At 33.7% G+C, this 68,015-nt stretch overlaps 2 protein-coding genes and 1 pseudogene across 2 annotated transcripts; all 3 read right to left on the bottom strand.

Annotated features, from left to right (window-relative positions):
- Window positions 1-21,616: 21,616 nt before the first annotated feature.
- Window positions 21,617-22,806, bottom strand: LOC120080431 (metalloendoproteinase 2-MMP-like). Its single transcript, XM_039035088.2, has one exon. The coding sequence runs from the start codon at window positions 22,767-22,769 to the stop codon at window positions 21,813-21,815; it is 957 nt and encodes a 318-aa protein (XP_038891016.1). The 5' UTR covers window positions 22,770-22,806; the 3' UTR covers window positions 21,617-21,812.
- Window positions 22,807-33,341: 10,535 nt separating this feature from the next.
- Window positions 33,342-34,579, bottom strand: LOC120080359 (metalloendoproteinase 2-MMP-like). The gene is made up of 2 exons (XM_039035002.2): window positions 34,002-34,579; window positions 33,342-33,917 (listed from the first exon to the last, which is right to left on the bottom strand). Exons 1-2 carry the CDS (start codon window positions 34,522-34,524, stop codon window positions 33,484-33,486), a joined length of 957 nt encoding a protein of 318 aa, XP_038890930.1. The 5' UTR covers window positions 34,525-34,579; the 3' UTR covers window positions 33,342-33,483.
- A 15,106-nt stretch (window positions 34,580-49,685) lies between these two features.
- LOC150035411 (uncharacterized) lies at window positions 49,686-50,410 on the bottom strand (annotated as a pseudogene).
- Between the last annotated feature and the right edge of the window lie 17,605 nt (window positions 50,411-68,015).

Here is a 68,015-nt window from a genome sequence, read left to right as displayed (position 1 = left end):
TCATAAACTTTGTAACTAGCATGCATTTATAAACTTTAGAGAAATGCGTTGCTTGGAGCTTCTTGTAAAATAACCAGTATAAAAGTAACTGTCAATAAAGCATGGATCATTAAAATATTTATAAACCATTTATAAATTATTTATGACTCACTCATAGGTCCTCCAAGTTTTCTTCCTTAAGGCTTGATAGGCTTTTCCAATGGGAGTTGAACCTACCCATATAAGCATACTACTTAGTGTTTACATTAGCCATCCTTTTAGGCCTACTCAATAAATCAAGCTCACATGCCAAACCATCACATTGTGCCTCCAACCATTCACTTTAAGGGTCGGACACTTAGCCAATTTGGAGGGATTGGGTGTCAAAAGAATGCACCCTTTGATCGCCCACACTCCCCACACTTGGAAAAATTTTGGAGCATCAAACTACAGATTCAATTCCAACCATTCATAACTAAATTTCCAGAACTGATCTCAAGGAAATTTCTTCTACAAACCTTCTTAGGACAAGTTAGAAACATTACCTTAAAATTTCAGCTCGAAATTCCTCGTCATTTTATCTGGAGATTCAAAACTTCATCATTGGCCCCAATTCAAGCAGCTGCCTGCTTGTTCAACAATTTCCAATCCAAGTTTCAAAAATATATAACTCGATTTTCAGGCCTCATCTTAAGAAGTTTCATTCTACAAAGTTGTTTATAACTGAGTTAAATATTACCTCAAGTTTTTAGCTTAAAAATCTTTGTGATTCGTCCTGGAGCTTCAATTGTTCACTGATTGCCTAGATTCACCCAAGAAACGAACCCTTTGTCTTTAGTTTGCTCCTTCGGCTTTATTCCGGCGAGTTTTCCCTTCAACAGCATAGCCATAGAAAATTGATACACCTAGCTTTCGAATGCCACTAGAATTACATGAATAGCTCAAGTAATTTGTTCAAACCAATTAAATGAAGTCGGCCTTCCTACTTACCACCGCCCAAAATCCTGTATGAAATCTTTTTGGGCCACTTAGCCCACTAATGAAGATTAATGGCTGAAATTTGATTAAGCCATTTTCTTCCCACTCCATCATAGCACAATTCAGCATTAAATCTCATAGGATAGCATGGTCTCTTCTTGGTTTCCCATACTTAGCCAAAATTTGACCATTCTTTCCTACATAGCCATTCGAGAGTTCTCTTGCTCCTTAGTTTTCTTTCTTCCTCCATCACTCCTAACCAAAACATAATCTCATTACATCTCATTGGAAGACATCACATAACTTACACTTGCTTACTTAAGGTAATTAGGGTTCGGGATTTACAGATCATTTAGTAACTTAAGGTAAATCGTTTACCTATCGCCGCGCTACACGATCACATGGACGATCAGGCTTCGCAGCCTCCTCGTCGTCTATGCGATCATTTGCTAAAGTTCCTATCATCTAGTGCACGCTGAACGTTCGTCTACCTGCTAAAGATTGTTACATTATGGAGACCTCCTGGCGGTTCAAGACCCGGTTCGCCTGTGAACCGGTTTGCTTGATGACAAATGTAATAGATAGGGTTTTTCATTCCGGTTCTTTTTGGTTTAAAGGCTCATCCCGGTCCATTAATCTATTTGTTTAATACATGCGATATATGTTTTATATGTCATATGGCATGCACATATAGTAAATCCCACCTTAGGTTATGCATTGATCATGCATCATCTCTTTATTGTAATTGTTATAATTTAGAGAAGCATGATTTTATTATGTAAGAGCATGCTCATGCATCATTAATATAAGAGTTATATTTATGCATGCATAAAAAGCATTGATGTGCATCATCTATATTATAATTGTTATAGTATAAAGGTGAATGTTTGCTTGGTTATTACGCATTATATAAAAGTTATATAGTAATGACCGGACATTGCATGAAGCATGACACATAGGTTACTTTATAATTGTTATAAACGCCTTGTTATACGCAATGTTTTTTAGTTGTTTCTTTTTAAGAGTTAAAAAGAAATTAGAACTAAAAGAAATAAGAAAGACATGAATGTTCACTTAGGTTTAATTCTTGTTTTAAAATGTTTAAAACTTGGATCACATAGACCTAAGATCATGGTTCTAATATGATTAGCAACCCTAAGGCTTTAATCTTTTAATCGATTTAATAGGATTAAATTGGCTAATAAAAGGTTAAAGTATAGCAAATTTATCTATAAGGGACCTTTTGTCTAAGGCGGGTTCTGTCTAGGCTGGGATATTTAAGTTGACGAAAATGTAACACCCTTACTTGGGAACTTACCTAGAAAGGTGAATTAGATAGATTTGATACATGCATGTAAGTTAAGGACAGTCCATCAAAGTGTTTAAATGTGACTACTTGAACTTGTTTATATTTCATAAACAAACGTTGTTTATGAGCAGTTGCACGTTTCTTTATTTGATCTCCTGTAAGAGGATAAGGTAATTTAGTCTCTTGTCCTAATCTGTCTTTTCCCTACGGTAAGAACATTAGGGCGGGACTCTTGCACCATAAACGAAGGGTTACACTTACACGAAATAGTTAAATGTTGACGATTCTGGACCGAAAAATGGTGGCTGTTAGGTTCAGTACCAAGAGTTGGTTCTGCCTAATGGTTGAGAATGTCTCATCCCAGTGAAGGGACAACTGATCACCCTACCGGTGGCGTTTGTCCTGACTCACTGGGGCATCATTGCAAAATAGAAGTCTATAACTTAGGGTACTTGAAACTGTCTTGCAAAACTAATTAGTTTAAATGTGATTTAGCAAAAACTAATCAAGATTTGTTCGTATTTTCAGCAACTTTTTCAAATGGCTACAACCAACTTATCTTTGTTAAGTGCTGAAAAATTAACTGGCGATAATTTTTCAACATGGAAACACATGATCACGACGATCCTAATCATCGAGGATCTCATGTTTGCTCTCATGGAAGCTTGTCCTCCTATTCCAGCTCCAAATGTTGCTCGAAATATTTCTTGAGGCATATGAGCGATGGACACGAGCGAATGAGAAGGCCCGAGCCTATATTTTGGCAAGTCTTTTTAACGTCTTGGCTAAGAAGCATGAGCCTATGGTCTCAGCCCGTGAGATCATGGAGTCCCTGCGGAGAATTTTTGGACAACCGTCTGAACAGCTTATGCATGAGGCTCTTAAAATACAAATTCAACTAAAAAAATGCAAGAAGGCACCTCTGTTCGTGAGCATGTGCTAAACATGATGGTCCACTTCAATGTGACAGAGTTGAATGGGTCTACCATCTATGAGCGCAGCCAGGTTAGCAGAATCCTGCATTCTTTGCCAGAGAGCTTCCTGCACTTTGTTAGTAATGTGATTTTTAACAAAGTGAAGTATAACCTTACAACAGTCTTTAACGAGTTGCAGACATACCAATCTTTACTGAAAAGTAAGGAGAGGCAGAAGGGTGAGGCAAATGTTACTTCATCCTCAAAGACATTCCATAGAGGTTCGACCTTAGGAACGAAGTCTGCACCTTCTACTTCTAACTCTGCAAAGAGGAAGAAGAAGAAGGGTGGTAAGGGAAAGGGAAGGCACCTACTAACCCACCGACTGTCGCCTCGAGGAGACGTCCACCAGTTGCTAAGGGAAAGTGTTTTCATTGCAATCAAGATGGACATTGGAAAAGGAACTGTCCTCGGTATCTGAAGGAGAAGAAAGCAGCCAAGGCTAAAGCCAAAACGGATAAAGATAAATATGATTTACTTGTGCTCGAAACTTGTTTAGTGGAGAATGATGATTCTACCTGAATAATTGAATCAGACGCCACTAACCATGTTTGTTTTTCTTTTCAAGGGATTAGATCTAGACGAAAACTGGAGGCTGGTGAGATGACGATGCGAGTAGGCACAAGGCACGTCGTCTCAGCATTGGCAGTGGGAGGGATCCAGTTGACTTTATAGAATAGGTTTCTAAATTTAAATGATGTATATATCGTTCATGAACTAAAAAGGAACCTTATTTCTGTAAAGTGCTTATTGCAATGTAAATACACTGTTTCTTTCAATTTGAGTAAAACGTTTATTCATAAAGATGGTGTTTTTATTTGCACAGCAAATCTGGAATCGAATTTATATGTGCTAAGGTCGTTAGCTATTAATTCCCTTCATAATACTAAAATGTTCAGAACTGTCGTAACTCAATCAAAACGTCAACGAATTTCTCCAAAAGAAAATGCCTGACTTTGGCATCTACGTTTAGAGCACATCAATCTCAATAGGATTGAGAGATTGGTGAAGAATGAACTTCTAAGTGAGTTAGAAGAAAATTCTTTACCTGTGTGCGAATCTTTCCTTGAGGGTAAGATGACTAAACGAACTTTTACTCGAAAAGGTTTTAGAGCCAAAGAGCCTCTTGAGTTAGTACATTCTGACCTTTGTGGTCTTATGAATGTGTGAGCCTGGGGTGGCTATGAGTATTTTATTAGTTTTACTGATGATTACTTCAGGTATGGGTATGTTTATCTTTTGCAATGGAAGTCTGAATCCTTTGAAAAGTTCAAAGAGTTCAAGCTGAAGTTTAAAATGCATTGGATAGACGGATTAAAACACTTTGATAAGATCGAGGTGGAGAGTTTTTGGACTCCGCATTCCAGGACTATTTGATAGAACATGGAATCGTTTCTTAACTCTCAGTGCTGGGTACACCTCAGCAGAATGGTGTAGCAGAGAGGAGAAATAGGACCTTGTTAGACATGGTTCGTTCGATGATGAGTTGCTTCCTTACCGGACTCGTTTTGAGGTTTCGCAGTGGAGACTGTGGTGTACATACTCAACTATGTTCCCTCCAAGAGTGTTATAAGAACACCTCTGGAGTTGTGGAATGGGCGTAAAGCTAGTTTACGTCATTTTTGCATTTGAGGTTGCCCTGTATATGTGCTTGAGGCTAATCCCAAGAAGTTGAAACCACGGTCGAGGTTATGCCTCTTTGTAGGCTACCCCAAAGGTACACGAAGGGGTTATTTTTATGATTCGACGAAAAATAGGGTGTTTGTTTCAATAAACACTACTTTCTTGGAGGAGGATCATATAAATGAGCACAGTCCACGAAGCAAAGTCGTGTTACGTGAGCTTTTTAATGAAACTACTGAAACTTCAACAAGAGTTGTTGAAGAGACTGCTACATCAACAAGAGTTGTTGATGGGAGTTCATTCAGTAGGTCGATTCCACCTCAAGAGTTGAGGGAACCTCGACGTAGTGGGAGGGTTGTGAACCCACCCGTTTTCTATCTGGGTTTCATGGAGATCCTTGCTATGGTAGCAGATGGCGATGTTGAGGATCTGTTATCTTATAAGAAGGCAATGGAGGATGTTGACCCAGATGAATGGGTCATGGCCATGGATCTCGAGATGGAGTTGATGTACTTCAACTTAGTATAGGATCTTGTAGATTAGCCTGATGGGGTTCGCCCTATAGGTTATAAATGTATCTACAAGTGCAAACAGGGTGTTGATTGGAAGGTACAGACCTTCAAGGCTCGAACTTGTGAAAAGGGTTATACCCAGGTAGAGAGAGTCGACTATGAAGAGACTTTCTCGCCTGTTGCCATGTTAAAGTCGATCTACATCCTCCTGTCCATTGCAGCTTATTATAATTATGAGATCTGGCAAATGGACGTCAAGACGGCCTTTCTGAATGGCAATCTTGAGGATACCATTTATTTGCTGCAGCCCGAGGGATTTATAACCCAGGGTCAAGAGCAAAAGGTTTGCAAACTAAATCAATCCATTTATGGACTGAAACAGGCTTCTCGAACTTGGAACATACGATTTGATGCTACGATCAAGTCGTATGGCTTTGACCAAAACGTTAATGAACCTTAGGTTTACAAGAAGATCATCAACGCTTTAGTAGTCTTCTTAGTGTTGTATGTAGATGATATTCTACTCATTTGGAATGATATAGGTCTACTGACTGCAGTTAAGAACTGGCTAGCGACCCAATTCCAAATGAAAGATTTGGGAGAAGCTCAGTTTGTTCTAGGGATCCAGATTTTTCGAGATCATAAGAACAAAGTGCTAGTATTGTCTCAGGCATCGTACATTGACAAGATGTTGCTCAAGTACCCGATGTAGGACTCCAAAAGGGGCCTACTGCCGTTCAGGCATGGAGTCACTTTGTCTAAGGAAATGTGTCCTAAGACGCCTAAAGAGGTTGAGGAGATTAGACGGGTCCCATATGCATCTTCCGTTGGCAGTTTGATGTACGCGATGCTCTATACTCATTCAGACATCTACTACGCTGTGGGTATAGTCAGTAGGTATCAGTCTAACCCAGGCCAGGGTCACTGGGCTGTAGTGAAGAACATCCTCAAGTATCTTCGAAGAATGAGGGACTATATGCTCGTGTATGGTTCTAGGGATTTGATCCTTACAGGATACACGGATTCTGACTTTCAGACTAATAAAGACTCTCGCAAGTCCACATCAGGGTCAGTCTTCACTTTTAACGGAGGAGTTGTAGTGTGGCGAAGTACTAAGCAGGGGTGCATCACTGACTCCACTATGGAGGCGGAGTACGTAGCGGCTTGCGAAGCTGCTAAGGAGGCCGTCTGGCTCAGGAAGTTCTTGACAAACTTGAAAATTATTCCAGATATGTCTAGGCCCATTACCCTCTATTGTGATAATAGTGGGACAGTGGCAAACTCCAAGGAGCTAAGGAGTCACCGGCGCGGTAAACACATAGAGCGGAAGTATCATCTGATCCGCGAGATAGTGCATCTAAGGGACGTGATTGTCACACAGATCACTTTGGAGCACAATGTTGCTGACCCATTTACGAAGGCTCTCACGGCTACAGTGTTTGAGGGTCACCTACGGAGGATGGGTTTACAGGATAGCTCACGACTGAACTAGGGCAAGTGGGAGATTTTCTTGCACTAGGCTTTTATGTGCCTTCGTTTATTGTTTTGTACTAAGTTTTTTTGTACACCTCACTTCGCTTTAGGCCAAGTGGGAGATTGTTGTGGTTGATGCCCTTAAGTCTCATGTCCTGTAGTTTATAAACAGTATATATGAACACATGTGATTGTTAATATATGATATTTACTTCACATCTTGTTGTTTTACTCATTTACGTGTTTTATTTGCTTTACTACAAACCAATAAACATAAAATCTATACTTATCTATATGTGACTCAAGCATGTATATGGTTATATACAAGTGGATAACGTCTTGAGTGATAACCAAAATGGTCTGTAGTATATGGATATAGGAGGGAAACTTTATCCTGGTAATGGTACGGACGTGGCCCGCTTTGTTGAATGGTCACAAGTGTTATGACTTGCCCCAAATGGTCTGATCCTGATCATTCGTGTTGGGGACATGCGAGCGGGGGCGTCCTATACAAAGAATTTGTATAAGACCTGACCATGAAGTGTTAATGTCTCGTTATATAACACCGTTCATGACAGAGACTTCACTTCACTCGGATGACCATAGGTAACATGACCTCAATCCTGAGTAAGTTAGGAACTCCTGCCATTGAGGGCGGTCCTTTGATTTGTATGGGTGCGAGTGGCCAAGTCGCCGATTCAAACCTACCATTTTGGGGATTTATCTGATTTGGGAGCTGGGAACTCAACTACACAAGATGGAATTCACTCCTTCCCCAAGGTAGGGGTAAGTAGATAGATGGCTCCCTTATGGGCTGATTCCGGGGCTTGAACGATGTGGCACCACACACCTTCTCTTGGCCCGAGAGGTGTTCACACATAGTTGGACTATGTTGTATTGTTCATTAGAGGAATCAGTGGTATTTAAGGAGTGAGATGTAACTACAGGGGCCAAACGATAAATTGGTCCAGTTGTACTTACGAGCATCTGTGAAGGGTCATCGTACTCATGATTGGTTATATCCAATGGACACAGAAATATATCTGTTGTAAGAAGAGTTCAACTGTTGGTCTTTAGTGGAATCACTGATAATTAACGGATGGTGAATCTCGTGGCTAAACAGTTTAGTCAGTTATTACGTACCGTTGGAGCTTCGAGCCACAGGTCCATTAGGTCACCTGGATAGCTTGGATAAAATCGAGAACCAGTGTTTGTGTTAATTTGAAATGTTCAAATTGACAAGAGGAAGTTCAATTATATATGATATAATTGAACTAGTTAATTATATATCATATAATTGGCTAAATGTATGAGATACATTATTTTAGAGGAAACTAGATATAAATATGATTTATATCAAGTAGAGGAAAAATACTATAGTAGATATATGATATCAAACTATAAGATATAAATATAATATGATTATATTTATTAATTAAATTAATTGATTAATTATTTAATAATTAACCAATTAATTCATGTTTGAATGTGGGAACATGGGGCCACGAAGGTTAAGGTAACCGGTGGGTTGAAGTATGAAAATCGTTTTCATTTTGAGAATTAATTCATTCATGCATTCGATATCCTGTGCCGAAAAAGAAACCGTGAAAGAGCGATCGCCGAGAGCCTATACGATAGAATCTCATTCGTCTAAATGATCGTCTAGTTCATGCGTTCCTTAAACGATCGTATACCACTTTCCTAAACGATCGTCCAGTTTTTCCTAAACGATCGTGTAGTTCTATTATACGATAAGCGTCCCTGCTATATGATAACAGAGTTCCTCTCGTGCGTGCTTATCGTCTACATGAAATCTTCTCCTCCGTCCTCTACCAAACTCACAGAGCCCACTCTTTGGATTTTTGATGCCGAGGATACCCGTTTTCCCTTGTGGTGGTGTTGTCCCCAAAGCCTTGTTCGTGTTTGTCGGATCGTGCAGTAACAGTCGAGAAACTCGCCGGGTGCTGGTAGATTGGTGGGAGTTTCCGTTGCTGTGGGTTTACACAAACAAAAACCGTCTTCCTCTGGTATGAACCCCTTTCTCTATGTTTTATCGTATTCTGAGCATGCTGTTGATGAGTTTAATATGCATAACTGTTAGTATAGAATGTATATCGTTTATGTTCCGGTCATTGTGAAATTGGAGTGATCTAAATCCGCTCATGGAACTCTCGGTATGAGATCCTTCAAATTATTGACCAAATACTATATCAGAATAACTCTTTACTCCTATAGTTATTTTGGTTATCGTTTTTGGTCAAGATTTTTACTAACAGTTAATAATTCTTGTAAGTGTGGCCCGCCATTTTTAGATTTTATAGAACGGTATGAATATGCACCCGAGATGGAACAGAATACCCAAGAGGGAACTATAAGACCCTATTCATTACTGAAGCTTGGGTTGTTTCGAATCCTATGTTACAACCTTCCGTGGGGATCGCCGTGGTTAACGATTAGCTAGTTCGCCTAAAAAGAACAGCAGGCGCAACATAGGAATCTCACGATTCAGACTAATGGAGGAGACCGTAGGACAATGTTGGCACATTTCCTTCACCCACTTACTATGAACTACTTCCCCCACTGATCTTAGTATTGACCCATGCAAACACTTTCCAAATGGAGTAGTCATGATAAAAGCAACATGAAGCCGAGCATGGATCTCATGGTGTAAACTCTTAAGGACGTAAGAGCTAATAACTATATATCGAATATATTATTAATCTCCCACTGAAGTGTTCTAAATATTTTGGGTATCTATTTACTTAGGTTAAAAACCGACTAACTTTTAAACAACTTAAGTCTATATTTTTATCCAAGTATAACATTTATATTTGGATATAACCCTACGATGTCTAAGTGTTTAAACTAGTTTTAAACCTTACACCGGACATGGAAACTCATAAAATCAGTTAACAATACTCAATATTTCAGGCATAATCCCCAGGTAGGAGGTGTTACGTAAACCGTTAACTTAAGTACCCCCAGCCTTAGATAGGTTTATGAGCCGATTTGAGTTTGTAACTAAATTTTATAAGGTAACAATCTATTTTAATAGTTAAAACTAGTTGTTAACCTAAATGAGCACGCTATGTATCTTTGTTATGGATTTTAAAGTCTAATTACATTTTATAATAACTTACAAAAAAAGACATGCTAAACATCCACAACTTTCATCAATGACACTCAATATAATATTTATATTAAAAGAAACCCCATACATGCATACTATATATTTAACAATTTATATCATACTTTCAATACATGTAACATATTTCCTACGATGGATTTTAAATCTATATGGCATACTGTATGCACATACAAGATTTATTTAATTATATCATACATCACATGCATAAACAATTAAATACATACTCATACGGTTTTAGTTTTGGCATTTTTAAGGAAACACAAGTCTTAAGTATAAAAAAAACAACAGGTAACAGTTCCAAACAACTTTCGGACTGCTCGAACAACTCCAAAACTGGGCCCAAAAAATGCTTGAACCGGATGTGAACAAACTGAACCAGGTCAATCAAAACAATTTTGAAAGTGTACCGGGTCAAGTTTGAAGAAAACCGATCAAACCAGTCAATCCTCAACAAACCGATTCAAGAATCTCGCTTGGATAACTCAGATCTTGCTGATGGACCATGATCTCGCTTGGTTTGAACAGGATCTCGCTCCATGTTGAAATCTCGCTCAAATTTGATCTCTCGTTGCTGGTTGAAATATCGCTCAAAACATCACAATCTCGGTCCTTTCTTGAAATCTCGCTCAAACTTGATCTCTCGCTGCTGGTTGAAATCTCGCTCAAAACATCAGAATCTCAGTCCTTGCTTGAAATCTCTTTCGAACTTGACATCTCGCTTGGAATTCCATCAGAATGTCGCTGGAACTAGAAATCTCGCTCAAACTTGATTCAAAATATCGCTTGAACTCGAAATCTCGCTCAAAATTCCAACAGAATCTCGCTCGAACTAGAAATCTCGCTCAAACTTGATTCAAAATCTCGCTTGAAATTCAAACAGTAGCTGAAGAACTGGAAATCTGCAGTTCGACCTTCTTCACTTCTTTCTTCAATTACATCCTAATTTCAACTTCTAATGACTTCATATGAATTACAGACTCTTAAACACACATTAAGACCCATCTCAAACAAGAGCTATTTACAAGAGAAACAACATAATTGAAAGGATTAAAAATGCCAAAACACTGGAAAAACCATATCAGCATACTACTTCATGCATTTCATGAAAAAAACACCCACGAAAATCAAATTAACAATTGTTAAGCGCTTAAATCATGCTCTGATACCAATTGAAGGAATGAAATATCATGCAATGGAAGACTTCAGAATCAATAAGCACTTAAACTACATTTAATTTGAGTTTTAAGCATTCTGTTCATATGATATTCAGAAGAGAGTTTGAAACACATATTACCTTTGAAGATTTCCTTCACAAATTCAGCTGAAATCCACCAAGATAGAGCTTGAAACTTCAAGACTAACACCAAGATCTTCTCTACTATGCTCAAGCTGGAACGTTTGGTGGAAACACTTAAATCAAGTTGAATTGAAGAAGAACAAGTGAGGGATGTGTAGGGTTTTCAGGTTTTTACTTCAGCAAGTAAAACTCAGAATGCTTAATGGTCTTCATGCATGGAGCTTCTATATATAGGTAGAATTCATGCAAATATTCAGGGTTGAATGGAAGGTAGCTCCTCCTTGAAGATTATCATAAATTCAATTGAATTTTGGTGATATTCCATCAAATGTAGTTCGTGAATTTTTTCCAAAAATTGGAAAAACCCATTAACTTAATATGATTTCAAAAATCATTTTATTTAATTATTTTAAATCAGTTTTATAAAATTAGTTCAAAATAATTAAGTTAAATAAAACTAATTTTAGTTAAAATAATATTAATTTAATATCTAAATATTAAATTAATAAAGTATCAAATTCACCAATAAATTAATTTTATATTTAAATCATAATTTACATATTATTTCATTTTCCAATTCCGTATCCATCATTCACTTGTTCTTCTTCTGAGACCAGTGAGATAATTAAAAACCTCCAGCTGCTTGAAAAATATCAATAATTTCTGAGACTTTAGTGGTTTGAACTTGGACAGATCGGGTAGAACCTTACCATTCTTTATTGAAACATGGAATTTCTTTAGATTGTTAGAACAATGAACAGATGTCGTGAAGGGTTGCTATGTCATGGCGAAACTATTGCCCTGAAAGCAATTACGACACGATCTTGGTACTAATCATTGTGTCAATTGTTCCCCAAGGTTAATGTAGCCTTCAAATCAGGCGTGCAATTGTAAAAAAATGGACTAGAATCGAAAAAGAAGGTTGCTCAAAATAGAAGAACAATTAAAGAAAAATAGAAAAGGAAAGTAAGAACTTTTAGGTGTGTCCCCTCTCTCAGGTATGATATCTGTTAAATAACAGAGGAGAAGAATAAATACGGTTTTTAAAAAATAACTAAACGAATAAGTAATAAAAATTTAGTTCTTTTTCGCACAATCGCGATCACCTGAACGGAAGACTACTTTGGTTGATCAGGAAGATCAATGGTTTCTTTGGAGGATTCTAGGCCAGAGACAATTGTCATCTTATTGGTATCAACAGATGCTTCAATGGTAAAGATATGATCAACCCTTAGCTGCTTGAAAAAGATCAATAATTTTTTAGACCAGCGGGGACAGTTCGCTTTGTTTAGTGGTTCGAGCTTGGACAAATCGGATAGAACCTTACCATTCTTGATCGAAATATGGAATTTCTTTTGATGGTTAGAAAAATGAACAAATGTCGCGAAGGGTGCTATGTCATGGAGAAAGCACTACTCTAAAAGCAATTAAGTCGCGACCTTGGTACTAATTGTTATGTCGGTTTCTCCCCAAGTTAATGCAACCTTCAAATTCATGTGTGCAGTTGCTGAAAAATGGACTAGAATTGATAAAGAAGGTTGCTCAGAATAGAAGAACAATTAAAGAAAATAGAAAAAGAAAGTAAGAACTTTCAAGTGTTTCCCCTCTCTCAGGTATGGTATCTGTTAAATAACAGAAAAGAAGAAAAAATCAGGTCTTTTAAAAAATAATTAAAAAAAATCAGGTCTTTTAAAAAATAATTAAACGAATATGTAATAAAAATTTAGTTCTTTCTTGCACAAGTGCGGTTACCTGAACGGAAGACTGCTTTGGTTGATTAGAAAGATCAAGGGGTTCTTTGGAGGATTTTGGACCGAAGACAGTTGTCATCTTATTGGTATCAGCAGGCGCTTCGATGGTGAAGATATGATCAACCTCTAGCTGCTCGAAAAAGATCAATAATTTATGAGACTAGCGGCGATAAGTTTGATTCTTTAGTGGTTCGAGCTTGAACAAATCGGGTAGAACCTTACCATTCTTGATCGAAATCTGGAATCACTTTAGATTGTTAGAACAATGAACAGATGTCATAAAGATTGCTATGTCATGGAGAAACCACTACCCTGAAAGCAATTACAGCGCGACCTTGATGCTAATCATTGTATCGATTGCTCCCCAAGGTTAATGCAGCCTTCAAATTCAGGCGTGCAATTGCCAAAAAATGGACTAGAATCGAAAAAGAAGGTTGCTTAGAATAAAAGAACAATTAAAGAAAAATAGAAAAGGAAAGTAAGAATTTTTAGGTGTGTCCCCTCTCACAGGTATGATATCTATTAAATAACAGAGGAAAAGAATAAATCAAGTTTTTTAAAAAATAATTAAATGAATAAGTAATAAAAATTTTAGTTCTTTCTCGCACAAGCACGGTTACCTACACTCGTCCATCCATCTAGCAAACGAACAGACATAGAAACTGCACATGTGTATGGTGAAAGAGTTATACTTCCACCACCAACACACTTTGGACTCATATCTAGAATGCCTTGGTATTTATACTCTCTAGGAAATGTTAAATTTTCGCATGTGAGACAAAGCTCTCTCACTCCCCTTAACATTTTTTACGGGCCTAAGCCTAAAAGTCATTTCCAACACCTAAGTCATTAAATTCTCAATTACATTTGTGGTAACACTTAATCCTAATATGGTCATTAAATTCTCAATAATTTTAATGTGTATATATATATATATATGTATGTATGTATGTATGTATGTATGTATGTATGTATATATAACCTATGGTCTAATATTGTATCACATACAATATAATCGATAGTTTTAATTCTCTTAACAACGATATTTAATCTAAATCCCTTATATTAAATTTAATTATATGAATCCAATTCACATAATCAATATTTGAATCATATTCAAATATTTATTTCATCTCAAATAAACTTTATATTATAATGTATCAAATACATTATAGTAATTATATCATATATAATTAAATTAAATTAATTATATCACATACAATTAATTTTCTCAATTAACTTGAGCAATTCAAATTAATCCAAAATTGATTCTCATTCAATCCCTATTGAGCTACAAATGAGACCTTATGGACGTGTAGCTTGAATAAATTAATTAAACTGATTTGATAGTATTATTCAACATCCATTAACAGCGGAACATTCCACTAAAAACCGACAGCTGCACTCTTTGCACTACAGATATATTTCTATGTCTATTGGATATAACCAATCAACAACATAATGACCCTTCACAAATTGCTCGTAAGTATAACTAGGCAAAAATTATTGTTTTGCCCTTATAGTTACATTTAACTCTTGAAGTATTGCTGATCCCTCTAATGAATAATAACTTATAGTCCAACTATGACTAAACCTCTCTAGGGTTAAGAGAGGGTGTGGCGCCACCGCATTGCTAAGCTCTGGAATCAGCCCTTAAGGGAGCAATTTATATACTTACCTCGACGGTTGAGAAGGAGTGGATTTCGTCTCCTGTAGCTGTGTTCCTAGCTCCCCAATAAGATGAATCTTTGAAATGGTAGGCTTGTTGAGTCGACGATCTGGCCACTCTCACTCGTACAAATCAAAAGACTGCCTTCATAGGCAGGAGTTCACAACTCACTCAAGATTCAAGTCATTTCACCTATGGTCATCCTCGTTAAATGTAAGTCTCTATTATGAACAACGTTATATAATGAGACTTGTCATTTTCATGATCCGATCTTATACAAACTCCTTTGTATAGAATACCCTCACTCACATGTCTCTACATGAATGATTAGTATCAGATCATTTGTAGCACTTTACAACAACTGTAATATCTATAAAGCGGGTCGTACTCGTAGTGTCACCAGGATAAGGTATCTAATCTAACCTTATCTATCAACTACAGACCATTTAGGTTATCACTTAAACATGATCCACCTATATGTCTTTACATACATGCTTAAGCTACATAAGATAACCTTAGATGTTAGTTTATTGATTTGTGGGTTTAATGCTACAAAATATCAAATAAAACATCTCATATTTTATTAAATAAAAAAAATATTTGTACAATACAATTACAAACTATAGAACCCTACGAGATTTAGGGCACCAACCCCAACAAATAGATGTCGCTCCACACCATCTAATGTTTCCTACATTGAATTCATACAATTCTTGCATGGACATCTTGTTCGTCTAGAATTATTACCATGAAACTTTGCCAGATCTAAGATTTAGGATATTCCTTCTGTATACTCCACCGATAACTTATTTCTAAGTTTGATCCGCTTTTATATTCATCCTTAAAAAAACGTTTTCTGACCAACTTGTAATCCAAAATAAATTATGGTTTCGTTTGGGATTGCTGTAACTTTTAAAATAATTGCTAGTAGTTGTGCTTCTAAAAAAATCGGTTGTGGATAGAAGTAAAAGAGTGTTTGGTAAATTTTAATTTTAAATTAGAAAAAACTAGTTAAGGTTTTTGGTAAATTAATATTAAATTAGTGTGATTTAGCTTTATAATTATTTGAAAATATATATGATTTGAATTCAACCATTTTTGTTTAATTAAAAAAAATTATGAAATATTTTTTTAAAAAATAATTGTTATAAGAATTTGAACCAATTAAAATTTTGAATTAAATGTGAGAAAATAAGTTAATGAAATGTAAATTTGAGATGGTAAGGAAGATACCAAATGTTTAGGAAAGCTAAAATCTAAAAGCTTCATCAAATAACTTTTGCAGGCTAGAACAATTTTAAAAGTGATTCTAGGTAGATTAATAAATAAGTTGTTTTACCAAATAGTTTAGGCGGTTAAGATTCTCGTTAAATAGCTCTTTAGGATTTTAAAAGCAATCCCAAACGAGTCTTATAGCCTATATTATTTAGACAATGAATTGTTAGTTGTTGAAAAAAGTCATTAGAGGTTTATGGATGTTAAGATTAATTAGTGCTTGTCAATAAGAGTGTAGCTCAACTGGCATAGTGTTCATATTATCGACCTCAAGTTTTGAGGTTCGATTCCCCCACCCATACTTTAATTACAATAACTTTAAAAAAAAAAAAGATTGATTAGTACTTTATGGATGCTTATAGAAGTAAGAGAAACACGACATCAACATTAATTCAAGATTCACAAAATAGGAACAATTGCTTCAATTTTCCTTGAATCAATACATTAAATAGTTGAAACTAACGACTTTTCATGCATGGATCCTAATAAATGAGAGACCTTTTCAATCATGGCCAATAACAAGCAACCTTTTCAAGAACTTATTATTTTTTTTCGTATCTAAGCCCAATTTGTTTATTCAACAAGAATAAATATGATAAAGTATCAATATGAAAATCAATCTAAAAATAATGATTGATTATATTTACCCAATTTTTTTTTCTTATCTAAGCCCAATTTGTTTTATATTATTTACTTGAAATCGCTTGAATTTGGACATTGTTCTATTCATAGTGTATACTTGTATAAAGAGTAATATAATTAAGAACATTATATTTACCCCATATTATTTTCTTATCTAACATATTTAAAACATATCATCTGATAAAAGATGTGTGCACAATGAAGAACCATTTATTTTATTTAAAGCACCTATACATTTTATCTTAATAGCCATTTAAATAGATCAGTCAAAAATCCATTAAAAATTAAAAAGAAGAAATAATTAGCATTTTTAATCAAATAATAATATAAATCCTCAAATTGAGCTCATTTCAATCGATATATATAAAATATGTGTTACCAAGAAGTTCGTTAGTTCAAAGATTCGATAAAAGTAAAAGTAAAATCAACTCTGATACCGAAAGACTTAGAAAGCTTAAACGAGAAGAAACTTACCTCTCAACGAAGAGGCGAAGGCGGAGAAGGATGCGACAAACGAACAAACGTAGAAGCAAGCAAAGAGAGGGAGATCTCTACAGAGAGGGACGTGACGGGCCAACGGACAAACAAAGAGAATAGAGAGGCGGAGATCTACAAGATTTGCATCTTCGATGAGCTATCTCACGAGCCTTCGAACAACCAAGTACGGGAGCATGCTTCTCACATGCATCCTAGTAAAACTCCCAAGAGGTCACCCAACATACGATTGCTCCAAGCTAAGCACACTTAACTTTGAAATTCTTATGATTGAGCCACCAAAAAGGAAAGTACACCTTGTTGGTATAGGTAGTAACTTTCAATTCTTTTAAACCTTTCTTAACCACACTTTCATGTCCTCAGGATCCTTCTCATTCAGATGTGATACCGGTTCATTCATGTACCCCTCCTAAACTCGAGTTATTACAGGGGTCTCAAGAGTAGGGGTCCATGTGCAACGTGCCTTGCTATTCAAAATTCGTATCTAGCATATTTACTTATTTGTAGTTATTTACGGTTATGATCCTAGAGTTTAGAGTAATGTGCGATATAATTTTTTTAGCTCTAGAGGCGTTGTTTGTGTATTTTAGAAAAAATTATCTCTAATAATACTATTCTCCCTCTGTCCCGTGGACGTAGCTAACACACCGTTAGTGAACCACTATATCTTTGTGTTGCTTCTTTTTACATTTTTATATTATTTAATTGTCGATTTTGTACCACTTTCTCCTTATAATTGATCTCCCAACGGTTGTTTTAGGCGTCGGGAGAGTCTCTTTTTCCTATAGTGATGGTAATTTGTGATTGGTTTAAAATTTCTCACTCTAACATAGTCTTTTATTTATTTTAAAAAATTTTTCTATCTTTATAATTAGTTTTTGTTACGTTAAGATTTGACTTTTGTAAATAGGAAAAGCAATACTATAACAAGAACAATTCTCATAATTAATTGAATTTATTTATGTTGCTTTAATAGGTCAATTGAAAACCATAATTTAGAGGAAAACCTTCATTTTTTCTTCTGGTTAAAAAAAAAAAAAGGCTGTTTTTAAATATTAAAAAAAATAATCAAAATATTTACAAAATATAGCAAAATTTTAAAACTATCAATGATAGATGTGGATAAACACTGATAGACCTATCAATGTCTATTGACATTGATAGACACTGATAAAAGTCTATCCGTATCTATCAACGTCTATCATTGATAGTTCTAAAATTTTGTTGTAAACATTTTCAACAGTTTTACCATTTGAAATAATTTTCCATAAAAAAATCTCTCTTTCATCCCAAAATGAAAATAAAATACATCAATATAAATAAATAGGGTAATGAAGGAAAACATTATGATTCATTTTCTTTAATCATTCTTTTACAACATTACAATATCAAACTTAAAATTTGTTTTTATGATCTACCTGAACTTTGGATTTTTCGTAATATATCATACAAATAATTTTAATTATATTTTATATTTTTTTCTCATGTGGCCTATCTGTATAATTTGATAAATATTTTGGTTTAATAGTATAAACAATTATATGTCATTTTATAAAAAAGAAATCTTAATTTTTTAAAAAAACTTATTGATTAAATTTCAAAAAATTTACATTGAAATTAATAATTTGAATACATTCATAAAAATTAGAATGTAAAAAGTTTTCTCCATTTATTTCTAAAATATCACACACATTAGTAACTCCTACTATGTTTGTAACTCCGTTTTACCCACTACATTCTTTACATCTCCATAACTTTCACAAATTAATTACTATTTAGTTAAGAGATAAAATAAAACACACCCTTAGCAGACCACAGTATAACAAATTAAAACCATACTAAATAATAATAAACCACAACCATATACTAATAATAATCTATTAAAATTCATTTTAAATTTTCCTCAACCCTCCAACTATACATAAAACTTGACTTTCCTCATCTTAACAAATATATATATGAATAGTTCTAGATAAAAACACATACAACATTCATCATTATTCTCTTCACTTTATATTAACCAAAATTCAACACTCATCTTTAATAATATATTATAATTTCAAAATTGTTGAGCAAAAATATATCCAGGTATAATTATTAACAAAATATGAGAGAGGTTATTTAACTGGAAAAATAAAGTAAATGATTCATTAATCTTAATTAATTGTTTAAATTAACCTAAGAAAAGTAACTTTCTTATTTTCTCTACATACAAAAAGTCCTCTGATTTCTAGTCTTTTATTTATATACCATTTTAAACATTTTTTAGGTGTCAATCACACTCTAAATAAAAATTAGTGGCTCTCTATCAGAAATAGTTAACCTTCTATTATGTGTATATAACTGTTTTGGTTTATCTTGTAAATGGGTTGTTAGTTTGTTAGACCATATAACTAATTATCTTCTTAGTCCACTCTTGTATATATATGGCCATGGTCCATTCTAATAAAATGAGAGGACGGTTTATTAATTCCTTTTGTTGATATGGTATCAGAAGTTCATTCCCTCTCTCAATAAATTTTTCACACTTCCACATTTTTTTTAATCGTCTTCAACCTCCCGCCATGTCTAACGGAAATTTTCCCATCAACCCTAAAGAACCAGTCGATCCTCATACAAATTCCTTCAACAATCCTGAAATTGTTCCTCCGAGCACCTCTTTTCCACCTTCGATTTCTCAGAATGAAGCCTAACTCAATTCATATTATCTTCACTACAATGAAAGTACCACTCTTGTTCTAGTGACAGAACTTCTAACGGAAGACAACTACGTTTCTTGAGTCAGACCATGGTGATTAGACTCTCTATCAAAAGTAAACTTGGCTTCATTAACGACACTCTTCCTCGTCCAACCGGTGAGCTTCTTCCGGCATGGATTTAAAATAACAACATTGTTATTTCATGGTTCTAAAATTCGGTCTCGAAACCTATAGCTACCGATATATTGTTTGCTGATTTGGACGAGCAATCTGGCTCGATCTACAAGAATGTTTCCAAAAGAAAAACGCTCCACGAATCTTCCAGTTTAAGAGGACTCTTGCAACCTTGTCTCTGAATCAAGATTCGATGAGTATGTACTTCACCAAATTTAAAACTCTAACATGTCATTGTCGAGGAATTCGTCTACTTTCTTCAAACTGAGAATCTAATGGATTTTCTTAGGGGACTTAACGAGTCCTTCTCTCGTGCTCGTGCTCAATTGCTCCCAATGGATCCTATTCCCTTTTAAAAACAAGATTGGCCTCTTGGCGCCAAAAACCTGTAACAACCATTACAATATTAATATTAATATGATAAGGGAGCAAGGGTTAACTAATTGGAAAAATGAAAAAAAAAATTATGAGTATTATAAATATGTTAAATTAAGTGTAATGTAGATGCCCATTATTAGTGTTCATTGGCCATGTGTCACTTATCCATTAGCCCATGTGCTGTCCATGTGTCTCAAGATTACACTATTAGTGTCTATGTAATCTATCTCTAGTGACATTTCGTGAGTTTTGGAAGATACACGTTGGGCAAAGTCCATGAAAATTGGAGAAAATAGAGAATTTATAGAAATTTCTTATTTTATATTTTGCTATTTGATTTGATTTGATTTATATATTATGTTTAATTTATTTTAATATTTATTTATTTTATTATTATATTATATTTTATTGATATTCGTATTCCCGTTATACTTCGCAAGTTCAGAATGTTGCGCTAATTTTAATTAAATGAGAGCTAAAAAGCGTATTTGGAATTTTGGAATTAATGTTGATTTAAGTAATAAAGTTTTATTTTTTCCAAGTTAATATATTATTACGTGTGTGAGAAACATAAAGATATTTTTTGAAAATAAGTTATTAAATGATGATATAACACTTTTGGATTTGAGATATGGTGAGTGTTTTTTTGTTAACAAGTTATAAAGGTGTTAATCTAGTTAAAATGTTCGGTTGCACCTCCTAATTCCATTTGGTCCATCTGTATATCATTTGAAAAAAAAAAAATGAAGGAATGGGTTGGATCGAAAAGGGATTTCAACTTGGATCAAAATTCAAAATAACTTAAGATTCAAGGTGTCAATCAAGAATAATTTGTGAATATTTATGTTACAAAATATTTTCATTATCTACCTATAACCGAAGTTTAAAATGTCGATTCAACGAAAATATCGAGGTTTTAATTTTATCAAAATTCTGATGGAAATATCGAAAAAATATTGATTTTGATGGATATTTTTTTAAAAATTCAAAAATTCAAAAATTCAAAAAAGAAATTTAGATTAGTAAATAAATATTATATGATTTTTAAATAAGTTAAGATGTCTATTATTTATATTAGTGACATTTTATTACTTATTTTTCATGTTTCATAGATTTTCTTATAATGTAACGGAAATATCGATTCATCCCTCATGTCAATGTCGAATCCATGGAAACGTTGAAATAACGATGAAAATATCGACATTTCGACGAAAATTTAATAATACAACTATAACATGCATTAAAATTAAAACTAGCCACTCCTTAACAGAAAATAATGTGATTATTTCACCACAATCTTACACCTTATTGATTTGGATATAAATAATACAACAAACCTAAACATAATTCAACACATTAAGACATTTTACATGTATTTTCCATAATTTAGCTTTAATCAAGTATTCACAAGCATCTTAATTTGAGTATTGATTATATCAAACTCGATATAGAGCCTTAATTCCAGCAATATCATCCCAATGCAAACCCTTAGTAACACCAGCTGATATACTTGGGAACATAATAGCTGTTCCAATAGAGCTATGTTGAAGGCCAAGAATATGTCCAATCTCATGCAAAGCCACAGTTTCAACATCAAAATAACCAGAAATTGCTCCCACAGACCAAGGCTCATCAGCATCAAAATGAAGCCTTCCATCCGTTGGTGGATAAGCATGTGCTAAAATTCCTCCCACACCATCAAACGAAGCATCATCTCCATGCTCTCCTCTTTCAAAGCTTATTTTGATATCAGCTTTGTTATAGTCTACAACATGTGAAAATGTGAAATGGGTATTCAAAGCCCACTTTGAGAAAGCTCTTGACACTGCCATTATTGCTTCACTTGGGTAGCCTGGAGGAAATGCATAGCTTAAATGGAATTTTGAAGAAGGCCATTTTGGGTTTCCTTCAAATAAAGTAAAGTGAGAAACTTTGTGGAAATGGGTATGGCCATTTTTGTAAATTTGGTTTCTTTTTCTTGTTGTTCCATTTATTACATCTTGAACCCCACATCTAGGCATAGCCATTTGGGCAATGGTGTTGGAGTCCAAGATTCCAGAGGGAACAAGATTGTGGTTTTTTTGGTAAGTTTTAAGGGCGGATTCCAAGATATGGTCAAAAGTGTCATCAAATATGGGGTAATTGGAGTGCTTTTTAATATTGGTAATGTAACCAAAACGTTGAAGGTATTTTTTTATTTGATGAATGCCTTGTATTGTATCACCTACACGACATCCTTGGAGATCCTTCTTAAGAAACATTAAGGAAGATGCATTCATGTTGTGGGAATTATGTTTCAAAATCATTGGAGTTGATATATTTGGATGAGGGAAGAAGAAAAGAAGAAGAAGGGTGAAAGGGAAGATCATTTGGAGAGCTTTGGAAGAGGCCATTGCTATAAGAGATATTAGTTTTTGGTGTAAAATACTTGAGATTTTCAAGCCTATTTATAGGGTTTGATAAGGAAGAAAATGGGTAATACTTAGTTGCATCTTTCTATGCATTCTATTCTCATGACACACACAAAAAAGATTAAAATATTTAAAAAGGCAAAATATTTATGTGCATTTCAGTTTCACCTATCCTTATACATTTCTCCAAATTATCCAATCATTATTTGTCACATGACAAAATTACTTATTTTTTGAAATATTTTAATTTTTGTTGTTTGTGTGCGATGAGAGTAAGATGTACAAAGATTAGTGCAATTATAAAAATATGTATGTAGAATTTGTCACGTGACAAATTATGATTGAACATTAGTGGGATGCGAAAAGATAAGTACATATTGAATGTACCTAAGTATTTTTCGAAGAAAAGTTTATGAAACGAATAAGAAGAAGTGCACGTCTCTTGATGTTTAAATAGTAAAAAACGTGGTTTTGAATTTTTAATTAAGAAAAAAAAGATATTGTTGCTTACATGTTGTGGGATTGATGTGTAGAAACGGAGGGATTTTGAGTTAGGCCACTTTTGTTTTATTTTGCATGAATGTAGGAAAAGTCTTACGTTGTTACGTGCAGGTATCAAGTTTAATTCAAACAACGGATAATTATTATTAATGCCATGCAAAAGAGGGAACGCGCACCTCTCCTTCCATTTTCTCATGTCATTTTAGACTCTAATGTCAGTCATTTAATGACGGACCAGTCAATAAGCCGGCATATGCTTATGTAAGATAACTAGGCCAGAATTTGGAGTGAGTAAGAATTATAGAGAAACATGTTCTCTTGTGTTTCTTTTTGGTCTTGGACTTAATTGGAGCTTTCTAATTAATTATTTACTTTTAAAATGAAGAGAATATTTCTATACAAATTGGAAGTTGTTCTTTTAATGTTTGTTGCCCTTTTCTATTACGAGCATTCCTCCTGCTCTTTTCACGTACATCTTGATCTCTTTTGATTGAATGAAGGTGCTAGACATGGGATATGATGAGGGTATTACGGTTGTGTCAATCTAATTGAAATAATTCGGTGTACCTATTGATCTCACCATTCTCTAGTATTTTATTTAAAAAATAGAATTTGTAGAAAATTATATAATTAACTTTCACATATTCCCAAAACCTTACATATTGCAAAAAGTCACATGGAAAAACAGAGAGGATTAGTTTCCTTTCTTATATGTCTTTTACCTCTATTTGTTTGTGAGATTAAACCTTTTTTTCTCATTTCAATAGTATATGTTTTTGGAAGATTTGAATATCTAGCTATGGCCTCTTGGTCGAAGACATTGATACACTAGTAGTATATCTAAAATAATATAGTTTAGAGGGTCAAATTTTGATAATGTTCTAGGAGCTAATATAGTTATCAACTTATTTGTTGTGTCAATTCTACTTAAGTATCTTTTAGAAACTATTGAAATAGGAAAAGAAGACGACACAAGGAGTTTACGTGGAAAACCCTAATTCAGGGAGGAAAAACCACGGTAGAAAAGAACTTATTATTTTTGTCATTTTTACAATAGACCTAACCTCAGATATAAATAGAATGAGGTGAAACCCTAATTTAGCAAATATAGTAAAAAGACAAAAATGCCCTTAGGGCTAATTTAACGTATTTCAACACTCCCCCTCAAGTTGGGGCATAGATATCGGCAAGACCCAACTTGCTAATACAAGCTTCAAACGTTTTTCTCGATAACCCTTTCGAAAAACATCGGCAATCTGTTGGACTGAGGGTACATAGGGAATACAAATAGCTTCGCGGTCTAACTTTTCTTTAATAAAGTGCCTGTCAATTTCCACATGTTTGGTTCTATCATGTAGCACGGGATTATTCGCAATACTGATGGTAGCCTTATTATCACAATACAACTTCATAGGCCCTGGACTACTCTCGTGAAGATCAGATAACACTTTCTGCAACCAGATTTCTTTACACACTCTCAGATTCATAGCTCTATACTCTGCCTCAGCACTACTTCTGGTCACTACACCCTGTTTTTTACACCGCCAAGTTACCAAATTTCCCCATACAAAGGTACAGTACCCTGAGGTTGACCTTCTATCAATCACAGATCCGGCCCAATCTGAGTCAGTATATGCCTCGATGCTTCGTGTGTCATGTTTCCTGAATACCAAGCCCTTCCTAGGGGTGGACTTTAAATATCTCAAAATTCGAGTCACAGCTTCCATGTGCTCCTCATATGGAATCTACATGAACTGACTTACTACACTCACAGCATAGGAGATGTCGGGCCTAGTATGAGACAAGTAAATCAGTTTTCCTACTAGGCGTTGATACCTCTTCTTATTCACAGGAACTCCTTCCGAAACACTTTTCAGTTTGCTATTGACCTCAATAGGAGTGTCAATAAGTTTGCATCCGATCATTCCTATTTCCTTTAACAAGTCCAGAGTGTACTTCCGCTGAGAAACAGATATTCCTACTTTTGATCTTGCCACTTCCATCCCTAGAAAATACCTTAAACTACCAAGATCCTTAATTTTAAATTCACTTGCCATCCTTTGTTTTAGCTTAGCAATTTCTATCGTATCATCCCCTGATAGGATGATGTCATCAACATACACTACCAACACAGCAATCTTTCCTAAGGGTGATTTTTTGGTAAACAAGGTATGATCAGAATGCCCCTGAACAAACCCTTGGGACTTAACAAACACGGTGAACCTATCAAACCAGGCCCTAGGAGACTGCTTCAACCCATATAAAGAATTCCTGAATTTGCAAACATGATTCCCAAACTTAGCTTCGAAACCTGGAGGTGGACTCATATAAACTTCCTCTTCCAACTCACCATTTAGGAATGCGTTCTTTACATCTAGTTGATGTAGGGGCTAATCTTTATTCACGGCGACAGACAGAAGAACACGAATTGTGTTTAACTTAGTCACTGGGGAAAAAGTTTCTGAATAATCAATCCCATACGTCTGAGTGAATCCTTTAGCAACTAACCTGGCTTTATACCTCTCGATGTTCCGTCAGACTTATACTTCACTGTGAACACCCATTTGCAACCAACCGTTTTGTGACCTCTAAGGAGAGCTACTAACTCCCAAGTCTTATTTGCCGCAAGAGCTCTCATTTCCTCCATTACTGCTGCTTTCCACTCGGGAACTTCCATGGCCGCATGTACACTGGTAGGTATTGTTAGAGCATCTATCTGAGTAGTAAAAGCCTTAAAAACAGGAGATAAGTTACTATAGGTCAGAAAGCTATGCAAAGGGTATTTTGTACATGACCTGGTTCCCTTTCTCAGAGCAATTGGCATATCCAGAGTGGTATCATAGTTGTCAGTTTTCGTCTGTCCCTCTTCAGTATCAGACTTTTAAGACAATTCTGCATCTTCTTGAGGATCTTTCAACATCTCATTCCTTCCTGAAGTTTCAAACTTCTCTGAGCTCATTTCGTCATTTTCTATGTTCCCAGACTTTTCTTCAAAACTCTCCTTTGAAACAACGGGATCTTGAACCTGAGCTGGTTCTGACGCTTGGACACTTTCCGATGGAACACCAGAGGTTTCCTGAATTTCCTTTCTGAGATTCCTCCTATAATATGTTATCCAGGGCACTTGTCTAGTAGGAAGAACCGACATGGGAACAACAGGAGCAGAATTAGGTTCAAGACTAGGTCCAGGAACATTGGGACTAAGCTCAGGTTCAGGAATATTCGGACTAGGCACAAGGTTAAGGCTAATGGGTATGGAGTACGTGGAATTGTTAGTCTCTTCATTCGTGGTCTCCCCCTGAAGATGACTAACGGGAAAGAACGGTTTGTCTTCAAGGAACGTGACATCCATAATGACAAAATATTTTATGGAAGATGGATGAAAGCATTTATAGCCTCGCTGATGAAGGGGATACCTGACAAACACACATGTTTTAGCTCGTGGAGCAAACTTAGTCCGGTGTGGACCATGAGTATGAACAAAGGCTGTACACCCAAACACACGAAGAGAAACCTCAGGAATAAGACGGGTAGACTGATAGGACTCTTTGAAGCACTCAAGAGGGGTTTGAAACTTTAGAATTCGTGAAGGCATTCTATTAATTAGATGAGCTGTGGTAAGAACCGCATCTCCCCACAGGTACAAAGGAAGAGACGCTGGAATTATCAAGGAACGAGCAACTTCAATGAGATGGCAATTTTTCCGTTCAACTACCCCATTTTGTTGTGGAGTATATGCATACGAGTTTTGATGGATGATCCCTTTTGACACTAGGAAGTTCTGGAAGATGTGGTTGACAAACTCACGACCATTGTCACTTCGCAGGATGGCAATCTTTGTGTTAAACTATGTTAATACAGTGGTATAGAACTGTTTGAAGGTAGATAAAACCTCGAACTTATCAGCAAGAAGATATACCCATGTAAGTCGGGTCAAGGAAACTTACAAACCACCGTTTACCAGACAGGGTAGCGATGCTCGAGCGACCCCAAACATCACTTGGACCAGGTGAAAGGGTTGGGTAGGCTTATAGGGCTGAGAAACAAATGACACGCGAGGTTGTTTAGCACGTATACAGACATCACAAGATAATGAAGAAACATTCACATTATGGAATAAATGAGGAAACAAATATCGAATATATTGAAAAGTAGGATGTTCAAGACGAAAATGCCACAATAAATAATTTGTTTCAGATATAGTAACGAAGATAAAAGACTAGTCCTAAACAAGCTTCTGGAGGAAGCATCTGTAGAAAGGAAATATAGGCCTCTAACATATCGGGCAATGCCAATCGGTCTCCCCGAGCTCAAGTCCTGAAACAAAGTAGTATCTGGTAAGAAGACGACTCTACAGTTCAAATCTTTTGTTATTTTGCTTATTGATAATAAGTTGTAAGAAATTTTGGGCACATGTAAGACATTTTGCAGAGTTAATCCCTGAAATGATGACAGTCTGCCTTTTCCAGCAACAGGAGCGAAGGACCCATCCGCAATTCGAATCCTCTCATTTCCAGCACTTGGATAGTATGAGAGAAACCGGTCGGATGAGCCAGTCAAGTGATCGGTTGCTCCTGAATCTAGAATCCATAACTCATTCCCTTCAACAAGGAAACTAAAAGATTGAGGGTTACCTGATTGAGCAACTGTTCCGATTCCTATGGTACCTGAATCACCAGGATTAGTTACTGGAGGCTGTGTCTGAGGTTGTGCAGCCCCCTCAACTGATTCACCCACTAGAGCACGCCAGATTTCGACTTGTCATTCGGAGGGCGACGTTTACCATTTGGAGGGCGACCATGCAATTTCCAGCACTGATCCTTCGTGTGCCACTGTTTTTTGCAATGCTCACAAACTGAGGGTGTTTTACTATTCTGCTTGTCACCATCAGCTCCAACGGACTTCACCCCGAAGGCAGCTGACTCTACAGTGGTAACACCTGGCCCATTCATTGCACTCGATCTATCTTCTTCCAATCTAACTTATGAATAGACCTCCATGAGAGACGAAATTGGTTTCTGCCCTAGTATTCTACTGCGAACTGTATCAAATTTGGGGTGCAGCCCGGCAAGAAAATCATACACACGTTCAACCTCTTCTATCTTTGATTATTGAATTCCATCTTGTGGCCAGATCCAGATGATCTCCCGACATAGATCCATTTCTTACCATAACAATGACACCTTGCTGAAGTATGATGTTACATCCATGCTCCCTTGTTTGCATTCATGAATCTGTTTACATAGAGTATACAGGCGGGATGCGTTCTGACGCCTCGAATATAACCTTCGGACTGCATCCCAAATATCTCGAGCAGTGGCTGAGTAGAGTAAAGGTTTCCCGATTTGTGGTTCCATGCTACTGATTAACATTGAGCGGAGTAAGGAATCCTCTGCCTTCTAGACACGCTCTTGAGGATCCCCAGGATTCGGTCGTGGTATCTCTCTAGTTAAATATCCAAACTTATGGCGTCCCTCAAGAACCATTTTAATTGTTTGGGACCAAGAGAAGTAATTTTGCCCATTCAACTTCTCTCCCGTGACCATTCCTGCAGAATTTCCAATTGTTCCAGATAAAAGATTAGAAGTTGGAGGAGTAGGAAACATTGATATCGGATTTTCTGAATACATCGGGGAAGAATCATGGCCATTCAATCTGGCTCCCAGAGCGACCATCTGTTGTTGAAGACTAACTAATTTTTGTTGGAGTTCCCCATGAGATTCAGATCTGGAATTTTTCTGTCTAAACACCATGGGATTTTCTTCAATAGAATCACCCATTCGAAACTGGGGCTGAACTAGATATACATGAGGAAGAGGCTGTCCACCATGGTACTGTGAAGAAGCTACTGCCGGAAGTTCAACAGCGGGAAAGTTCGGCAACCCGGGACCGGCGCTGCTCCCAGACGGCTGTGATGGTGGGTAACGGACAAAAGGCTCGGCGATCGGCTGCGAGGCTGAAGAAATCGCGCCGATCTGACCCGACCTGGCAGCTGGAGCAAACCCATGACCGTCTGGTGTAGACCCGATTCTGTGCGAGGCCGAGATACCTACTGGCTGTAGATCGATCGCGTGCGCCAGCTGGAGAATGTGCGAGGCTGAGACGGTTGTAGGCGAAGTTGAGGGTCCGATCGGTTGTGACCCGTTCGCGTGCGCCAGCTGAAGCAAAGTCGAGAGTCCGATCAGTTGTGACCCGTTCGCGTGCGCCGGCTGGAAAGCGTGACCTTCCACCACCACCTACTGTTCGGCTGGAAAGGTTCGATCGATGGTGGTCAGTTGGAACAGCTAAGACTGGAAGCTAATCAGCGCGCCAGCTGGAGCAATCCCACCACCTGCTGTTCGGCTCGCCAGCTGGATCTGTTCGGCTGAGCTATCTGGGATGATGGTTCGGAGATAGCGGTCAACCGCTAATTAAATCACAGCCTCATTAGTCAGCGTACCTTCACCTATCAAGTTTGATGACTGAGTTTCTTCTACCGAGACTAGGGTTTCATCACCTTGCTCTGATACCATATTGAAATAGGAAAAGAAGACGACACAAGGAGTTTACGTGGAAAACCCTAATTCAGGGAAGAAAAACCACGATAGAAAAGAACTTATTATTTTTGTCATTTTTACAATAGACCCAACCTCAGATATAAATAGAATGAGGTGAAACCCTAATTTAGCAAATATAGAAAAAAGACAAAAATGCCCTTAGGACTAATTTAACATATTTCAACAGAAACTATTTTCATAAAATTGAGATCTCAACATTTTCGTTAACATTAACATTTTAAACTTTTGATCATAATACATATGTTAGAACAAACATTACATAAAAATAATCAATAATATATAATTTATTCAATGGGGATTCCTTATTATGAATATAGTCAACCAAGATATATTTTAATTTAATTAATTATAATTAATCGATATCTAAGTTCATCAATGATTAACTTATAACGATTATCCAATTTATCTAATTGAAGTTAACGAGTTATTGTCAATCCGAGTATGACTTAATGGATAATGTACCTATTGCATCTTAAAAGGACAATTATTTTGATCCCCGTTTGTTATTTATAAAATTGAAAAAAATCCATATTAGTAAATTTCTTTTTTGTAAAAGATTTTTTTTTTTTTTTAAAAAAAATCTTTTGTTTAAGAAAATTTGTATATATAATTAAATCGAAGAATATACATATAAAATATTTAAAAGTGAAAAAATGGATCATAAATATCAAACTACTTTCGACACGAATGTTATAGGGTAATGAATAACACAAAAACTAATAAAAGTAACGTGACACAAGAGTTGTAACTCATTTGGTGCAAAGTCACCTACGTTTAGGGGGCGTTTTGCTCAATGGAAAGAAACTTCACTAGTTCAAATGGTTCAACAATTACAATGCAATACTTATTTGTTAGACGCACTTAACAAAGACCCATGACCAACTAACTTCTAGTTTCTACTTAGGAGCGCTCCCTAAGTATGAGATTTTCTCACTTCTATCGATGCCCTACTCTCAGTACAAGTTTAAGATCCCTCAAACTAACTTGTTTAGGTAACTCCTAAATAACAACTTTGCTTAACATCTCTTAAAATAAGAATGGGAGAGATAAAAACAACTTAAATCTCCCTAAGAACAATACAACTCTTCAAGTTTTAAATTTATAGCATAATCTAAATGACTATCCTACTACAAGCTCTTCACACTAGAATCACAAGCTATTACAGAATCACCGAGAATAAGAAGGGTCATATGAGCATAAAAATTTACCTCTACAAAAGAAAAATCGTTCAAATTTCTATCCTACTTGTAATTTAAAAAAAGAAAAAAATCTTGTAGTCAAAAGCACTTGGTAAGTATATCCTAAAAATTACTTAACCTTTTAAAAACAAAATTTGGCACATATCAATATTACTTTATAGGAAGAAATATTTTTTATTTTTGATTTTTGATTTATTTTTTTAAAAAAAATTAAAACCTTGAACCCACCCCTAAATCCTTCTAGCAGACATGAAGAGACAAATAAACTATTAGTGGAAGACCATCTAACTCTACCTTTCCAGAGTTGTCTCTTCCCTAACCAGACATTAGTAGGCTTTGCAAATGTTGAGGTAACTCACTGACCTTAATCACTGTATAAATATATTGTGGATCCCACAAGTTTTCCTCATATTTCTCAAGACTATATTTCTTTATGTTCAATCTTAATGTTGGTTTGAACTTTGTGAGATATGTTACCATACTAGATAATATGAGGTTTAATCTTAAAATTAATTGACAATGAGCGAAATATCTTATATATCTTATAAATATTGTGAGATCTTTTGATTTTATTATTATAATCAGATACTCTATAAATTTAAACGAAAAAAAACATACACCAAATACAGACCGATGTGAAGGGTGTCATTGTTAATTTTCATGAAAAGTGAAGTATACTGTCACCCATAAACGAAAAATTCTAGATTGTTGGACCTACATGTCCATCATCTTTCACACACACTTCCTTTGTTCACATAAAAAGGAACATTTTGAAAATTGGAAAAGTTTTCAAAGCAATTATTTATGACAAGCTATGAATATTGATGGACACGACTAGTAAAAATTAAATATTATTCTCAACATTGAAATTTATATACATACTTTCTAAATTTAATAGAAATAACGTCTTTATAAAGAAAAAAGAGAAATCACAAACATATATTATAAATGAAAGAAATTGAAATTGTTACTCAAATATGCAATGGCTAAACTTTGAACATAAATTTTAGTGGAGGTGGAGTAGATAGTTAAGGAAAAGGCGGTGGAGGAGATAAAGTCGGAGTCGTAGAATCCGAAGATTTGAAGGTGATCGTTGCGACGATGACGACAACAGAGAACTAGGTAGAGAATCTGATGTGATGGGTAGTGTCAAAAGTGGAAGTTGCGGGGTTCGACAGATTCAGAGGAGGCAATTATTATAGCAGCGATTGCAACGAAATATCGACGAGGAAATTTGATGCAACGGGAGACAGCGGAGATAGAATTTAAAGGAGAAGTTGATGATGGAGATGAATTAGGTGCCGTTGATGAATTAAATTTTATCTTAAGTCAGTAAGAGTTGTTCAACCAACTTTGTATTATCTTTTCGATATTCTATCTCATTTATTGGGATATGCTTTGCTCGATTAGTACACTAAAAAAATAAAATAATCTAAATTAAAAATTTATTATTTTACTTTAGGTAGCATATCTGGTATTCAATTAATATCAAGTCTTCTTAATTATTGAATTTAATCTTGAAGTATATATATAATAATATAATATAATATAGTTTTAAAAAGATATTAATTAAATAATGATAATCTATTATTTTATGGAAATAGAGCTAATAACTTATCCTTGACTTTTCCCTTCCAACATTAAATTCTTTGTTTACTATTAGTAGTCGTTCCATAATTTGCTAGAGCTTGTTTTCTTTTCCCTTTTTCTTGGCAGTCTTTTTTGCCCCTCACATTTCCATTTTCAACTTGAAAATTGATGAAGAAAAATAGTTCGATCATAAAGGTAAAAAAAAATGAAGACACTTCCTTAAGAAAAATAGAAAAGACGCCATTACGTCACGTGATAAACTGTAATTAAATAATATGATAAGCTACACAAACATAATGATGGAGCCCTAGACGTAATCAAGTTGAGTTTTCTTATTTTTCTCCAATTTGAAGGATTCATGTCCTTTCAAGTAAAAGAAGAATCGCTATTATCATACATATTAATTCACTTTTTAAAAAGAACAATGATTAGATACAATCAATGCAACAATACTTAATCTTATGCATCACATTTTCTTTACAAAGTAAAAAAATAAAAATAATTCATTTTTTTAAAAAAATAGGTGGTGTCTATTACTAATCTTAATTATTTTGATTTACAAAGGTATCTCCATACATCATTAGTAAATTTAAATCGTTTAGGATTTTTTAGTGAATTTTTTTAATGATATGAAAAGAGGAAATCAAACCTCCGACTTCGAATTGATAATACAATGTTTTAGATTTACTGAACTATGCTCATTTTGATTTTAAAACAAAACCTAAACATATCATATTCTTAAATGATCAATACTTTCAAAAAATATACAAAATAATAATTAAATTACAGACATCAGACATGAAACAAATTGGAAAAATAATTCAGATGAAGAAATACAGAGATTAAATTTTAAAGAGTGTTATTATATAAAGCCTTAATGCCTGCAATATCATCTGCATGCAAACCCTTGGAAGCTCCTTCTGGGACTTGTGGCCACATGATAGCCCCTTCAATGGAGCTATGTTGAAGGCCTAGAAGGTGTCCAATCTCATGCAATGCCACCGTCTCCAAATCAAACGAACCGGAAACGACACCGGCTGCCCAAGACTCCTCGGCGTCGAGATGAAACCGGCCATCTGGCGGCGAAAAGGCATGAGCTATCACTCCTCCAACACCATCAAATGGATACCCATCTCCATGATCACCACTTTCAAATCCTATTGTTATGTCTGAAGTTTGGTTGTCCAAAGCTTGGGAGAAGGTGAAGTGAGAGTTCGCCGCCCATGTAGCAAAAGCTCGAGCTACTGGACTCGCCGTTTCCAATGGAGTTCCTGGAACGAACCCTGTTGGGAATATGAATACAAGTTTATATTTGTTGAAGTATTGATAAAGTTAAAATTTACTACAATCCATCGACTTAAGCTTACCATAAGTGAGGTGAGATTTAGTACTAGGCCACTTGGGATTTCCTTCAAAGAAAGCAAAATGAGAAACCCTATGAAAATGGCCAATTCCATGTTCAAGTTGCTTTCTTTTTTTGTTTGATCTCATCCAAGTATTGCCATGGATGATATCTGCAACTCCACATCGAGGCTTTGACATTTGAGCTATCGTCATGGCATCAAGAGTCCCTGTGACTTTGAGATTGTAATTCTTTTGGTACGTTTTAATGGCGGATTCTAACAACTCGTCAAACTCGTCGTTGTTATTTTTAGAATGAATTTGAGCATTGTTCAAGTAGCCAAATTGCTGAAGGTATTTTTTCAGCTGGTGGATACCTTCAACTTTGTCACCCTTCTGGGATCCATGAAGTTGGTTCAGAAACACAAATTGTGATGGTGCTTTTCCATGGAAATGAGCAGAGTTTGGTTGAGAAGATGATATAATTAAAGGGAAGAAGGTAAGAAGGAGAAGAGTGAAAGTGAAGAATGATGACTCTTTCAAGCCCATAACTCACTTCTCCAAATATTGTTGGCTGTAATGGTTAGTTATTACAAATTTGGTGGTCTTTGAAGAAAAGTTGTGGCTTTATTTATAGCTTTTTTTGGGAAGGAAGAGACTATGAGAAATATTGAAAAGGAAAATTCAGTTTGATAACTATTTTTCTCTTCTATGCTTATTTTCTTCGAAATTTTATACTAATTTTTAGTATTTTAAAAATAAAAACAACTGTAAACTTATTTTCTTAAGTTTTAAAAATTTGGCTGGATAGTATAGATAAAAAGTTGATAACAAAATAAAGACACTTGATATTAGTTTTTAGTTATTTTTCAAAATTGTGCTTGTCTAGCATGGTGAATTCTTAGTCAAATTCCAAAATTAAAAATAAAATTATTTAAACTACGGTCCAGTTTGGTAAATATTTAATTTTTTGTATCTCTTTTTAAAAATTAAGCTTATTTCCTTTCTATTTTTTACTATGATTTGCATATTTCTTAAGTACAATAGTTGTATTTTTAGTCAAATTCTAAAAACAAAAGCAAGTTTGTAAAAGCTACTTTTTTTTTTTTTTGTTTTCAAATTTTGACTTGGTTTTTTAAATTATTAGTAAAAATTAGTTAACAAAGAAGAAAATTTGGAGGGAAAAAGTAGTGTCTATAAACTTCATTCTCAAAAACAAAAACTCAAAATCAAATAGTTGTCAAACGGGATATGCTTTTTTGTAGTTTTTGAAACGTGACTTTGGATTTTAGAAACACATACAAAAACTAGATTATATAATAAAGAAACTGTTTATAAGTTTAATTTTGAAAAATTTAAAACGAAATTATTATTAGTGGAGTCTGAATTAGTGAGTCTTTAATTTTGAAAATAGTTTCTATTTAGTCTAAACTGTTATATTCCTAATGTATCTAAATTCAGTATGTTTCATAGTCAAAATAAATGTAATGTTTATATGGTATAGAAATATAATGTTGAATTGACAACTCAACAACTACTAGTATTTTGAAGAGCTGATCTCGTGGAAAACAGGTATTTTAACTTTAAGCAAAATTCCTTTTTCTATAAGCATATTATCTTTAAGAAATTAATAATTTAATATTTGTTTAATATAGTTTCTTGCATGATTTTAGATTATCAAAAGTATTTGTTTTTTTAAAAAAATCATTAAATAGAAAGTAATGAAAAATTAGATTAATTTAGAAACTATTGTAAAAGAAACCTTAGAGTGTTGAATTTGAAGAGCATAATGGGAACACGGATATAGAGAAAATATAATATAATAATATTCGTTCGCATGAGATTTCATGAGAAATTTATTTCGTGGAACTTGAACTTTGTATTTGTATTAATTTTGTGGAAAGTGAGTACAATCTCTAATACACAGTATTTTGATGCTTTCAAAATAAACTGAAAACTTTAAGCTAGTTGACCTTCTTGAACGATCGGCCTTTGGACTTATTGATCTTCTTGGGTGCTCGGCTTTTGGGCTTGTTGATCTTCTTGGGTGATCGGCTTTTGGGCTTGTTGATCTTCTTCGGTTATCGACTTTTGGGCTTGTTGATCTTCTTGGATGATCGGCCTTTGGGCTTGATAATCTTCTTGGATGATCGGCCTTTGGGCTTGATGATTATCTTGGATGATCGACCTTTAGGCTTGTTGATCTTCTTGGAGGATCGGTCTTTGGACTTATTGATTTTCTTGGATGATCGGCCTTTGGGCTTGTTGATCCTCTTGAAGGATTAGTGTTCGCACAAGGCTTCCAGAGAAACTTGTTTCGTGGACTTGAACTTAAGTTGGTGTTGATGTTGAAGTTGATTTGATGCGATGTGGTTCGATCTCTAGTACTTGATCCTCTGATTCTCTCTCAATTGAATGCGTAAGCTTGATTTGAGGAAGCGAAGCACGTGATGATCGTGGAGTTAAAGTCTTGGAAGAATACTTGTATCTCCAAAAGACTTCAGTCTTTAAGGGTCATCTATCTTCTAAGAGTGCAGCTTTAGTAGTCTTGGGAGTCTTCTGCTTGTTGATGAATTCTCTTTAGACTCTCTAAATGTAGAATTGCTTGTATCTTCAAAGGACTTCAATCTTCAGAGTGTTTGTATCTTCAAAGGACTTCAGTCTTTGGAATGCTTGCATCTTCAAAGGACTTCAGTCTTTAGGATGTTTGTATCTTCGAAAAACTTCAGTCTTCAGGTATGGTCAGCTTCAGGAGTCAAGGAGTCTTCTGATTGTAAAGAATTCTCTATAAACTCTATGGAGCATAGAATTGTTGACCTCAACAAATGAAGAGAACTTCTTTATTTATAAAGTTCTCAGGTGGGCTTTATGGGCTTGGGTTTGGTTGACCCATGGGCCTGACTCTTGGCCCTATTTAGTTGGATTTGGGTTTGATTTGACATTTGTGTCAAATTCAACATATTTTTGGGTTTAGAGACTTTAATCCAAATAATAATGATCTTAAATTAGATCAAGTTAATTTTATCCAATTCAACGGTCGTGATGAAACCACGTGGCATCATTGAAATTTGTCTTCAACTTCAATTTGGGGCATATGTCAACTCCTAATTGGTCAAAAATTTAAGGATTTTGGAATTCCGTCATTAATTTAGCAAATGACGTGGCGATCCGTGGTTGGTCCGGAATTTCTCCTTCAACAATATTAAATATATATAATATAATATAAAATAAAATAACTAAAGTTATAAAATTAGATAATATGAAAATTAGTAGAAGTGGAATTCTCATCAATGTATGTATATATTTAAGATCCATCGAATGCCACCATTTATAGGCAAAGTGGCAAGTAGGATGTGAACTTACATGGACACCAAGCATGAATAACTACAAGGCACATGGACAACATGAAGGGTGATAAATAGCTTTTGGGACACTAAGCAATGGACATCTATTTATTATTATAATATTCATAATGTTATCCATTAGATGCCCATATATATATGAAATATGTCTCATTAAAACCTTACTAGGAAAAATCTAATGGAAAAAAAACCCTAGTGAAGAAAAAAGAGTACATATTTTATATAATACACCCTAGTGAAGAAAAAAGAGTGCATATTTTATATAATACATACTCCTAAAAGAATATAATATATTTACTTTCCCTCATGAAAACATCACTTAAGATCTCTGAGTCGCCGCATTCCAATATTGTGCACCAAATTTTCAAAAGTTGTGATTGGTAATGCCTTTGTAAATAAGTCTTCCAGGTTATCCTTCAAACAGATTTGTTGTACGGTGATGTTGTCATTTTCTTCAAGATCATGAGTGTAGAAAAACTTAGGTGAAATATGTTTTGTTCCATCTCCTTTATTATATCATTCTCTGATTTAGGCTATGCAAGCTATGTTGTCTTCGTATAATATTGTTGGAAGATTTTTATTAGAAGATAAGCCACACGTTTCACAGATTTGCTGACTCATTGACCTTAGCCATACACATTCTTAACTAGCCTCGTGAATTGCAAGAATTTCAGCATGATTTAAGAAAGTGGCTGTTATAGTCTATTTCACCAATCGCCATGATATAGCAGTTCCTCCACATGTAAACAGATAACCTGTTTGAGATCTAACTTTGTGTAGATTAGATAAATATCAAGAATCTGCATAACTAACTAAATCAAAAATTGATTTATTTGAATAAAACAAACCCATACAGATTGTTCCTCGGAGATAATGAAGTATATGCTTACTTTCGTTCCAATGTTTTTTTGTTGAAAAAGAAATATACATTGCTAATAAATTTACTGAAAATGCAATACCTAGTCTTGTATTATTAACAAGATACATAAGTACACTAATTGCACTAAGATATGGTACTTTAGGACCAAGAAGTTCTTCACTATCTTCTCGAGGTCAAAATATGTCTTTCTTTATATCCAATGTGAACTTCTATTGGAATATTTAATGGATGTGCTTTGTCCATATAAAATATTTTCAAAATTTTTTCCGTATAAGTTGACTGATGAATAAATAATCCATCTATTAAATGCTCAATTTGCAAACTAAGGCAAAAAAAAAAAAAAAAAAAAATTCGAGATCTTTCATCTTAAATTCTTTCTTAAGATATTCTATTGCCTTTGAAAGCTCTTCAATAGTTCCAGTTATATTCAAGTCATCAACATATACAGTTATAATAGCAAATCTTAATTGTGATTTCTTTATAAAAACACACGGACATATTGAATTATTTTGATATCCTTCTATCAATAAATATTCATTCAGGCGATTTTACCATATCCGTCTTGATTGTTTCAATCCATGTAGTGATCTCTGTAACTTTATTGAATATCGTTCCTGAGAATTTGATGTATATGTTTCAGGTACCTTAAACCCTTCTGGGATTCTCATATAAATATCATTATCAAGAGATCCATATAAATATGTTGTGACTACAATCCTAAGATGTATATCTAGACTTTTATACACAGTCAAGCCAATTAAATATTTTAATGTAATTGCATCCACCATTGGAGAATACGTCTCCTCAAAATCAATACCAGGTCGTGAAAAATTTTATGCAACTAGTCTTGTTTTATATTTTGTGACCTCATTATTTTCATTTCTTTTCCTCACAAATACCCATTTGTATCCCACAGATTTAACACCTTCTGGTGTTTGGACTACTAGTCAAAAAACCTGACATTTTGAAAATGAGTTTAATTCTACCTTGATTGCTTCTTTCCAATGATACCAACTTTTCTATGTCGACATTCTTCAACAGATTTTGGTTCAGGATCCTCATTTTCAGATATAATATCAAGAGCAACATTATACACAAAAATGATGTCAATAATTACATTAGTTCAATTCCATATTTTTCCTGTCATGACATAGTTTATTGAAATTTCATTATTATCTTTAGGTATTTCACCTTCCTCACTAGTCATATCGAGGATTTCTTTATGGGTATTTACATCCTTAACCAAGTTTTTTTCACTATTAATTATTTTTCGTTTTCAAGGATTTTTATCTTTGGAACCATCTAGTCTACCATGCTTCTAGCGTGTTCCAGTCTCATTAGTGATAACTTGTCATATTGGGATATCAATTTTTTATGGAACATTTGCAGTTGATATATGTGACTTAGTTACTTTCTTTGCATCTATAAATGCATCTAGTAATTGATTTTCTATATTTTTCAAATGAATTATTTTATGAACTTCAAGTTCACATTAATCTGTACAAGGATCTAAATGAGACAATAACGATGCATTTCATGCAATTTCTTTTTCCAACTTCTTAATTCCTCCCCCTAATATTGGAAAATTTATCTCATTACAAAGACAATCAGTAAATCGTGAAGTAAATACATCATCCGTCAAGAGCTCAAGATATTTAATAATTGATGAGGAATCATATCCAACATAGATTCCTAACCTCCTTTGAGGACCCATCTTAGTGCGTTGTAGTGGAGCAATTAGAACATATACTTGTTGGGGTTAATGCCCTAAATCTCGTAGGGTCTTATAGTTTGTAAACATTGTATGAACAAACACTTTATGTGATTAATAATATATGTTATTTTATTCACTTTGTTTATAAAATATGTGATATTTGAGTTGTATTAACCACAAACAAATAAACTAACATCCAAGGTTATCTTTGTAACTTAAACATGCATGTAGAGACATGCAGGTGAATCATGTTTAAGTGATAACCTAAATGGTCTGTAGTAGATGGATAAGGCTGGGTACTTTATCCTGGTGACACAACGAGTATGACCCGCTTTGTAGGTGTTACAATTATTGTAAAGTGCTATAAATGATCTGATCCTGATCATTCATGCATTAGACATGGAAGTGGGGATATTTTATACAATGAAGTTTGTATAAGATCGAACCACAAAATATTTAGTCTTATTATATAACACCATTCATAATAGAGACTAACATTTCACCAAGATGAGCATAGGAATATAACCTGAATCCTGAGTGAGTTGTGAACTCTTCCTATGAGAACAGTCCTTTGATTTGTATGGGTGAGAGTAGCCAGATCGCTGACTCAACAAGGCTACCATTTTGGGGATTCATCTGATTGGGGAGTTGGAACACAGCTACACGAGATGGAATTCACTCCTTCCTCGAAGCGGGGGTAAGTAGATAAATTACTCCCTTAAGGGTTGATTTCAGACTTGAACAATGTGGCACCACACCTTCTCCTGGCCCGATAAGGGTTTAGTCATAGTCGAACTATGATCTATTGTTCATTAAAGGAATCGGTGGTACTTAAGGAGTTAGATGTAATTATAGGGAAAAAACGATAATTTGGCCCAACTGTACTTACGAGTAGTTTGTGAAGGGTCATCGTTGAAGGAACTCTTATTCAAGAGTACCTACGAGTGGAAGCGAGTCTTTCTAATTCATTGTGACAAAATTACTGCATATACATTCAAAACATACTAATATGCATTCATAATGCTAAAGAGGTCAAGAGATCATACCAGATGAGGATTTCTTCTTCACAGGGAGTTTGAAACTCAACTGTCTACCTCGAACAATCACCACTCAGTCAGAAGGAAGCGGAGAAGACAACACCACTCAGAGCCCTCAGTATTCTTGGAGTGAGAATCCAAATGGGCTTTGTTCAGATTTGGTAAAGGGAAGGAGGAAGAGAGACCATACACAACGATCAAGCAAATGAGAGAAGAGGTCGTTTATCGCATAGACAAGATGCTTGATCGTTTAGGTGAAGTATACGATCATGTAGGAAAAAGTAAGCGATCGTCTAAACGATCGTGTAGGAAAAGGTAAGCGATCGTATAAAAGATCGTGTAGGAAAAGGGTGAGCGATCGTCCAAACGATCGTGTAGGAAAAACTAAGCAATTGTCTACATGATCGTTTAGCAAATATCGGGAGCTAAACGATCGCTTAAGAAAGGTAAATGATCGTTTAGTTAATAGCGCGCGATGGTGTAATCGGTAAGCGATCGCTTAGTAATATCGTATATGTAAGCGATCGTGCAGTCACTATCGTATAGGCACTGATTTTTCTAAACGATGACACTATCTTTTTTACAATGTCCGCGCACTTGTTCTTAACATACTGTCAGCTATTTATAATGCACTCATTCGTTATTTAGAACAGAAGAGACGCCTTCCCATTTCTTTTATGACCGTCCAATGAATGTGATCTTATCATATTCATAACATATAAATTAATATCATATATTAATTATAATATTTTCCTCTACTAGATATAAATCATATTTATATCTAATTTTCTCCAAATTAATGTATCTCATATATAAAGTAATTATATCATATTTAATTAACTCGTTCAATTATATCATATATAATCGAACTACCTCTTGTCAATTTGAACATTTCAAACTGACCTAAAAACCGATTCTCAACTTGTATCCAAGCTACCAAGGGGACCTTATGGACCTATGGCTCGAAGCTCCAACGGTACGTGAATAGTTGATTAAACTCTTTAGTCACGATATCCACCATCCGTTAACTGCCAGGAATTCCACTAGATACCGACAGTTGAACTCTTCTTACCATAGATATATTTCTATGTCCATTGGATATAACCAATCATCAGTACGATGATCCTTCACAGATGCTCGTAATTACAGCTGACCAATTTACCATTTTGCCTCTGTAATTACATCTTCCTCCTTAAGTACCATTGATCCCACTAATGAACAATACAACATAATCTTACTATGTGTGAACACCTCTCGAGTCATGAGAAGGTGCGTGGCGCCATATCGTTCAAGCCCCGGGTTCAGCCCTTAAGAGAGCAATCTATCTACTTACCCCTACTTTGGGGAAGGAGTGAACACCATCTTGTGAAGTTAAGTTTCCAGCTCCTAAATTAGATGAATCCCCAAAATGGTAGGTTCGAGTCGGTGTTCTAACCACTCGCACCCATGCAAATTAAAGGGACCGCCTTTAATGGCAAAACTTCCCAACTCACTCAGGATTGAGGTCATGATACCTATGGTTATTCTAGTGAAGTGAAGTCTCAGCCATGAACGATGTTATATGACAATACATTAACACTTCGAGGTCAAGTCTTATACAAACTCTTTGTATAGGACGCCCCTGCTCGCATGTCCACTACATGAATGATCAGGATCAGACCATTTGTGACAAGTCACAACATTTGTAACAATTCCACAAAGCGAGCCGTGTCCGTAGTGTTATCAGGATAAGGTTTCCCTCCTATATCCATATACTATAGACTATTTTTGTTGTCACTTAAGACATGATCTACTTGTATGTCACTACATACATGTGTAAGTTACATAAAGACAACCGGAGATATTAAGTTTATTAGTTTGTGGTAAAATAAAAAAATCTAAATATGCAAAGTCAAGTAGTGAAGTAAATATCATTTATATTATACATCACAAGTGTTCGTACAAGGTTGTTCACAAATTATAGGACACGATACTTTAGGGCACAAACCCCAACAATCGTACTGTTGATTGATATATCCAATTGACACAGAAATATATCTGTAGTGCAAAGTGCAACTGTCATTCTTTAGTGGAGTGCTCGACAGTTAATTGATGGTGGATAATGCAATTAAAAAGTTTAATTAATTATTCATGTACCGTTGAATCTTCAAACTACAGGTCCATAAGGTCCCCTTGGTAGCTTCAAAGGATTTAGTTGAGAATAAGTTTTTGGGTTAATTTAAATTGTTTAAATTAATAGAGGGATTTAATTATATATGATATAATTATCATAATGTATTTGATACATTTTAGTTTAATAGGAGGGAATAAATATTTGAATGAGATTTTCCATATATGTTATTCTAAACAGGTTTGACTACAACTTGACTACTCTACTCAACGAGCTGTAGACTTTCCAATCCTTGTTGAAAAGCAAGGAGAATAAGGGTGAAGCAAATGTTGCTTCATCTTCAAAAAAGTTCCATAAAGATTCGACCTCAGAAACTAAGTTTGTACCTTCTTCCTCCGCCACCAAAAAGTGGAAGAAGAAGAAGGGTGGAAAGGGGAAGGTTACTACTAACCTAGGAGTTGTTGTTCCAAAGGGTAGACAACCTGTTAAAGTTGACAAAGGAAAGTGTTTCCATTGCAACCAAGATGGGCACTGTAAGAAGAACTGCCCCAGGTATTTGGTAGAAAAGAAGAAGACCAAACAAGGTAAATATGATTTGCTTGTCTTGGAAACTTGTTTAGTGGAGAATGATGATTCTGCCTCTATTATTGACTCTGTGGCCACTAACCATATTTGTTCTTCATTTCAGGGAATTAATTCTTGGCGACAACTTGATGCTAGTGAGATGACGATGCGAGTTAGAACCAGGCACGTTGTCTCAACTATGGCAGTGGGAGGTCTCCGGTTATCTTTACAAAACAAATTTCTCATTCTGAATGATATATTTGTAGTTCCTGATTTAAAAAGGAACTTAATTTCTGTAAAGTGTCTTTTGAACATTCTTATCAATTAAACTTTCCTTTTAATAAAGTGTTTATTACAAAGAATGGTATTGATATATGTTCTACTAAACTGGAAAACAATTTGTATGTGCTATAGCCGTTAGAAACAAATGCCTTCCATAACATAGAGATGTTTAAAACTGTTGTAACTCAACATAAATGACTTAAAATTTCTCCTAAGCAAAATGTCCAATTTTGGCACCTAAGACTTGGACAAATTAATCTCAATAAGATTGAGAGGTTGGTGAAGAATGAACTTCTAAACGAGTTAGAATAATTTTCTTTACCTGTATATGAGTCATACCTTGAAGGCAAGATGACTAAAAGACCTTTTACTGGAAAAGCTCATAGGGCCAAAGAACCTCTACAGCTAGTGCATTCAGACCTTTGTGGTCCTACGAATGTAAAAGCTAGGGGATGAATATTTCATCACTTTTACTGATGATTATTCAAGACATTGGTACGTTTATTTAATGTAACATAAGTCTGAATCTTTTGAAAAGTTCAAAGAATAAAGACTGAAGTTGAAAATGCATTAAATAGAATGATTAAAATATTTCAATCTGATTGAGGTGGAGAGTTTGTGGATTTAACTTTTCCAGAACTATTTGATAGAACATGGAATAGTATCCCAACTCTCAACACCCGGTACACCTCAACAAAATGGTGTATCAGAAATGAGAAATCAAACCCTGTTGGACATGGTTTGGCCTATGATGAGTTACGCTTCCTTACCTGACTCGTGTTGAGGTTATGCAGTGGAGACTGCAACGTATATTTTGAACTGTGCTCCCTCCAAGAGTGTTTCCATAACACTTTTGGAGTTATGGAATGGTCGTAAAGCTAGTTACGTTATTTCAGAATCTGGGGTTACCCAACACATATGTTTGAGGTTAATCCTAAGAAATTGGAACCACATTCAAGGTTATGCCTATTTGTAGGCTACCCAAGGGAATGAGAGGTGATTATTTCTTTGATCCTAAAGAAAATAAAGTTTTTGTATCGACAAATGCTACTTTTCTTGAGGAAGACCACATAAGGGAGCACAGACCCAGAAGTAAAATTGTGTTGAATGAGATTTCCAATGAAATTGCTGTATCTTCAACAAGAGTTGGTGAAAAACCTAATACCTCAATAAGAGTTGTTGAAGTAGATTCATCTAGTAGGTTAAATCCACCTCAAGTAGTAAAGAAACCTCGACGTAGTGGGAGGGTTGTAAACTCACCTATTTGCTATATAGGTTTAACTGAAATCCTGGCTATGGTAGCTGGTGGCGAGGTTTAGGATCCATTGTCTTACAATAAGACAATGGAGGATGTTAACAGGGATGAATGGATCAAAGTCATGGATCTCGAAATGGAGTCTATGTACTTCAATTCAGTATGGGATATTTTAGATCAGTCTGATGGGGTTAAACCTATAGGTTATAAATAGATCTACAAGAGAAAACGAGGTGCTGATGGGAAGGTACAAACCTTCAAGGCTAGACTAGTGGCAAAGGGTTATACCCAGGTAAAGGGAGTCGAGTATGAGGAGACTTTCTCACCTGTTGCCATGCTGAAGTCTACCCAGATCTTCTTATCCATTGCCTCATATTATGTCTATGAGATATGACAAATGAGTGTCAAAACTACCTTTCTGAATGACAATCTTGAGGAGACAATTTATATGGCGCAACCCAAGGGATTCATAATCCAAGATTAAGAGCAAAAGATTTACAAGCTTAATCGGTCCCTTTATGGACTAAAACAAGCATCTCGATCTTCGAATATAAGGTTTGATACTGCGATCAAATCTTATGGCTTTGATCAAAACGTTGATGAGCCTTCTGTCTACAGAAAGATCATCAATAGTTTAGTAGTTTTTCTAGTGTCGTATGTACAAGATATCCTACTCATTGGGAATGATGTAGGTTTACTAACTACAGTTAAGAACTGGCTAGCGACCAATTCCAAATGAAAGAATTGGGAGAGGCTCGATTTGTTCTAGATATTCAGATCATTCGAGATCAAAAGAACATAGTGCTAGCACTGTCTCAGGCATCGTATATTGACAAAATGCTTGTCAAGTATTTGATGTAGAACTCCAAGAGGGGCTTATGAGACAAATCCCCTATGCATTTGCTATGGGCAGTTTGATGTATGCAATGTTATGTACTAGACCTGACATCTGCTAAGTAGTGGGGATAGTCAGCAGTTATCAATTTAATCCAAGATTAGATCACTGGATAGCCATTAAGAACATCCTCAAGTATCTACGGAGAATGTGGGACTACAAGCTTGTGTATGGTTCTAAGGATTTGATCGTTACAGGATACACGGACTTTGATTTTCAAATGATAGGGATTCTAGGAAATCCACATCAAGATTACTATTCACTCTTAATAGAGGGGCAGTAGTATGGTGAAGCACCATGCAAGGGTGCATCACAGATTCCACCATGGAGGCTGATGTAGCGGTTGTTGAAGCTGCTACAAAGCCGTTTGGCTCAGAAAATTCTTGACTGATCTGGAAATTGTTCCAAACATGTCAAAGTCCATCACACTTTATTATGATAATAGTGGTGCTGTGGCTAATTCCCAAGAACATAGATCATACTTTGTGTACTTTATATTTTTATATATTGTACACCTCACTAACTTTAAGACAAGTTGGAGATTGTTGTGGTTGATGCCCTAAATCTCGTAAGGTTCTATAGTTTGTAAACATTGTATGAACAAACTCTTTATGTGATTAATAATATATGATATATTGTTCACTTTGTTTATAAAATATGTTATATTTTAGTTGCATTAACCACAAACCAATAAACTAACATCCAAGGTTATCTTTGTAACTTAAACATGTATATGGAGACATGCAGGTGGATCATGTTTAGGTGATAACTTAAATGGTCTGTAGTACATGGATAAGGTTGGGTACCTTATCCTGGTGACACTACAAGTATGGCTTGCTTTGTAGGTGTTACAATTGTTGTAAAGTGCTACAAATGATCTGATCCTGATCATTCATGTATTAGACATCCAGGTGGGAATATTCTATACAAAGAAGTTTATATAAGATAGGACCCCGAAATGTTTAGTCTCATTATATAACACCGTTCATATAGAGACTTATATTTCACCAGTGCGAATAGTGTAACTATCGATCTTTAGTGGAATGTTCGACAGTTAACGGATGGTGGATAATGTAATTAAAGAGTTTAATTAATTATTCATGTACCGTTGGAACTTCAAACTACAGGTCCATAAGGTTCCGTTGGTAGCTCAAAAAAATTTAATTGAGAATCAGTTTTTGGGTTAATTTGAATTGTTCAAATTAATAGAGTGATTTAATTATACATGATATAATTAAATTGTTCAATTATATATGATATAATTGTCATAATGTATTTGATACATTATAGTTTAATGAGAGGAAATAAATATTTGAATGAGATTCAAATATATTTTCTATCAATGTGATTCATAGTTTTTATTAAATACCATAAAATAGAGAAAAGAAATTATATTTTATACTATATGTGATACAATAGTAAATCTATAGGTTATATGTTATATTTGATATAAAATATAATTTAATATAAATATAATATGATAAGTTAGTTCTCATATTTATTTATATCATTTTATTATTATTTGAATAATAACTTCCCTCTTTTCTCTCCAACCATCTTTGTGGGTGGTTATTGTTTTTTGTGGCAAGAGGAATAAAAGAAATGTGTCTTCTTCCACTATTGCTAACGTTTTTTAGATTGCAAAATTATTGAGAGTTATATGTGTTCTTTCAATCTTCTTCCTTCACACAAACTATCTCTCCTAACCAAAATAATCAGAGCCCACCACTCTTGGATTCTCACCTCGAGAATACCAAAGGTTCTTTGTGGTAGTGTCCCTGTTACTATTTGAAAAAATCTTGAAGAAGGTCTTCAAGAGTTGTTGTTTCTGTTCGAGGCTCGTGATTATTCGAGGGAGTTTTACGAAGAAAGGTTCTTCAAGGGTGATGTATCTTCAACCCTTTTTATGTAAAAAGCATGTTGTAGTTTATTGTAAATGCATATCTATTGTATGTATACTATAAATTATGTTTTCAATAATTAATGGAACTTGGACGATCCGCTTCTGCTCAAGGATCTCTTCAATACGAGTTCCTTCAATACTGCACATCCAAAAATTCTCATATGGAAAATATTTGGCCCATGACAATAAGCTAATTGTAATGGCGAGTACTTATGAAAAACTACTGGCTTAATGCGTACAAGTGATGTTGCATGCAAAATAGCATGTCTCTATACAGATGAAAGAAGCTTAGCTCTCCTAAGTAATGGTCTTACAATTAATTGCAAGCATTTTATAAATGATTCTGCTAAACTATTTTGTTTATGAACATGAACTACAGGATGTTCAACAACACTTATCCCAATTGACATACAATAATTATCAAAAGTTTGGTATGTAAATTCATCAACATTATCAAGATGAATGGTCTTAATTATATAACCAAGAAATTGTGCTCTTAACTTAATTATTTGAGCAAGTAATCTTGCAAGTGTAAGATTTTGATTTAATAATAAACATACGTGTGACCATCTACTGGATGCATCTATTAATACTATAAAATATCTAAATGGTCTACTTGGTGGGTTAATAGGTTCACATATATCAACATGAATTCATTCTAAAAATGTAGATGATCCAGTCCCCAATTTAGCTGGTGATGGTCTAATTATCAATTTTTCTTAAGAGCAAGCATCAAATGATAATTCATTAGATTAAAGAATCTTCTGATTCATCAATGGGTGTCCATTTGAATTCTCAATAATTCTCCTCATCATTATAGATCTTGGATGACCTCAACGGTCATGCTAAATTGTAAATATGTCTGGATTCATGAACTTCAGGTTCATTGTTGCATATGTTTTAATTACTCGTATATGAGTATAGTACAATCCAGAAGATAAAGCAGACAACTCTTCCAATATACATTTTTCATTTCAGACAGTGGATATGATATATAGATATTCCACATTATTCTTACTAGTAGTCTCAATATGATAACCATTGCAACGTATATCTTTAAAACTTTGAATTTCTCATTGATTGACTAGCGAACAATGCATTGCCAATTGTAAATTTTGTTCTTCTAGGAAAAATAATATTTGCTTTTCCAAAACATTTGATCAAGTTTGTAGAACCTGATATTGTATTTACTTTTGCTTTCAACATTGTCAATTTGGAAAAGTATTTTTTATCTATAAGTATTGTGTGTGTAGTTGTACTGTCTGCCAGACATAGATCTTCTTTGCTCATTTTTGAAACACCCAACATATGAAAATGATCCATATTTCTTCATGAAAAGAAAATAATTACAATAAGAAAAATAACACTTTACTAAAAAAAAAATGAAGATAGATAACATTAAATCTAGATATTCTCAAAATCAAAAGAAACACTTGATGTTTCATCAACTAAGCCAATCTCATTTTCAGGAGATTCAAAGAAATCCGACACATCCAAATTTGTCATATGAGATGGTTCAAATATGTCATTATCGTAGTATGCAAAATTTGCTTCTACATTTTTCTCTTTTTCCTTCAGTGAGGCTTGATAGAGGTCAACTAAGTGTTTTAACGAGTACATGACCAATGCCCAATCATTCTGCATCGGAAGCATTTATTTTCAACACTTTTCGAACTCTTACCTTGTGGAGTTTTTCTTTTTGTGGTCATTATTTTGTGTGATTCTTCTGAAATTTGAATGATTAAAACGACCACCATGAAAATAATAATGATTTTTTCCTTTGCCACGGTCACGATCTAGACCATGACAACGACCTCGACCACAACTATTATTAAAATTCACAGCATTTACTTCAGGGAATGGTATTGTTCCGATTGGTCGAGATTCATGATTTTTCATCAATAACTCGTTATTTTGTTCAGCCACGAGAAAACATGAAATTAATTCAGAATACTGTTTAAAACGTTTGTCTCAACATATCTGCTGCAAGAGCATATTTGAGACATGAAATGTAGAAAATGTCTTCTCTAACATATTGACGTCAGTAATTTTCTCTTCGCATAAGAACAATTTTGAACTGATTTTAAATAATGCAGAGTTGTAATCACTTACGGATTTGAAATCTTGTAGCCTCAGGTGCATCCACTCATAACAAGCTTTAGGAAAAATAACTATTTTTTTATGATCATACCACTCTTTCAAAATTTTTCACAAGATACAGGGATCTTTTATTGTAAGATATTCCATTTTTAATTCTTCGTGGAGGAAAATCATCGCTTTTGTTTTGTCCTGACTAGATGTCGTATTTCCTTCTTTAGTAGTCTCCCCAAGATTCATAGCTTTCAGGTGGATTTCGTCATCAAGTATCCATGAAAAATAATTATTGCCATTAATGTCAAGGGCAGCGAATTCTAATTTTGTAAGGTTTGTCATGGCAACACTATCAGAAAATATTATATTTATATTAGAAATTTAAGATGTACTAAATATGCAAAATAATAATTAATTTATTAATTATAATAAAGAGAGAAAACCCAACATACTTTTAGGACCTATCTTTAGTGGAGAAAATGACAAGAGCTCGTGCTGATAACGTGTTGTGAATTTGAGGAGCAAAATGGAGACACAGATATAGAGAAAATATAATATAATAATATTGAATATATAATATAATATAAAATAAAATAACTAAAAACATAAAATAACTAAAATTATAAAACTAGATAATATGAAAATTAGTGGAAGTGGAATTCTCATAAATGTATGTATGTTTTTAAAATCCACCAAATGTCACTATTAAGTGGCAAGTAGAATGTTGACTTACATGGACATCAAGTATGAATAATTACAAGGCATATGTACAACATGAAGGGTTACACATGACTTTTAAGATACTAAGCAATGAACATCTATTTATTATTATAATATCTATAATAGAGAGAAACAATTTATCCAAAAATGATTTTAAAGTGGTTAACCTAAAAAATCTTTAAAAATATGCAGTAAGAAAAAAAATATCCCTAGTAATACAATAATTTTTTTTAATGTATTGCAATAAAAAAAATTTTATTTAAATTAATTAATTTCTTCCTATTGATAAAATTGAACAAAATTTGAGTCTCACGTCATTTGGTTTGAGATAATTGCAACGTGTAGCACTTTTGAAGCTACCAATTAAGTGTATAGTAATATTTTAAAAAAGTACAAATATAACAAATTTTATTAGTGATGGAGTCTATCTTTAATAGACTCATAAGAAAGATATGATCTATTACTAATACGCTTTGAGTACTGAATTTAAATTTTATTATATTTACAAATTCTTTTCCATTATGCCATATTTGCTAATAGTTTGGTTACACATACAAAAACTAGATTATATAATAAAGAAACTGTTTATAAATTTAATTTTTAAAAATAAAAAACTAAATAGTTATTAATGGAGTCTGAATTAGTGAGTCTTTAATTTTGAAAATAGTTTCTATTTAGTCTAAACTGTTATATTCCTAATGTATCTAAATTCAGTATGTTTCATAGTCAAAATAAATGTAATGTTTATATGGTATAGAAATATAATGTTGAATTGACAACTCAACAACTACTAGTATTTTGAAGAGCTGATCTCGTGGAAAACAGGTATTTTAACTTTAAGCAAAATTCCTTTTTCTATAAGCATATTATCTTTAAGAAATTAATAATTTAATATTTGTTTAATATAGTTTCTTGCATGATTTTAGATTATCAAAAGTATTTAAAAAAAAATCAATAAATAAAAAGTAATGAAAAATTAGATTCATTTAGAAACTATTTAAAAAGAAATCCTTTGAGAAATAATTTATCCAAAAATGATTTTAAAGTGATTAACCTGAAAAATCTTTAAAAATATGCGAACAAAAATACCCCTAGTAATTCAATATATATTTTTTAATATATTGCTATTATCCTAGTTAAGATATTTTGGTGGAACTAACAATCCCATCTTCCATTTTTTTTTGCTCAAAATATTCTTTTAATGTATTGCAATAAAAAAAAATTGTTATTTAAATTAATTAAATTCTTCCTACAGATAAAATTGAACAAAATTTAAGCCTCATGTCATTTGGTTTAGGATAATTACAATGGGTAGCACTTTTGATGCTAACAATTAAATGTATAGTAACATTTTAAAAAAATTACAAATATAGCAAAATTTATTAGTGATAGAGACTATCTCTGATAGACTCATAAGAGTAATATGATCGATGACTAATAGGCCCTAGGTGCTGAATTTAAATTTTATTATATTTATAAACTTTTTTCATTGTGCTATATTTACTAATAATTTGGTTATAATATAATGCTGTGCTATGGTCTCTCTTAAACATTTCTATAAGTTTTACAAACAGAGAGGTAAATAATGAGATAATAATCTCCGAATATATACAGTACAATCAATAATTAATATAACTGAAATATAACTTTAACAAGTATAAAACTGTTGGAACTAATTCTATTTACAAAGACAATATGATATATCTAATAACAAGCAACTATTATTAAACATATAACAAAAAGTTGAGAGATTCATTAGCTTGAATTTTAAGAATATTATTATGAAATCGAAAAATAAAGAAAACAAAAAAAATATAAATCAATAGAGAATTGACACACAAATTTTACGTGTTTCACTATCAGTGCATTAACTATGTTAATAGGCATGGGAGCGAACAAATTTATTAAAGAGAAAATTCAGAATATTCGCCTCTACTGTTAGAGAATTATATAATAAACTTCTCAAAACCCAAGAGTTAAAATCGTAAATAAGATAAATATGTCTCTGAAACTCCAATAGAGCATGTCGTTCCTAGATCCTGACTCGCTAACTGATCAACGGGATTCCATATTTAATTGTACAAAGAGATATCAGATTCAAGGCAATCTAACAAGTATATTAGCGATAGAATTCGTTAGTTTAAGTCGGTCAATAACGAGAAAATATGGAGAAATTATGATAAGAAAGTTAGGCTTGAAAATTTTGGATGAGATAAGCCTCTAGAATTGTAAGAATTCAAAAATGTTGCATAAAGTTAAGTCAACGTGATGATCGTAAGTGTGGGAGGTGGGTGAAACAGTAACTAAACGTTTTAAATTATTTCGTTATTTGAATTTTGGCCAAATAATTTGGATTTGGGGCCAATGTGATTTTTTTTTTTCTGCAATGGTCAATTTATCTATTTTCTTTTTTAAAAAAAAAAAAATTAATAATTATTGGTAAAAGGGGGAAAAAAAAAAAGCTGGACTCTTTTCTTAGACAACAAACTAACAGCTTCCTTTTCAAACTTTTCTGCTTGATTTCACGTGTCATGTTTCTTCCTCGACATAGTAATGAGAGAGAATAACGAACAAAGGCTATAGGCATGACACTTTACCTAGAAAAATACTCGGGTTTATCTTCCTCGGTTACACTTATTTTTGTACAACTTGTTTAATTATTTAATTGACCGATTCTAAGTTTTTTGAATAAAATAATTTTTTTTTCTTATTTTTCCTATGTGATTGGAGTAGGTAATACAAAGATAGTTGTAGTCCATGCCTCCATGATACATTCGAGTATTGTTCTTTTTCGATAAGAATGGAATAAGTTATATTATACAAATTATCATGAACTTTAAAGTAAGGCCATGTTTACCAATCTATAATCAAAATTGGTGTAATCATAATGGGATTCAATTGATGGATCAATTGTAATGGATCTAAATCGCAAACGTAACTAGATTACTTTTAATCACGTTTACATAGCCATTTTGCAAAGTAATTTGATTATGATTGAGGTTGTTTACTCTGCATTGTTTAGTATTATTATTCTCTTACTATTGCCAATGTCATTGTTATTGTATAGAGTCAATTGGTAATGGTATGTGTAATGGTAACAGTAACTTGACACAGATTCATAATTCTCTTATTATGACGGTAACAGTATCTATAACGGTAATGGTAACGATATCTCCTAATAGCTCCCATGTAATTTTTAAATGCAATGGAATTAATCAAACTTAGCTCTGCAATCACGACAATCTTAACCTTCTATATAGTTGTAAGTAATATCACATACGCCTACAAATTTTTACATATGGTTGTAGATAATATTATGTACCGTGTTCTAATTTTTACTCATTAAGAGCCAATTAGTTTCCATATTTTATTATAAGGAAATGAAGTTTTCTTGAACAAATTTCGGAGTTTAAAGAAATATAAGTTGTGTTTGAACACCTTCATGTAATTTGTCTTCCAATCAACGACAATGATTTTCATTTGTTGGGCTTTTAACATGGATTTAACGGGTGTGCAATCATGATGTTGTTCATAAAAATAGTTGACTGTTGTCTAGGCTACATCTATCTTTATGCAATTTAAGAAGTGTAGCCCAAATAGATTTGTTCAACAAAAAATTTCCACATAGTAAATATTTTTTTTAAAAAAATGTTAAATTTTTTTTTATAAAAGAAAGGAACGCATGGATTAGGTGCAGCTTAGGCTGTTACCTTATTTTTTTTATCAAATAATAAGCATCAACAAGAAAGCAAGTCCTTAAAGTATGTCAATCATGTAACATCTTTTCCATTTGCTTGTATATACACATCATATAAAATTATTAGGTTCATGTTTGATTACTATTTTGATTTTTTAATTCTTGTTTTTAAAGATTAAATTTATAAATATTATTTAAAAAAAAAAGTCTATAAAAACTGTTTTCACCAATAAATTTCTATTTGTTGTAATCTACTTTCTACTAAATACATTCAAAAAACTTATTTTTTATTTTCAGATTTGACTACAAATTTATCTACTTTAAAAAGGTGAAAATTTCATTATTGATAAAAATGAGAAGAAAGAAGCATAAATTTTAAAAATAAAAATAAAAAATAAAATCATTATCAACCAACCTATAAAAGTTTAGAAATGCAAGTTTTGACCATGACCCACATTCAAGTGTTGCACCTGCAAAGAATATGGATGAAAATTAGTTATATGTGAAATTTCATGGACGAACAATTTTTGTTTTTGTGGATTTTATTATTATTATTATTATTTACTTAGGAATGATGAACATAAAATCTTAAAAATATTAAAAAGGAAAAAGAGGGAGAAAAAAAGGGTTCTATATGTGTATTATTGTTAGTTCAAACATATATTTGGAGAATAATATACTTTCCATTTAGCAGTCTTTGTCATTGAAAATGATTTGGGCTTTGTTTTGTTGACATCATACAATAAAGAACTGCCTCAGTTTTCCAAAAATATTTGGTTAATTTGGACTGATAAGTCCTCCCTCACATTCACATATAATAATTATATTTTGACAGAACATGGATTTAAATGCTTTTTTCCCCTTTTAAGTTTCTAAATTTTCTTTTTCCAAATTAATTGGAAAGTTGGAAAAAGTTGGTGCCACTAAGCACTAACATTTATGAAATTTTATTCATATAACTTTTTTGTTGCATTAATTCAAGGCTGATAAAATGTAAATAATTTTAATTTGTTTGACCTGTGATTGATTTTCACATTGTTAAAATTATTTTTGTAATTTTTAAATTATTCTAAACTATTATTCGAATGATATTCAATTTTAATTACATGAAAATTATTTTTTTAATTATGTAAAATCATAACATTAAATTAAAATCAATCTAAAATAGGTTGAAACTGTAAATCTAGAAAACTGTAATGCAATATTTAAAAAACAAAACAAATTAATTATTAAAAAGCTACTACATTTTCCACCAAGAAAGGAAAATAAATGTTACTGATTTCTCTTTATTCTCCTTTTCTTTTTAATGTAATTATAACATACATTAAAATGTGCTATCTGGCTCCACTTAAATCGAGATTATTTTTTAATTTTATGTGTTTATTTGACTATTTTATAGGTTTCGAGAACTTCAAAGGTAAAACGGGACATTAGTGACAAACTAGGGCTAAAATGAGCCAAAATGAAACTTAATTGCATCAATCGGGAGAGAGAAGGCCAAAATGACCAAAATACCCTTGGAGGTGCAGTGCATGGCGTAGTGATACTAGTGCCAACCGCTGTTTCCAGTAGCACCGAATTTGGTGCAGTGTCGCGACGTTACCCTAAGGAATCGCGACGCTCTGAATTCTAGACACACGAGGATTCCTGTCAGCGTCGCAGCGCTATCAACTATTTATAAATATTTTCCTTCAATTTTATGTCAAAAGAGGAGAGATTGGCTGAATTTTTACACCATTAAGCTCGGTTTTGGCTATTCTTGGTGGAAACCCATGGGATTTCTTCATGTTTTGCTCTATAATCCTTATTTTGGCATTGGGATTCATGTATTGATGAACAACCAAAGGGCCAAATATTGTTTTAAGGTTTGTTGGACATCTTCTGTGGCTTAATGAGATTTTTCTTGTAATGTTCTCCAGTTCACCATTTATTTTTGTTTTCTATTCCTTGATTTAATTTCTCGGATGAGCATGTTTGTAAATTTAATTGACAAATAAATCGCTAATACTTGTATGTTCGTTCGCCCCATACTATGCATGTTGTAGGTATCTGTAATTGTATTAATAGCATGCTTAATTTGAGTAGCAATAGGTCTTAGTTATAGTTATGGTTTTGATTGCTAGCTTTTCTAGGATCACCTAGTAACAAAAGATAACGAAACCAAGGGAATTGAAATGCGTTAGGTTATATTTGGCCAATTTAATCTAATGTTCTAATCAATCCAAGTGCTTAATACAATTAGCTAAGTTAATAGGTTTGCATGACAACACTTAGTTAATTTAGAAATCGACATCCGCGTTGGTTTTGCTTAGGAAGTTTGTCTGACTTTTCCAAACATTCAATTAGGCTTCATAATTAGTTAACCCATGAACCTTGCATGATAATCAATGAATTAATCCATAGAAAGTCCAACAATCTCTAAATTGTTAAAGGTAATCTCATATATCTCTTTCTCAGTCTATTCTTAGGTATTTAATTTCCTTAGAAGTTTGCTTCTCAATCATTAGTTTTCATTCTTTAAATTTATTAAACATCTGGTCTTTAGATTTAAGAAAGAAAACCCAACTTTTCCTTGAGAAGTCATCTATAAAAGAGAGTAAATACCTCGAACCACTTAGGCTAGGAGTTTGAGCTGGACCCTAAAGGTCTGAGTGAATGTAGTCTAGAATTGCCTGAGTTGAATGGTGTGCTTTGTTAAAGTTGTGTCTAGTTGCTTTCCCCAAAACACAGTGTTCACAGAAGGTCAGCTTGTCTGAAATTCCTTTGGGTAGAATTTCTTGTTTAGACAAAGCTTCCAGCCCCTTGGCACTTATGTGAGACAGCCTTTTATGCCATACATCAGGTTCTGTCGTGTCATTTGGTGTGGCAACATATTCCCCTGTCATCATTTCAACACCTCTGACTACAAACAAGTCATTGACTTTCTCCCCAACAAGAACTACCTTAGAATCTTTTAAGACTTTAAGAGTTCCACTCTTGCCCCTGTATTCACACTCTACTGCATCTAGCATTCCAAGGGAGATTAGGTTTCTCTTAAGAAGTGGGACATGTCTTACATTCCTTAAAAGTTTGATAGTCCCATCTTTGATTTTCATGGAGACCGGCCCAATGCCTTTAATTTTACAGCTTTGGTTGTTCTCCATGTAAATCATTTCTCCATCTATCTTTTTGTAGGATTTAAACCAGGGTATCATAGGTGTCATATGGTAGGTGCATTCGGAGTCCAAAACCCAATCATATTTTCCAAGGTTTTAACATAGGTGACCTTGTCAAGAGTTGAAGCTAAAGCATCAGAGTAGATGTAGGAACTTTCTACTACAGAGGCTTCAGGCTGCTTGTCTTTGAACTCTTTTTCCTTCTCTTGATTTTTATTTTTGAGGATGAAGCAATCTTTAATTAAATGCCCATTCTTTTTGCAATATTTACACTTAATTTTGTGTTTTGGCTTGTTTTCATCTGTATGCGGCTGCTTTCTATCCTTAGATTGATTTGGTTTGAAGTTCCCTTTTACAAATGGTCCTTCTTCATTAGGTTGTTCCTTCTTAACTACTTGCAACTCAAGTTCCCTAGTTCTTAGGGTAGATATTATTCCATCAGTAGATATACTATCCCTTCCATACTTCAAAGCATTTTTAATTTCTCAAGATTCTTAAATTCAGCAGCAATCTTTTGAACTCATCTAGATTATCAGAAAGTGTCTTTGATGAATCCATTTTAAAGGTGAAAAATTTCTCCCTAAGGTACATTTTATTAGGAAGATCTCTAGTAGCATATAAGTCTTCCAATTTTGTCCAAATTCTATAAGCAGTCTTCTGGTCAATAACTTGCCTCAAAACATTATCACTAAGATTTAAGACTAACATACCATAGGCTGCCAGCTCCCAATCTTCATTTTCTTGAGCTGTCACAGTGTTTGGGAGAGTGGATGAATCCATTAGGGCCTTGTGAGCCTTTTGCTGTTGGCTCTGATTTTTGCCTTCCAAAGACCAAAATCCCCTTTACCATCAAACTTCTCCACCTCATACCTTGCTACTGTCATTTTGTGCGAATCTTGTGATCTTGATAGTTCAAGAATTGAAATCTTTAAATGTCTTCTTGCTCTGATACCAAATTGTTGAGTTTTTCTTTTGATTTTAGGCCCACGAAAAGAGGAGACTAGCCCAAGAAGTGAGGTTTGTAGAACGAAAGTCTCTCTGTGAGTCACGCCTCTCAGCTGCATCGACAACACATGGATAACTCCACTATCAACAATCAGTGGGAATTGTTTGAAGCCAACCAAAAATCATTTGGTAAACAAAATTTCCTCTTTCTCTTTTCACCCGAATTTCAGAAAATCTCTCTAACACTTCCAACCTTTCTTTATGTTCTTGTGTGAATTTACAGAGAATGAAGGATCAAATCACGCATGTAAATTGAAGAAGAGAAAGAGGAAGAGAAGAGCAACAAAAACATGTACGTGGTTCGGCTTAATTTGTAGCCTACATCCACGAGAAGGGTAGATAATTTTATTGAAGTTATTATCCAGAGATAAGTTTTCTTTCTTACAAAATTTTTAGTAAACTGAATGTAAAAACGAAATAAAATGAATGTAATAACTATATATATGTGTGTGTGTGTTTACAAGTCCGTTATGAAATCTGTTAAAAAGAAAACTAGCCGTTGAGCTTTATTTGAGATTAACATCTTTCAAATTATACGACAAGAATGACAATAATAAAGGGTATTTTTAGAAGGAAAAATAATAAAATATTTTATTTAATCACTACAATTTGAGGCTAATGTATATTTAATTTCGAAGTTTCATTTTCTGTTTGTAGCAGAAATTCATTTTTTTAAAGAAATAATTGATTTAATATATATAATTTAAATTTTGTGTCTAATACCACCTTAAATTTTCAATTTTGTTTCTAATTGAAAGAACAAAAATAAAATTTATAATTTTGAAAGTTAATTCAAACACTAAATAGATGATCTAAGAAACCGATAAATAGAATTTAAAAAATTGAATTTTGATGCCACCACAACTCCCACAACCCTATTATTTTGAGGTAGACATGTTTTTTTTAATACAATTAGATGTAGAGGGACACAAACCAAAAATCTTGTATTACTAACATATATTCGTTTATCAATTCAGTTAGGACCGTTTTAGCTTTAGGCAAATATGTTGCTTCACTTATTTATGATGCTTTGATCTTTGTTTTGTTGCCTAAATTAAACAATTCATTTAATACATTACAATTGTCTTATTATAATTACTAAAAATTTGTATGTTAAAATACATTTTTTGTTCTTGATCTTTGATGTCTTTGTCTCGATAATCTTCGAAGTTTTCAATTCTTTTTACAAATTATAAATCAACACAAGTTTGAAAGTTGAGGATTTTATTAGATATAAAATTTAAAATTATTGGAGACATATTAAACGAATTTGAAACTTCAAAATTAAAAAAAAAAAAAAACAAATGAAAGGTTAAAGATCGAGAAACCGTTTTAAAAGTTGAGATACCAAATAAAATAAAAACTTCAAAGTATAAGTACTAAAAAAATGTAAATTAACTAAATTTATACACTGAAGTCATAAATAAGTATAAGTATACTTTGAATACATAACAATTTAACTTTGTTCTGAAAACTTACATCAAGTGTCAATTTTTATATTATATTTACTTGTTTTTTAACACATTGGTCCATAATGAATATCGATTTTCTTATTGTTGTGTTGGTTGGCTAGTTTTCTTTTTGAGGCAACTTGTTTGTCATATGTGGTAAAGTTGTTTCGAATCTAGAAGACATTCCTTATTTATTGCAGATTTTTTTGTATTGGTTTCCTTGCTGCCGCCTCTATGTGTACTTTTGCCTTCTGAATCTTACGTATAAAGAGTTGCCGTAGATATATGGTGTTTTTGGTTTGTGATTAGGTGAAGCATGTATTCTGGAGACAAGTTTGACGGTAGTCCGAAAATATACTAAGGTGATGCTTTCATGTTCATATGGCGGAGGCCAACATTTACCTGGTGAAATCCTTTCTGCAATATACTGTGTACTAAGAGTCTATAATAAACAGCCACATCGACTGTATATTTGTTTATTTGAAACAGACTATGTGGGTTTTGCACATACATTTAGGAGCCTAAATATTCTAGTTTGAGGGGTTCTCAATACTCTGCTTTGTTGAGAGCAGTCCTTTTGAAAGCGAGAGGATTTCATATTTAGGGGGAGTCTAAGTTGAAAGTAGGAAGTTAGCTTTGCGTTAGTCATTGTTAGGTGTATTTAACAAATAAGAACTATTATACGTTGTAATCGTTTAACTTTTGTTATTAATGAAGTTTTTTTCAAATGGTATCTAGCCCCCTAAATGTAGGTGGCTTTGCACCAAATTCGATTACCGACTTTTGTGTTATGATCTTATTGTTTATTGGTTTCGCTGCAACTTGTTGCACACTATACTAGAACTTTATGTTTGACAAGAGACACAAATTAATATGTATATTCTATTTTCATTTGGTATCAGAGGGGAACTCTATCTTCTAGTAAAAATGATCTTAGTGTGTCTCTTGCTCCTCTAAATAGATACAATCAAGAAAGGTGGACCTACCACACTTGTTCACCTGTGCTAGGTAGTTCTAACTATGCGTACTAGAAGGCCAGTATGACAGTCTTTCTAAAATCTATTGACAACAAAACTTAGAAATATATTATAACTGGTTGGACACGTTCAGAGGTTAGCAATGCCAATGGCACCAAGACTATTAAGGCTAAAAAAGACTGGACGATAAAAAAGATGAAGCTTCCTTAGGAAATTCGAGGACTCTAAATGCTATTTGTAATGGTGTTGATAAGAATGTATTTCAGTTAATCAACACATTTATTTTACTAAAGAAGCTTGGAAAATTCTTGAACTTGTCCATGGAGAGGATCTAGTAAGGTCAAGATATCAAGATTACAACTGGTTACAACTAAGTTTGAAAACTTGAGAATGGCCGATGATGAGTTTATCTATGACTACAATGTGCATCTTCTTGACATAGAAAATGAGCCATTCTCTCTAGGTGAAAAGATCCTTGAAGAAAAACTAGTTAGAAAAACTCTTCGCTATCTTCCAAAGAAGTCTGATATAAAGGTTACACTTCTAACTATTGGAGTTGATACCCTAAATCTCGTGGGTTTCATAGTTCGTAAATTTAGTATATTAATTATTTATTTAATAAAATAGGAAGTTGTTTCATTCAAAATTTCGTTTGCATTAACCCAAATCAATAAACTAAGATCCAATATTATTCTATGTAACTTAAACATGTGACATACAGTGGACCATGTTTAAGTAATAATCTAAATGGTCTGTAGTACATGGATAAGGTTGGGTACCTTATCCTCGTGACACTATGAATACAACCCACTTTGTAATTGTTACAATATTTGTAAAGTGTTATAAATGATCTGATCCTGATCGTTCATGTGGAGGTATCCTATAAAAAGATTTTGTATCAGACCAGACCGCGAAATGATTAGTCTCTCTTTATAATATCGTTACTTAAAGAGATTAACATTTCACTTGGAAGACCATAGGTGACTTGACCTTAATCCTGAGTGAGTTGTGATCTCTTATCTATGAGGGCGATCCTTTGATCTGTATGGGTGAGGATGGCTAAATTCGTTGACTTAATAAGCCTATCATTTTGGAGATTTGTCGAAGTAGGGTGCTGGGAATACAGTTACGCAAGATGAATTCACTTCTTCTTGTCTTGTGGGAAAGTAGATGAATTGCTCCTTCAAAGGCTGATTCCGGGTCTTCGACAATGAGATGCCTTACCCTCTCACTAGCCAGAAAGGGGTCTAGTTTATAGTTGGACCATAACTAATTGTTCATTAGAAAGATTAGTGGTATTTAAGGAGTTAGATGTAACTATAGGATAAAATGGTATTTTGACAAAACTATAGTTATGAGCAATTATGAAAGGTCAACTATCTGTTGATTGGTTATATCCATGGACATAGGAATATATCTACAAGAATGCAGTTGTCAGTCTTTAATGGAGTTACCAGTAGTTAATGAACATCGATTAGTTTGATTAAAGAGTTTAATTAACTTATCTCTCATCATTGGAGCTTCTATTCTGTAGATCCATAAGGTTCTCTTGCTAGCTCACTAAGAATAAAATAAGGATTAATTATTTTTGGAATAATTTGAATTGTTCAAATTATTTAAGGCAATTAAATGTATTAATTATATGAATATGATTAATATAAAGTATAGTGTATATTGATACATTATATTATATAGTTAACTATATGATATATATTTAAAACTACATAATATGTGAGAGATAAATATTTGAATTAGATTCAAATATTAATTATATGAATTAGATTCATATAAATATCATATGTTATAAGAGAGAGATGCATTTTAATGAGATCAAAATGCATATAATATAATTCATTAATTAAGTTGGTCAATTAATCATTTATATTATAATATATATTATATTATATTATTAATTCATTACTCCCCATTATAGGGGAATTATTCCTACCTAATCCTCTGGTATCTCACTCAGCTAAGTAATTAACCTTTCCCACCCCATTCATTTAGGGACCGCAGACGAACCCCCATTAGAATCCAACAGAAAATGTTCGAAGAATCAGCTGCCTCTTCTTTATCATGTAGGTGGGTGTTAGAGTAATTCCCTCCCTCCTTCTATTCATCTGTATTGAGAATACAAAGTTAAAGTGGAAGTGAGAAAAGAAAAAAAAAACTGGAAATATCAAAGAGAAATTTCTCTCAAATCCTTCTCACAAACTCTTTGCAACATCCACCTTTTCATTCTCCCAAAAACTCTAAGGAGTCTACATATCCTTATTCCTTGCTGGAGAATAGCAGGGTAACTATGGAGTGGTGTCACGGACATTTGTTCTATGATGTTCATTGTTTTTGGAAAGTTCCAATACTTCGTAGAGAATAGATTGTGATCCTAGAGAGGAATTACGTGAATAGAAAGAATTCTACAAGGGTAAGAAATTTCTTTTCTCTTCCCTTATGTAGAAATTGCATGCATATTAGTTTAATTAAAGTTTATCTTGTAATAATGTATGTTTGCTTTTATGTATTTTATTTGATTTAAAAATGGAATTCAATTGCACGACGTTCACAAACTTTCACGAGGAATTCAATTCCTTCAGCAACAATAGAAGAAGCTCAAAAAGATGTTGGTTGATGAACTTGTAGGATCGTTGTCAACTTTTAAATGACCTAAGATAGAAAAGCTAATAAGAAGAATAAGGGAATAGCTCTTCAATTTTCTTTGAATCAAAAGAATAAGAGCGAACCTATTTATTGAAAAGAATATCTTTTCGAGTCTATATCTTTTTTGACAAGCAATTCAACAAGTTATGAAGAGGTTCAAAAAAAAAAATCTAGAAATTATACCCCTCACCACGTTAAGGATAGTGAAAACACTGGATCCAAAATTCAAAAGCTTCCTAATAGAAGGAAGGAATTTGACTTAAACAATGTGTCTGGAAGAAACAAATGCATATCTATTCAATGATGAGAGTGTGAAGGTTTTAGTCACATTTAGGTTGAGTGTCCGAATTTTACCAGATGGTAGAATAAAAGCTTTGCTACTACCTTGTCGAATGAAGAGCTTAACGATAACAACGAATCAGAAACAGATTTGATAGCTCTTATTTGTAGAATGATTAATGCTCCCTCAATTAGTTTTTCTAATGTTGAAACAAGGTGACAATTAGAAAAAGTAATGATAATAAATCTCTTTGTGATCAAATAGCTTATTCTTACAAATATCTATACGATAGATGGTTAAAGGATACTAAGTGAAGGAATCAAATTTCGGATGCAAAAGTGGATGATCACCTTTGTGTCAAAGAATTTATTTTTTGAACTAATTAAAATAGAGAATTGACAATACAAAGAGATAAACATCACATAAAGTATGTTGTACAAAATAAATTAAGAGGAAAGGGAAGATGATGAACTTACCCTTGAAGAAAACAAATCGTCACGTACTTCTCTCCCTAGGCCATGAACTCTTCTCCGCTTCCCACGAACACAGTAATGTGTAAACACCAACATTGGACACCACAATAGGTGACTTCCTCTCTATTCTAAAGGTGAGAAACAAGGTAGAGTTGTGGGCTTGCCTTGCTAAATTTGGTAGGGGAGAAGGACAAATCTTGAGAGAAATCTAAGGGAGGAAGAAGATGAATGTACAGATTTTCTTCACAGTGTTTTATGTGGGAACCATCATCAGCACTCCTCTTTGTTTTTTTACCAGTATATGAGAGATGGGGAGAGTTATCAAATAACTCCATTATGTGAAATAACTTCCTTCATTATGTGCAATAACTCCTAAGGGAGTTATTTTACAATTTAATTATATTACATTAATATAATTAAATTAAAATAATTATTATATCACATATAATATAACCTATAGTTTGTATTATATCATATATAATATAACCCATAGTTTATATTCTCTCATATAACCGATAGTTTTTATATGAATCTCATTCATATAATCAATATTTGAATCATATGCAAATATATCTCCCTCTCATTAAACTTTATATTATAATGTATCCAAATACATTATGTTAATTGTAATTCATACAATTAATTCCCTTTAATTAATTTTAACAATTCAAATTAATCCAAAATTAATTGGTTCTCATTTAATCGTCATTGAGCTAGCAAGGGAACCTTATGAACCTACAGGTTAGAAACTCCAATGATACAAGATTAATTAATTAAACTCTTTAATTAAACCAATCAACATTCATTAACCGTCAGTAACTCCACTAAAGACCGATAGTTGCACTCTTCGCATTATAGATATATTTTTGTGTCCATTAGATATAACCTATCAATAGTAAGTTGACCCTTCACAAAATGCTCATAACTACATCTAAGTCAAAATTACCATTTTAAGTATCGTTGATCCCTCTAATGAACAATTAGTCATAGTCAAACTATAACTAAACCCTTCTTTGGCCAGTGAGAAGGTGAGGTGCCTCATTATTTAAGACTCAAAATTAACCCCTAAGGAAGCAATTTATCTACTTACTCTAACAATGGGAAGGATTGAATTCCTTCTTGTATAGCTGTGTTCTTAGCGCCCCACTCGAATGAATCACCAAAATAGTAAGCATATTGAGTCGGTGAAACTGGCCACTCTCACCCATATAGATCAAAGGATCATCCTCATAGGCAGGAGTTCACAACTCACTCAGGATTAAGGTTAAGTCACCTTTGGTCGTCTTAGTGAAATGTAAATCTCTTCAAGTAATGGTGTTATAAAGAGAGACTAATCATTTTGTGGTCCAGTCTTATACAAACTTTTTGTATAGGATATATTTACTCACAGGTCTCCACATAAATGATTAGGATCATATTATTTGTAAGACTTTACAACAATTTTAACAATTATAAAATGGATCGTATTCGAAGTGTTATCAGGATAAGGTACCTAACCTCATCCATCTACTACAGATCATTCAGGTTATTACTTAAACATGATCTACTTGTATGTCACTAGGTACATGTTTAAGCTACATTAAATAACCTAAGATCTTAATTTATTGGTTTTGGGTTAATATAAACTAAATGTCAAATAAAATAACACTTTATTTTATTAAATAAATAACATGTTTGTATATATAATTTACAAACTATGAAACTATGAGATTTAGAATATTAACCCCAATATAAGGTCTTAGAATCATAAAAAAGAAGAATATAACAACTGATTCTTGATAATAACCATCTTACGGAAACAATGTCTAAGTTAAACAAAGAAGCTAGTCTTATGAGATCTGAATTAGAACCTACCCTTAAATTTTTTCAAACATTGCATTTTGGAACAAGTGATTGAAGGAAATCGAACACGAGAATTTCCATGAGCAGTAGAAAGATCATTCTAAATTACAATCATATATGAACTTTACAATTACAGTCATAAACAGAAACATACAATTATGCATTCATTACAAAAATTACAGCATGATAATACAAATGATCGAGGAGAAATGCTACACACATTTGTAGACTCATCGCCAAGCTCCTTGATCATGAACCCTGGAACACAGCAACATAGAAAAATCAAACGCTTGTCCAACAAGACCACTACACAGTACGAATACTGTGCACTTGAACTCAGTGATCACCTTGGTCACGAAAACCCCAAATACACAAATGGCCTCCACAGAACCTCAATGGTGTCGAGTTGAGTATGACACCATAAAAAAGGCTACCTTCGTATTCTCGGTGTGAGAATCCAAAGGGTGGGCTCTGTGTGGACTTGGTTTGAGGTAGAAGACAGAGGAAACAACAATCGTGTAAACAATTTAGCAAGTGGGAGAAGGCATAACCTATCATATAGGTCGATGCCCAATCGTTTAGCAAAAGCTAAACAATCGTCTAACAAAAGTTATACCATTGTTTAGCTCATCGCTTGGCTAAGTCACCTATAAAACACTACACGATCGTTTATCTTATCAAAGTTGTTGCTTAGTAAATTCTATTCACTTGACAACTTCCCATAAGTTATTCCGAGAGAGGAAAAAACAAAAAAGAATCTTTTTCTTTTCCTACTAAAATTAGGAAAACATTTTTCTTCTTAACTCACGGTTACCATAAAGCCACTAATAACCTCCCATTCAATTTGTTATTAGAGAAAAATAATTAATATTATTATAAATATAAATGATAACTAACTTACCATACTATATTTATAAGCTATAGTTTTAATATTTCATCTCATGAAACATATAAACCATAGCTCTTTTTCTATTCCATAGTACTTAATGTAAATCTCATTTACATTAATCCTTCACTAGATGTATCTCATATATCATATCGACCATATCATATATAATCGAATTACCTCTTCTCAATTTGAACATTTCATATCAACACCAAGAACTGATCCATAACAGAATCTATTGAGCTACCAAGGGGACCTTATTGACCTATAGCTCGAAGCTCCAATGGTACGTGAATAACTGACTAAAATCTTTAGTCACGGGATCCACCATCCGTTAACTTTCAGGCACTCTACTAAAGACCGACAACTGAACTCTTCTTACCACAGATATATTATGTGTCCATTTTAACCAATTAGCAGCGCGACAACCCTTCACAGATCATTCATAAGTACAACTAGGCCAATAACCGTTATGCCCCTGTAGTTACATCTAACACTTTATGTACCACTTATCCCTATAATGAACATAAGTCATAGTCCTACTATGATTGAGTCATCTCTTCCAAAGAGAAGTTGTGACCACTATGTTCAAGCCCTAGACTTAGCCTTTAAGGGAGCAATCTCTCTACTTATCCATGCTTCGGGAAAAGAGTGAATTCCATCTTGTGTACTGAGTTTCCAGCTCCCTGATTAGATAAGTCCCCAAAAAGGTAGGCATGTTAAGTTCGAAATCTGGCCACTCTCACCCATATTAATCAAAGGACCGCCCTTAAAGGCAGGAGTTCCCAAAACACTCAGGATTG

The sequence above is a fragment of the Benincasa hispida genome, chromosome 6 (genome assembly GCF_027475165.1).
Source record: "Benincasa hispida cultivar pf3 chromosome 6, pf3_genome.v1.1, whole genome shotgun sequence".
Taxonomy (NCBI): domain Eukaryota; kingdom Viridiplantae; phylum Streptophyta; class Magnoliopsida; order Cucurbitales; family Cucurbitaceae; genus Benincasa; species Benincasa hispida.
Note: the sequence above shows the minus strand (reverse complement) of the source record. Positions and strands in the feature narration are given on the sequence as shown.

Excerpts from the sequence above, each read along its gene's own strand:
- LOC120080431 (XM_039035088.2), bottom strand. The coding sequence starts at position 22,769 with ATGGCCTCTTCCAAAGCTCTCCAAATGATCTTCCCTTTCACCCTTCTT.
- LOC120080359 (XM_039035002.2), bottom strand. The coding sequence starts at position 34,524 with ATGGGCTTGAAAGAGTCATCATTCTTCACTTTCACTCTTCTCCTTCTT. Across the intron at positions 33,918-34,001 it reads TAAATCTCACCTCACTTATG|GGTTCGTTCCAGGAACTCCA; the intron begins GTAAGCTTAAGT and ends TATTCCCAACAG.